At 36.7% G+C, this 72,089-nt stretch overlaps 1 long non-coding RNA gene across 2 annotated transcripts; it reads left to right on the plus strand.

Moving 5' to 3' along the window:
- The first annotated feature begins 5,288 nt into the window (after positions 1-5,288).
- On the plus strand, positions 5,289-30,888 carry LOC116585122. 2 transcript variants are annotated; one of them, XR_004283473.1, is made up of 3 exons: positions 5,289-5,351; positions 9,777-10,074; positions 30,748-30,888. It is a non-coding gene; the product is annotated as an uncharacterized LOC116585122 (long non-coding RNA). The 2 variants fall into 2 exon arrangements; XR_004283474.1 differs by lacking the exon at positions 30,748-30,888 and adding an exon at positions 17,628-17,656.
- Positions 30,889-72,089: the final 41,201 nt, after the last annotated feature.

The following is a 72,089-nucleotide window of genomic DNA, read 5'->3' on the forward strand; positions in this document are numbered from 1 at the left end:
GAAACATATTCAGGTATTTTCTATTCCCCAAAAGAACCCTGCTTATACCATCTGTTTCTTTTAGGTTACCATCTAACTTTTCTTTTACCTGTGTCACCTAAACTTCTGGAAAAAAATGGTTACCACTCCTTTCTATTTTTCAATATTTCCTTCATTCTCCAATCCATTACAATTTGGTTCTTGTTCTTAGATCACTACCAAAATTACTCTTGCCAAAACCATCAATAATTCACTAACACTTAAGTCCAAAGGACAGCTGTAATGTTTGAGACTGTTAATCACAATATCCATAATAATATTCATATTAATGAAATAAGCATTTACTGACATTGTCTGGTATGTCTTGGTTACACCATGCATTTTATACTTATCTCATCCTATCCTCTATCTCCTAGAGAGTTACTATTATTATCCTCACTTTACTGATAAAAAAGTTAGAGTTAGAGATTATGTAAATTGCTTGGTTACACTGTTACTAAGTCAGAGCTGAACCTGAATCTCCTTAAAATTTCTGCATCCCTTTATCTTTTGGGGGCCCTCCATTCTCTTTTTTTTCCATTGACCCCCTTGGCTATACCATATCCATTTTCTTGGCAGATTCCTCTCTTTCATTCAATCCTTTAAACATTGGTTCTTGATCCTTTTTGCACAACAGAGTAAAGTGAACATATTTTTAAGACTACAGATGTTGTGGACCCACCCCAAAGGTGGAATCAGAATACCTAGGGTAGGGATATTATGTATACCTAGAAATGTGCATTTTAAAGTCCTACAGTGATTTAAAAATTAGATGATCACTTAGTGATCTCATCTAGTCTCAGAGTTATGCCCAACATCTACAAAGCGATACTCCCGAATGTGTATTCCCTGGCAAATGTCTCCTCTTTTTTCCCTTTCTTCAATTGCTGGTCTCTAATATCTTTCTATCTCCTGAACAGTTTAATATGTATGTCCTGCAGGAAACTCATCATTTTCCCCCTGAAGCCCTTGGGTAAATCAGGACATGTGGGTATTTTTTCTTTCTCTAGCTGCTTTGATGATTTCCTTTACCTGCAAGGAAATGTTTGAGGCTTATAATATGGCATGCAAAACCCATTATAATCTGTCCTCTGCTTACCCTCTAGCTTTTTTTGTCCATAGTTTATAACCCAGAATTTATTCTTTGTTTTTGTGGAGTACTTATAAGTCTTATACATACATGGGTCCTTCCTGCCTCTTATCTTTATGATTTTGCCTATCTTTAATGCTTTTTTTTTTTTTTAACTTATCTTACTCCTTTAGGTGGTATAAGTACCACCTCTTCCTAGAGTTCTCTAGTAACCCTCCTTTCTATTAGCTACATGTTTTGGTTACATGTGCCTTCTCTCCATAATACTGTGTATACTAACTGCAGCCCTTCTGTCTGCTGTTGGGGTGACCTGAAGTAATGATACATTTCCCACCACTTACTGCATGCTAGAACTAAGCCCAAGTAGCCCTGGCCATTGCCCGGGGATTTGCTGATTTCTCTCTTAGGGGTTAGATGTTGATTTTAGTCAGTTTCCCAAACTTGATTGGGCAATACTTTGCCTTACTCCTCCTTCCTGCTGGACCATATAGCTGAATTCCCAAGGGACTTGATGATGCTGCAATTATGACAAGCTTAAATTCTGATGAAGAGAACAAATAAGATTTAGAATGGGAGGGAATAAAATGCCATAGCAGAAGTATATAGGAGTGTTAAGGAAACACAGAGAAATAACCCTTTGCCTTTGCTACTGAGAAGGTGTCAAGAATGTATTCCTAGATTAATTGAATTTGAAGTTGGGCCTAATTTCATAAATGTAGATACTTTAAGTTTTTGGATAATTTGAATCATGCCAGAGGTGCTGTATTTTCTTAAAAAATGAATTTATTGCTGTATAGTCATTTTTCTTAAAACCATGATTATTTCTTTTTCCTTTATTATTTATTTAAATTCAATCAGCCAACTATAATACATCATTAGTTTTTGATATAATGTTCAACAATGCATTAGTTGTGTATAACACCCAGTGCTCATCACATCAGGTGCCCTCCTTAATGCCTATCACACAGTTACCCCATTCCGCCCCCATCTCCTTTTCTACAAGCCCCAGTTTGTCTCCCAGATTCAAGAGTCTCATATGATTTGTCTCAAGAATAAACATTGTTAAATTGTCTATGCTGCCTAGACCAAGTTTTTTGAATGCTACACATTCAGTGCAATCCCTATCAAAATACCACTGACATTTTTCACAGAACTGGAACAAAAAATTCTAAAATTTGTGTGGAACCAGAAAAGACTCTGAATCATCAGGGGAATGTTGAAAAAGAAAACCAAGCTGGGGGCATCACAATGCCTGACTTCAAGCTATATTACAAAACTGTGATTATGAAGACAGCATGGTACTGTCACAAAAACAGACATTTAGATCAATGGAACAGAATAGAGAGCCCAGAAGTAGACCCTCAACTCTATAGTCAACTATTCTTTGACAAATCAGGAAAGAATATACAATGCAAAAAAAAGTCTCTGCTGGGAAAATAGGACAGTCACATGCAGAAGAATGAAACTGGACCATTCTCTCACACCATACACAAGATAAACTCAAAATGGATGAAAAACCTAAATGTGAGACAGCAATCTATCAAAATCCTAGAGGAGAACACAGGTGGCAACCTCTTCAACCTTGAACACAGCAACTTCTTGTAAGACACATCTTTTCAAGGCAAGGGAAACAAAAGCAAAACAAAACAAACAAAACAAAAGCTATGACTGTTCCTTCATCATTCATCTGTAGTTCCAAAGAACTTTTTTTTAAAGATTTTATTTATTTATTTGACAGAGAGAGATCACAAGTAGGCAGAGAGGCAGGCAGAGAGAGACAGAGAGGAGGAAGCAGGCTCCCTGCTGAGCAGAGAGCCCGATGCAGGACTCGATCCCAGGACCCTGAGATTATGACCTGAGCCGAAGGCAGCGGCTTAACCCACTGACCCGCCCAGGCACCCCCAAAGAATGTTTAATGTAGTCTATGCACAGTTGCAAGCATGTAGTGACTCCAGGGTCCTCGTCAATATTTTATTCCATTGCATTTGGTCTTGTTGACCACTCCCATTCTCATAGTGCTAATGTTTCCACAGTGCATGCTAAAAATGAACATCCTTTGAATTTGGATAATATAGTATCCTGGTTGAAAACAACAAATAAATGTGTTTGTAGAGCATTGGGTACAGAGCCAATCCTGGGCTAAGTACCCTATGTGTTTGGAAATACAAAAACATCTGTTACATATGCTTTCCTCAATTAAGTATTTGTAGGTAAAGTTATAGAAACACAATTTACAATATGCTTTTGACAAAGGGTAATGCACCATATTATATAAATAGATACTACATTGTTAGGCATGATGGAAATTGCTAGAAGGCAGAAGTCAATGTGAAATAGAATATTCGAATATTCTGTTAAGTCTTTTGAAAATAGAGTAGGGTGTAGATCATCAGGGAGAGGGATGAGTAATGCAATACAAATTAAGATCAAAGCATATGAAATTGTACAAATAATATGAAGATATGGAGGCAAGTTCAGAAAATCGTTCAACATGTATTTGTTTATGGTCAGCAGAGGATGCTGAAAAATGGTCTCTCACTAACCAAGGCTAATGAGATCAGTGTTTTGTTCACTTGTTTATTCTTCTCACCATTTAATATCTTACTGTGTCATAAATAGCATCCAGGTTTTGATAAAGAACCATCACCCGTGGGCATCAAGGCAAACCAAGTAAACATTTATAAGGAGCAGTTAGTTCCTTTCTTCCTGGCCTTGATTTTATTTACTCAATTAATTATTTAATCTTAACAAGGAACATAGCCTCCCTGTGCTCTCTTCATCCCTTTGAAGCAATCAGCAGTGAAGGGAGGCAATGCAGTAAATAGATTCTGTACGGAGGGAGAAGAGAATTGTGGATAACTGTTGTTTTAAGTACCATGACTATAACAGCAGCAGCTGGGTAATAATAATAAAAAAGTAATTTATACTTAGCACATCTTATGAAAGGTTATTCTATAGAGAATGATGACTGGTTATTCTCCATCACAAGTAGGCACAGAAAAAGATGATCTGGATTTAAATATTAGTAGACTATATTATTGAAAGAGATAGTAATATTTTCCCAGTAAGATTTTAACATAAATAAGAATGGTCATTCATCTGTCAAGAACATTTTAAATTGAAGTCTATATGTGGCTAGGGGGAGAGATTAAAAAATTATCTTGTAAAAATATTATCAGTATTTCTCTCGTAACTTAGAATCCTAGAGAATTGAGTCCTAGAATAGTAGGTAATGTGTTTAGATAGTGCTTTACATCATTATTTTGTTTTCTTCTTGAGATGGATGCTTGACTCTGCATATTCCAGTGGAGTAAATATACCATTCAGGGATTACAGCTTCTGCTCAATGCCACACGGTTAGTTAATAATCATGGAGTAGGAGCTCAAAACTAGGTCTTCTGCCACCAAAGTCAATGCCTAAATTGTAGCTTTGCCATGAAGAGCCCTGGCAATATATCCTGTAATGACCCCCAGGTTATAGATAAAGAAAGAAAATTACAAAAATTTAAAAGGAACAGAAACTGAATCTCATGTCTCCCACATAGTGTTCATTGCACTAACTACAACTCTATCTTTTTTCTATATACAAAGGGCAGTACGAATGAATGCTTATGCACCCATTCTCTCCTTGCACACTCAGTTAACAGCGGGGACACAGAACTCCCTTCCCTTCCACTGCTCGTTGTCTTTCATATGAATGTCGAAGAATTCATAATGTTGTCCTCACCTCCTGTCTTCTTTTTTTTTTTTTTTTTTCTTTTTTTTTTTTCTTTTTTTTTTTTTAAGATTTTATTTATTTATTTGACAGAGAGAGATCACAGGTAGGAAGAGAGGCAGGCAGAGAGAGAGAGGAGGAAGCAGGCTCCCTGCTGAGCAGAGAGCCCGATGCGGAACTCGATCCCAGGACCCTGAGACCATGACCTGAGCCGAAGGCAGCGGCTTAACCCACTGAGCCACCCAGGTGCCCCTAATATAAGAGTCTTATATTAACTGGCCATTCATATCTCCTCTTCTTTCAACTTCTAGTATTTTTTTATCTTTATTTATTTTTTTTTAATTTCTTTTCAGTGTTCCAGAATTCACTGTTTATGCACTGTTTATTCAGTGCTCCATGCAATACATGCCCTCCACAATACCCACGACCAGGCTCACCTAACCTCCTATCAGCTAGATAGCTTATCTCACCTCCTGTCTTCTAAAGATAGAGTATCCATCTTGCTGATAGTCTACCAGGCTTTTGCTGGTAAGTGTTGATATCTGATATTAGTGCTGATAGAGGTCAGAGGAAACCTGGAAGAAACCATCAAGAGAGTTAACTAATGCGTTGCTATTAGGAAAGGCATACAGTACTTTGGGGAAGGAGGCTGAGGAATGGGTGGGTGAAATACCGGAGCGTAAGGTGGGAGAGTAGAAATGGAAAAGGGATAAATTTGTAAGCAACTGATAGACAAGAGGGACTCTCAAAAGAAAGATGTGTACAGAAGATTTTAAGGAAATTTTGGTGTTTTTGTCTAGTTTAATTCCTTGCCTTTCTTCTTGACCTTCCATCACCTTTACAAGATAATTCAGTAAAATCCTGCATTGCTCTTCAATGCCTTTAAAGTCAGAATTGCATTTTTGAAGTAATGAGGGTAATACTTCAATGATCACATTATATAGACAGAAAGCTCGATTCTTTTGGGCTATTTATATTTACATCTTTAAACACAGATCTCATGCCTAATGTTGAATTTTTATTATAATAAAATACTAAATAATTTTATAATCTTATGTATGCTTGAATGTATGTATGTATGTATGTATTACTTTGAAACTTGAAGGGCCCATTGCTTTTAGCTAGAAAAGGTTATTATGGTTTCTCTTTCTCAATATCTTTCCTGTTCTAGTCTGTCTTCCTGTACTGTACCCTGTCTTTAAATTTCTGGCTTTATCACGTCATGCTTGAAAGCTATCTTCAAAATAAAATCCATACTCTTCTTTTGACATACAAAAACCATCATTATGCAGATAAAACCCAACCAGTCATCTCTGCCTCTAAAGAGCAGGGCCAAGTGTGTTGAATATAGGATACATTATACTGCTTAAAAGTCCCTAAGCATGCTGCTCTTCCTTTTGTCAATGACCTTTGCATATATAATTTTTATATATTTTTTGTTTGCTTTCTATTTTTCATCTGATGACTATAACTTTCAAAATGCAGCTCTAATTCTACTCATGTGTCTGCTCTGTATCCCCAAAGCACAGGGAGCTAATGCCTTATTTGTGTAGTTTGAAGTTTTGGAGCCTCCCTTTGTTATGGCACATACCACAATATTGTGTAGTGACCATCTTCATACCTATCTGCTATTGGATTTGAGAAGAGAGACCATGTCTTTTTCACATGTGTTTGCTTAGTACAGCACATGGCTTATAGTAGGCACTAATTAAATTTTGTTAAATTAAATTGAATTTGTCTTTAGAGGGCCAAAGAAACTTCTTAAACTTCTTAAACAAATTACCTGGTATTTCCATCCAGAGCATTTCAGGGAAAAAAAAAATCATACATTATAATTCTAAGGGCATATTCCTCCATTCCTTAATTTATGCAAATATGATTGATGGACTTCTTACTGCAGGTAGAATTCTTCTAAGACTGGTCCTTTGTCATCTATTGGAGAAAGCAGTCTACAGAAATCTTGTTTATAAAGAGCCAAGTTTTCTGAGATTTTGTGTTGTAGCATATTTTGAGAAGAAGGCTACCACCAAATAGAGGTAGAGATTAAGCAAAGGAAGCAGGAAGTCCCCACCCAGGTTATAGGCTGCTGAGTATTACATGGGTGATGGAGAAAATGGATGGATAGCACCAACATCTGTAGAACTACTATTGATTTCTAAATTATAACTCATTTATATTCTAGAATTCTTGCTATGTGGTCTACTGGTGGGATGGCCTAGAGCAGAATCTTTCCATTTATCTCAACCCCCTACCATCTAAAACCTTTAAAGAAATGAAGACTGGTTAATGTGAGCAATTAAATGGGGAGAAATAGGACAGCTTGTGATTGTCTTAGGAAGAAAAAATGGGGTAGGAGTTATTATCACATGTGTGTAATACCTCTTTTGAGCCTAGTTTGTAATAGTGTTAGGTCCATTTTAGCATTAATTGTCTTCAGAATCCCCTCTCTCTTGGGGCTTCTCCTTTATAACAGGACTACCAGAGATGTTTTCCAGGGTCCTCTCATAATTTAGTTCCTGAAAATGAACTCTTCTGTGGAATTTTAAAAAACATTTACCTTAAGGGACCAGAAAGAGGAAATGTGTCTTATCTCCGCTGACCTATTAATTTTTGAGGTCCCAAGTTAGCAGTAAGAAGTAGTAAAACGTTTTCTGTATTCTCTTCAATATCTCCACCAGAACACTATGTATTTCTATAGGTAACTAGATACCTATTTGTAATACAAAAGACACTGCCGTATGGACCTGAAAATGTTATGGAAAACAAAAACAAAAACAACAAAAAAACAGCCACTGAGAAGTCATTTGCTCAGGAAAATTTAGCTTTGCTCTTGTCAGTCCCTCAGCCAACGTCTTATGCTCTAGACGTTGCCCTCGTTGCTTAGAGGAATGCTTTGTTGAAAATGTGCTACAAGCTGATAAAATTCAATCTTGGAGTCGTTTTTTCTGTGTTTGATATTTCATTAAGAAGTACAGTGGCTTTTTTCCCCCTCTTTTTCTTATTACTTTGGCCTCTGATGGTGATAGTAGGTATCTCTCTTTCAATTTAAGTATAATTGAGCTTGAGATTAGCTGCTTACAGATGCAGGTTAACCTTGCCATGTGTTGCCCAAGAATAAATTCTAAGTTCAGTTGGAATAGCACCTTTCACATCAGTGCCTCAAATTGCTTCACAGTAATACATCATCAATATTTCACAACATGGCATCACTGAGCAGCATATTCAATGATTTAGCCATCACTTCAAATAATCTCGAGAAGCAAAAACCAGAGGAAAATGGGTCTTCTTTTTTACTGTACAGATAAAAGATACAGGTTTAATATTTCCAAGTGTTTTATGCTTAAACCATATTTAGAAGAACAATCAAGAAGAAAGGTGCCAAACTGTTCCGGGGGTGGGGGGAAGAGTCTGTTCCAGAGACACTGTTCATATTTGTTTCAGTAAATTCAAATCAAACAAATATACAAACAAGTGCCTGTTGTATTCATAAGTATTTACCTGATATTTCATTTGACACCATAGCTTTGAACAAAATCTATGAAAACACTTTTTTAATTTAGAGTAAAATGGTAATTTTATTTGAAAAAATAATTAATTAACTTGAAAGTAAGTTAATGATGAAAAGTCCTAATTACTACCTGGGAATGCAAAAGCCAGGAACAAGAAAGGTCAGACCATGTTTCTTTCACCTCCGCCTGACCATATGAAGTACTCATCTTCTTTTTTTTTTAAGATTTTATTTATTTATTTGACAGAGAGAGATCACAAGTAGGCAGAGAGGCAGGCAAATAGAGAAAGCAGGAAGCAGGCTCCCCACCAAGCAGAGAGCCCAATGCGGGACTCGATCCCAGGACCCCAAGATCACGACCGGAGCTGAAGGCAGAGGCCTAACCCACTGATCCACCCAGGCACCCCTGAAGTACTCATCTTAAAGCCTCTGGAATCCATATTATTTCTTCCCATCCTATTACATATCCATAGTTCAAGTACTCCATTTTCACTTGGATTATCTCAGCATTTATCTGACTGGTTTCTCAAATCTAGTTTTGTCTGGGTAACCCACCTTATTACTGTATCTATTCCTCACAGTAAAGGCCAGAATGAATTTTCTATCACTGAAATGGACAATGTATCTCTCTTCAGCTAAAAATACCTTCCAGTCACTCTTCATGGATTTCAGTGTGTTTAAATCCTTAGCATGGTACACAAGGCCTTTTATGAAATGACCTCTGCTTGCATATCCACCCAAATATCCTTTTATTTGCAAAATGAGCCCCCACATTGCACAACACAGAGACATCTTCATAGTTCCCTCTCTGTTATATCTGGACTTTTGAATACATTAAACCTCTTACCGAAAAGATACAAAATTCTGCTTACTCCGTTTTCTCCCTCATTAGGGCAGGATCTATTGCATTCAGTCCTTAGTGCTGATACCTGATAGGCAATACCTGATTTCTGAATTGAATATAACTTAATATAAAGCAATAAAACTTCTATGCCACTCTTATGTTCTGTTTATTGAACAAAGCTAGACATAGGCTACGATATCAAAATTTTTAATTCTTAACAATTTACAGAAGTTATGAATCTCTTCTAGAATATGTTTAAAGCTATAGATTTTCTTAGTCTGAGAAAAGTCACCGACACTCTTACATGCACAGTTTTTATATAGCTTCAGGAAGTTCATCATCATGTTGAATTCAGTTCAGGGATTTTCAGCTAAAATCCCTTGCCTGCTCTAAAGCATCCTCCTGTTGATAAACATGCCATTGGGGAATTTGTTCATTTGGGTTAACTTGCTCTGTCTCATCACAATTTAGAGAACCATTGAATCTCAGGTTTGGAAAACATTCTAAATATTATATAGCCTAATTTTATACCTTATACTTGGATTATCTCTAATATTTATGCCACTTCTTTCCCCCTTTCATGATAAATTATATTGTTCAGTTAGAGTGAAATCACAATCTCCTAAGGACCACATCTACTTTGAAAGATTCTGACTGTTTAAGAATTATCTGAGACTTCTAGCTTGAAATCAGACATCGTAAGAACTTGAAAGCCATCACTTTCATCTTTAAAACAAGAAAAAGCTGGACAAACCAAAAACCAGTGACTTCTTTTGGACCCATCAGAGAACTGAGATCAAAGAGCCAACTATCTCCTTGAAGTCTGGGGAGATAGGAGCATCCAGAGTCATATCCGAGATTTGCTTACCTGGAACAGAAGCCACTGGAACCACAAACCGGTAGGTATAATGAAATACTAATTCTGAAGAATTTCTGGAGACTAGGTGTAGGCTAGCATGAAGAGTGAGAAATAATTGGGGGCCTTTGTCCTGGGGGGTTCCCCACACTATTTTGACTTTTATTTCCAGAAATTCTACAAGGTTCCCATGGTAAAGCTTGGAAGAGGATGTCTTTGTAGCTCCTGCAGGAAGAGAAGAATAATTTACTGTGAATGGACCCAGAGCTTTCTCCATAACAAAGGTTTGCTCTCACGGGGTGGTGGGGGGTGGGGGGGAGAGGACTTTACCAGATCTGTGTCCTACTTGGGAACAGACATTGTTTCCATTTCAGGACTATCTAAACTTAGTGTCTCACCAAAGTGTATGCAGGGAAAACAGTCAAAAGGTGTTGGGGTGGGGCGCCTGGGTGGCTCAGTGGGTTAAGCCTCTGCCTTTGGCTCAGGTCATATCTCAGGGTCCTGGGATCGAGCCTCACGTAGGGCTCTCTGCTCAGCAGGGAGCCTGCTTCCCCCTCTCTCTCTGCCTGCCTCTCTGTGTACATGTCATCTCTCTCTCTCTGTGTCAAATAAATAAGTAAAATTAAAAAAAAAAAAAGGTCTTGGGGCTACAAGAAAATAGACTGTAAACACTAAGGCAGGAAAAAGTTAGAGGGAGCTGTACCACTGGAGAAATAATTTCAGAGGTCACAGTTTAGAGACATAGGCCAGCCAAAAGACTGAGATTGAATCTGAAACTTGTGTAATTTTTCCACCTATTCACACTTTATCACCACGCAAACATGGCTCCAGTGTAGTAACAGGGGATTACAGCTCAAAAAGCTATAAGATACAGGTTTTCTCTCTGAAGATGTTGGAGTCCCAACATCAAGAGGGAGGACAAAAATAAAGACAAGAGAGAAAACTGAAGGCTTACCCATCTATATAAAGCTGTAGCAAACATTAAAAACAGCTCAGCATCTAAGCAAATTAGAATACACTAAAGTCCTATTTATCTCAGTTTCCATTACCTGATACAACATATTTGACTTTCAACAATTTATTTCAACAAATTTATGAGGCATGTCAAAAGGGAAGAGGAAACATAATCTGAAGAGAGGAAGAACCAAACTTAGATAGGACATAGATATTGGAATTATCAGTCAAAAATTGAAATTAACAATGATTAATAAGTTAAGGAATCTAGATGAAAAGACAGACACTATGTAAGGACAAAATGAGTAATATAAGCAGAGAGAAAAAAAAAGTCCTAGGGAGGAATTAGAAGAAAATGCTAGAAATTAAATACACTATAACAGAAATGAAGAATACTTTTAATGAACTCATGAGTAGATTTGATAAAGTTGAACAATCAATGAGCTTGAAAATAGGTCAGTAAAACTTTCCAAACTAAATGGAAAAAAAACAACAATATAACAAAAAAAACAAAAACAAAAACAAAAAAAAAGGTCAGAACTTCTAAGAACTGTGGGACAGTTTAAAAGGTATAACATACACACAATTAGAATTCCAAATGAGAAGAAAGAGAATGGGGTAGAAGAAATATCTGAAGTAATAATGGCTGAGAAATTTCCAAATTAATGACAGGCACCAAGCAACAGATCCTGGGAAGCTCAGAGATTATCACACTGACAAAGTAGAATAAATAGAAAAAATAAAGCAAAATAAAAACAAAAAATGACCAGAAAACCCACCAAAAAACTCCTACCAACATGGCATATCATATTCAAACTTCAGAAAGCCAAAGAGAAAGAGAACATTTTGAAAGACTCTAAAGAGGACAACAAAAGCATCTTGCCTATGGAGGAACAAGGGAACAAAGGAATTAATTTTTTTTTTTAAGTGAAAACATAGTTTTTCCATATGACCCAGCAATCACACTCCCAAGATTTTTACCCAAATGATTTGAAACCATTTGTCTGCAGTTTCAGCTGAGAGACACTAGAAACAGTGATATTTCAGTGACAATGTTCTAGCATCTAGAACTTGGTTTCTAGTATTATTCTCCAGTGTAGTGCCAGAATGTAAGAAAATGAACACACACACACACACACACACACACACACCAGTATGGTATGTCAGAGGGATATAGGTGCCAAATGAAAAGAGCTCCAATATAATTGCCAAAGGTGAAACAATTTGAATATCAAATAAATATCAGATTATAATCCAAAGTGTAAAATAACCATTCATGATTCCATACTGATATAAAGGACTAAATAAAAATAATTATAAATAAATAAATAAATAAATAAATAATAAAATATTATAGACAAATTTGCCATAAGGAATCCCAAATAATTTCATGTACATATTCTGACCTCAAGGAGGTGGAGCATAACCCCCCAGTCTTTAAATGTGGGCTACCCACATTGATTTCCTTTCAAAGAGTAGAATATGGAAAGGGAAGAAAAAGTAATTCTGCAATGGAGAAACCTGACAAACACTGTCTTAGCCAGAGGAAGGTGATCAAGGTTAAGGTGATCAGCAGGGACAAGTCACATTGATAGTTTATACCCTTGGTATGATGTGATGAGAATGACACTTTATCTGTGTGATCTCCTTCCCCAATTCCATAACCCCACATCTAATCATGAAGAAAACATCAGACAAATTCCAATCAAGGGATATTCTATAAAATACCTGACCAGTACTCCTCAAAATATCAAGGTTATCAAAAACAAGGAATATCTGAGAAACTATCATAGTCAAAAGGAACCTAAAGAGATTTGACAAACAAATGTAAAGTTATTTGCTGGATCAAATCCTGGAACAGAAAAAGGGTATTAGATAAAAACTAAGGAACTCTGAAAGAAATAGGAGTTTTAAAAAATAATAGTTTATAAATATTCATTAATGTTGACAATTATACTGTACAAATGGAAGTTGCTAAAGATAAGGGAAACTTGCTGTGGAGTGTATGTGAGCTTCTGTACTATTTTTGTAACTTTTCCACAATCTAAAACTATTCTAAACAAAACACATATTTTAAAAAGTTAATGTGGAAGATTCCAACATATGCATATTATTTTATATAGTTGAGTTCACTAACAAGCCATTCTTTGCTAGTTAAAAATTAAATCCAGTGTAAGCAGTTTTCCTCATTGCCCTTTTCAGTCTGTTGAGAAATGAACTTGGCTGAAAGATAAATAATGCTGGTTTTTTTTCTTTTGTTTATTGGATGATCTGCTTTTAGCAGAATTAGAATTAGATGTCTGAGTGGTTGCCTATCCTTTTATATATCCTGAATTAGTGCCAGTTTTGTGATTTTTATATTAAAAACAATCTGTGGATCTACATTCTCTGTAATGTTAGGTAATTTATTGCCTGTTCTCACAATATCATAATTTTATACTTATGTACTTGATCATTTCAGGCAGTTATTTTTTGTTTCATTTCTCCCAGGATTCGACTCCTATTTCTATTATGTTATTTACCAAAGTGTGTTATATCCATATGTTTTTCTATCACATTTAATTATGAAATGCCTGAAAGTATTTTTTTCAGTTAGCAACTATTACCAAACTCCAATATTCAGTGGCATACAATAATAAGCATTTTATTATTCCTGAAACTGAATTGTCCAGGGGTCAGTTGATCTAATCTGAGTTTAGCCAGAGTACTTTGTAATTTGTCTTTATTTCTTTGCCTGGGATTAGAAAACTAGTCCAGATACATTTTTCTCATTGTGTTGGCCATAGGTGAAGAGATCAAGTAGAGACAGGAAAAGTTTCTCAACAACTAGGGTTGAAACTAAGGCACTGTCACCCTTGCCTGTCTTCTTCCATTGGCCAAATCAAAGTATGTGGCCATTTCTGAAGTCAAGAGCCAAGGAAATATTCTCTACCCACAGTGGGAGAGCACTCTTTTCAAAGGATGGGGCACTTGGATGGTTCAGTCAGTTAGGTGTCCGACTCTTGATTTTGGCTCAGGTCATGATCTCAGAGTCATGGGATCAGGCCTCCTCATGCTCTGTGCTCAGTGGGGAGACTGCTTGAGATTCTCTCCCTCTCCTTCTGCCCCTCCCCCTGCTTGTTGTCTCTCTCTCTCTCTCTCTCTTAAATATATAAATTAATTAAAATCTTTAAAAATTAAAAAAATAAATTTTTCAAAAGATTGATATCAGAGAGGAGAAAAGGAAGACTAGAAACACAATTAACAACTTCATTTTTTATTCACACTTTTCTATCTTCTGATTTGAGAACATCCCGGACACATAACAGGTATTCATTAAATTTTTGTTGAATGCATGGGTGAGTGAATATTTGGCTAAGTAGTGAGACACTTCACTTTCTGAGGTTTATAGGTACAGAGGGATTCATGTGTCTTTTGTATGTAAAACTTTCAGTGACTTAGAATCATTCTAACATTGTCATATTATCTTTATGATTCCCAGTCAAAAAAAGTATTGGTGGCATCTATGAAATCTATTAAATTTTAAGTATTCTGCTTATATTTTGTGTATAAGAATATAGCCTATAGTCACCTACCCCCCCCCCAATTTTTTTCTGCTTTTTTTGGCAATTCCTTTCCTCATAAAGTGTGTGCATAATAAACTTCTATCTTTTCTTGTGACATTTGTAAGGCTCTCATCATGCTGCATGACCTCGTTTTAGAAATAATCTTATTATTAATAAGATGTCAATGAGTAGAATTCTTACACTGAGTTTTGTCTAAGAAGTGTTTTCTTATGTTGTTCTTTTCTTTTTCTTTTCTTTTAAACAAAAGAAATAATAGCATTGTTTGAAACACTATCTTAAATTTTCTCTGAATTACATCTTGAGATTTTGACAAAAAAAAAAACATGTTATAGAAACCCAGCCAATGTATAGGAATATACTGATACCTCTAAGAGGTGACAAAGATAAGAATGATACTAGTGACCATCAGGTGATATCTGAGGAAGTACCACTATTTAGGCTTTAAAATCAGAGAAAACTGAGGGGTAAAAATAACAACTATACTTTTGCTAAAGGTGGTGGCTACTGCAGTGCATTAATGAGATCCACCTTTGGGACTATAGCCATTATTCCCCTTTTGGCTGATGGCCCACACAGGCATCCCTTTCCAGACTGCCTCACCAAATACTCTCCCTGCCTCCAAAGGAGTTTTGCACGCAGTGATTGGTTTATACAGAGTGCAAAGTCCTGGCCACTGGCTTCAATCTGAGGGGACTATGAAGGACCAGAGCTCCCTGGAGACCAGCTGAACCTCTAAGCAACGGAATCTCAGTTGGACTCACCTTCTTCTTGGTCCTGCTTCCTTCTCCTCCTTTCAGGCATCGTTCTCTAGACCATTCCTCAATAAACCTCCAACCAGCACTTAAATCTCCATCATGGAGTTGGCTTCCAGGGCACCCGAATAAGCCTATCTGTAAGAATTAATTCCACTCACTTGTGGAGCTGTGGACAACTCTGTCCCCTGTCTTTCCCTTCTTGTCATGTCACGTTTGTAATACAAGGTAGTATATATTCTCTGGAGAGTCACTTAATTGGAGAGTTTTTAGCCTGACACATGAAGAGATACTCAGCTACAAATATTCAACACAAAGGATAATTAAACAACTGTTTTCAAATACCACACTACATAGGGAGATTTTTCACATCCGTAGATAATTACACACAAATGTACAGAATGTGAAAGAAGTAAAGCACTGATATACTAAAAGCAAAATCTATGTCTTGATCAACAGGTTCCTGTAAGTCTTAAAAATAACAATGGCAAAAACAAATGCTACAGGGAATTTGAATTATTGAGAATGAGACCCAGAAAAAGATGATCAATTATGAATTGTGATAATATTTCTAGCTATTTTTTTCAGTTGAATGTCTTATCAAGAGTTGCAACATGTTTGCCACAAGAGTGAAAAAGAAATCAGCAGGTTTTCAGAAGAGAAGACCATTCTTTAATTGGACGTAAATAATAATAGACATATAAATATGCTTTAGTCTGAAATAGCTGAAGAATATATAACATTGTCCTGAGGAGTCAATACATCTTCCAAAGCACCAGAACTCTTTCTAAAATGAATCTTTAATTTCAAAGACTCTAGTTAAATAAATGTTTTTCCACCATATTAAAATACACATAACTTTTTAATGCTGCTTTGTAAACTTGTGAGGGGAATCTATCACCCATGTTAATTATCTTAGAATGAAATTGTGGCTTTATTTGGCACTTGAAAAAAACAGTGCTTTATACACAGCAAAGAGAAATCAGGCTCTATTATACACAGTGACATTACATGTCATTGAGTATAAAATATAATAACTATGAAAGAAAACATGGAAATTTCTATTTAACTGCAGAAACATGGCTTGTATGTACATACATATATACAGTTACCAAGGTATAATTTTGTGTGTAGTTATAGGAGCATGCATATATGTGTATATTTGTGCGAGGTACATGCATATGTGTGTGCTGTTGAACAGTGAATCAGTCTATACTAGGGCAGCATAGTCTATACTAGGGCAGCAGAAGAAAGATTCTACATATCTTAGTCTAGGATTAAATATTGATTTCCCTAGAAGGTAGTGAATTAGGGAATGAAAAAGTATTAAAGTGTCAGTACTATCATCAAGCTATCCCATACATTTATTGAAGGTATTTTTATGTAGTTTTTAATACAAAACACTTCCTTAAGTAAGAAAAGAGCTGGATCCTTCCTATGAGCAGTTTATATTCTAACAAAATCATAAGCATCCTGATTTATACCACATTGATTAACTTAATGTTAGCAACATAAATACTTGGGGACTCCTTAATCCAAGCTTCTCTCCCACAGCCACCAGGCAAATATTTGAACAGGACACCTGCATTCTTAACTTGTATTTTTAAAGACTGTCAACATCCACAGGAAAACAAAAAGAATCCCTTCTGCAAGTTGGTTCTGGCTCCCTTATTGATTACATCCAACTACTGATAGAATGATTTGATTCTCTTTTTTTTCCTCCTACCTTTCATTTCTTTCTCTTTCTCCCTCATTCTCTGTCTCTACCTTCTCCCCACAACAGGGAGAAATTTTATAAATTATCTACTTAAGGTATGTTACAATAGGGTATAAATTATGCAGACTGTTGAACACCTGAGCCTGGAATGCACCACTGCAGATCTCCTGGCCATATCTCTGTAAGGATGAGAGTGCTGAGACTCAAATTGAGGGCCCCTTCCACTCCTGCCCTCAACCCCACTAAGCCTCCGATGCTGTGTGGTTTCACGGTTTGACAGTAAGTTTACATTTAGATGACTATGGTTAACTAAACCCTCCCTGCCTCATATTCTTTCCCGCTAGCATCCACCTGAAACATAATACCCTTCAGTAATCTTTCATCTCCTTTAGGCACATTTCTACACTATTCTGCCCTTCAAATTCTGAAACCTCCCATCCCAGCACCTACCTCCATGATAAACAGCTTTACTAAATCATCAGCCTCTTCAGTGACCATCCAGCCACCTCCTGCCTTAATAAACACTTGTTAATACACTGATATTACTGCTATTATTATTATTATTATTATACATAGGAATAAAATTTTTGCCATATCCAATCCACAGAGCTCTGGGAAGTAGAATATGCTGATGTTCACTGGCTGCGGAATCCATCCAGAACAGTTCTTCCGCCTCAGGGATCTGAAGGAGATGAAGACTGCTGGAACAGTCTTCTGCAGCACAAACTGCAGGGGTATGGATGGAGCCCTTAGCTTGAGTGCCATGGTATCCCATCCTTTTCACTAGGCTCCAAAGATGATGTTGAATTAATGTTTCTTGAATTGTTGCAAGCTCTTTGATCAATCTCCAGAGAAGCTGAATGACTGGTTTTGCTAATTATGACGAATTTAATAGACGTCTCTCTGGGGGGTTAAGTTTCCTCAAGCTTCTCACAGTGCCATTCTAGAAGTCCCACTTCTGAACTCATAGTTTATCCAAAAATCTGATTTTTCTATTATTAATGTCACTAAATGAATCTGCTGTACAGCCAATTAGCCAAGCAATAAACTGTAAGTTTTCCTAGATTTCTCAGTCAATAGTCAATTATTGACTACCTCCATAGTCAATTAATGACTACTTCCTGCCAATATTACTGCTTAGATTAGTGTTAAACCTATTTCTCCCTAGTTTCACTATCACTATTCTACTTAAGACTTTCTGCTCCTTTCCCCTACCAGATTAGAACAGCATCCTCAATAGTCTCCATGCATTCATTCTTGACCACTTAAATCTATCATTACTACTCCATTCAGAATAACCTATATAATATGTGAATCCTATAATCACCTGCTGAACACCCTTTAATGACTTGCCTATAGAATGAATTACTAACTCCTATTATGGTTTAATGGCCCCACCCATAAAGTTTCTTGACAGTCTCAAGTCTTTCCACTCCTTTTTCCATTCTTGCCTTTTATTTCCTGGTAATGAAAAAAAAATATATATATATATATCTGTGTGTTCTACTTATACCATTTATTTTACATTTTCATTTTGTTACTTTGTCTGGAATACCTATCCATCTTTCTTTCTCTTGATAATGTTTAGTCATTCTTTAAGACTCAATTCAGGTATTTTATTCCCCAGAGAGGCATTTGGGATCCCCATATTAAGCTAAGTGTCCCCTTTTGTGCTTCTCTTAGCCCTCATCAGAACTTCTTTATGTCACCTATTTTATTACCTATAGAATTTCTTCCTGCCTTACTCAAAGAAGTTCTTTTCCTTCAACTCCTCAATGGCTACTTATTTTTCTGAGGCTGGATAGTGAAATCCTTATGATGACCAGTGAGGCTCTGAGTAATCCACAGGATCTCCTTTTTTGAGGCCTTTGCAGATGTTGTTCTTCAGTTTGGAATGGCCTCTCCCAAGCTACCTCTTCTCTTGTTTCCTCTTAAAAGCTGACACACACATTCCTTCTCCTTGTTCACTCAAACTTATATTTCTGCTTCACTTTAAATACCATTTTCTCAGTGAAGGCTTCCCTGACCCGAAAATTACATTAACTCACTTATATTCCCTACATACCCCTTTTACTATTTCTTCATATCAGTTTGTAATTACATGTTTTTCTGATTATTTTATTAATGCCTATCTTTCTCCACGAGGATTTAACTCTACTGGCAGGGGTTGTGTTTCTCGTACTTTCCCTTTTACCTTTAATGCTCTGCACAATGCCTGGCACTTAGAACACAGTCAATACCTAACAGGTTGAATAAGCTTGTGAATGGCTAATTTACTTTTACTCTACTCAGTGTTTCACATATAACAGACTTTAAATTATGCTTTTTGAACTAAAATTAATATTGCAAGAGGCTGACATTTGTGAGAAATTCAGCAGTGAAAAATGAAACTATTAGGAAACATACAAAACAAGTCATATTCATATTTCAATTTTTAACTTTCCACTGAATTATTTTTACTGGCAAAGAGGTATATTTAATATATTCAGTATTTTGGGCCTGTCAATTTGATAAATGAGGCTTAGATTTCTATAAGTATATGAAAATATCAGTTTTCTTTTTCTCAGCAGAATCTCTTCTGTGAAGTCTTGGTTGGAGCCCTCCCACTCTTGACCTGTCATATCTGAGTAAATCAACTCTGCCCAGACACATTCTCTCTATGTGTAGCACTCTTCCTTATCATCTCACTTGAGTACATTAGATTATTTGCTTACATACCTACTTCCTGTGCCTGAATGTGGGCTCTTTGTCATTTGAATTTTCATATCCTCAGCTTCTACCATGGTGTCTGGCACAAGTAAGCTTTCAGTTATTATTTGTCCAATGAATTAGTGAATCTAATAATGAATGTCTCAGGATCAGTGAATGCTTTTCATAATGGGAATTATAACAAATGGCTTAGCCTAGAATTACTTCATCTGAAAAAAGCTGTTTCCCTCACAATAAGTAAGCCAAACAATTAATATATTTACTAAATTTTCTTTCTGCTTGACATATTTCATGCTCTTACTTTTAATGTATTTGTTACTTATTCATGTATCTGCTTCACTGTGCTTTCTTCTCTTGTGGGAAAATTTTACTAATTTTGAATAAAAACCCAAATCTAAACGTGATCATTAGGGTAATTTATTGCAATGAAGAGAGTGTGATTCTATTTACATTATCAGAATAAGAGTAATTGTTCTTGCATTTCCATATAGCAACTTTCTTTGAAGTCTCTAAAATACCTATATAAAGGAAAAAAGAAATTCTCAGCTTTATGATGTAATTCTTTAAGTGGTTATTCTGGTCAAAACCTTCCTTCACAAATTATAATGATATGGTAGAATATAATAGAAAATAACCACTATTCATTATTATAATACTTATTATTATAACAATTATATAATATTTTCCTTCAAAAATTGTATTAGTACTCTGAAGACATTTCTTTTATTTCATGATGTAAATGAACAAATGCATGTATTTAGGTAGTTACCTACACTTCTTTCCTAGGCTGGACTGATTAGTGCCTCCAAAGAATCTGCACTTTTTTTTATTCATTATCAAAGTAGGATTGAATTAATATACTATCAAATATGCTATTGTACTATGTACTATGTAATGTTGTGGGACACATGATACATGTGGATTCTTAACCTCAGGCCAGGTTTCAGAGCATCTTTAAAGCCCCTGAGATCTACCACACAATTTCTTTTTGACATTGACATTCCCTGGAGAGGGTTGGTCTTAGAATAAAAAATTAGCAATTCTGAATCCCAATTCTCAGGAGCAGCTCTTATCACCCTTTCAATGAATAGGTATAAAGCTTCCAATACAAATCCCCATTCTGAGCCCTCTCTGATTTAGCCCACCTGTTACACATTCCATTAACCTAATGATTTGCTTTAACTCAAATAAATTATTGGTTGATTAGAAAATTTGAGAATTCTGACCTTTACAGAAGGACAAATGCATTGTCCTCTTTTGTCCTCAATGCATCAAATGCATTGACTCTTTTTTATTGCCTACATTTTCATTTTTAATGTTTTTGCACATCTCAGCTATCAACTCAATACAGTCTGATAAGTGAGTGAGATCATAATAAATAAGAAAGTGTATTATTTGGCAGAGCTGGTAGCACATGAACTAGGAGATAGTAAGAGCACACTGATTAAATAATATGACATCCTACAAGCCGATTAGAGTGAAAAGCTTTTCCAGACTGAGGTGTTAACTCTTATTTCCTTTGGTATAAACTTGGAACGGGCAGCATTTAAGACACACCAACAATGTTAGTGCACTGCATCATAATAGTGATAATAATAATAATAATAACAACAGCAACAATAAAATGCACCAAAGTGAAAAGAGTAGAAATAACGTGTCTCGTAGTCAGTTACTTTTGTGTAACCAATTACAGAGGCTGACTTGTAATTATACAAGAAAAATGTAAGCAAACAAAACTAAAATATGGCTTTATCATTTCCCCAATAAGACCAGGTTTAGTTCAAACAAACCGACAAACCAAGAGATTTAAAGAGAAACAAACATAAAAAGATTGCTTATGAAGCTATTTCCCATGCTCTGTTGGTTCACATTTTCATCTGTTGGGGTCTGACACATTAGGTCCTAATGTAATGACATCTTTGATAACACGGACAAGCGCACAGAGAGCAGCGACAGCAAACTGGCTGATTTACACAATACAGTTTGCGGCATTGGAATTAACTTTGGATGTGAATTTTTGCTCCATCTAGGCCAAATGCCGTTCCAAAAAGCAGCCTCATTTGAACCTCTGTGGTGTACTTCATATGCTCTGGATTTCGGTGACCGTGGCAGAACAGAGGCTGAACACTACCCAATGTCAAAATGTGTTTTCCAGTTCTATGTCAGAGTCCTTTAGCACTGCAACATTTGTAATTTCTGAACAATTCCCATAAAACTTAGGGGTTGTTGACCTGAACTAAACTCCCTATGGCTAGCAATGTCATTCTCTCTCTCGTTTCAGTTTCCAGGTTGATAAAAATCAATACTTTCTCTCATAGAATTCTGACTTTCCAAGCAGCGTTCAGGTTCAGGTGAAATGTGTGCAGCAGAAGGAACAGGGGCAGTTATTTTATCATCCAGAACTATTTCTTGTGTGCGTCCAAGCAGAGAATAATGCTAGAAATGTTGTGAGAAACAATAATTTTGAAATTAGTCAGTTTGGGATTTTTAAAAATTAGTTAATTAATTTTTAAAAATTAGTTTATTTTTTTTTTAATAAACATATAATGTATTTTTATCCCCAGGGGTACAGGTCTGTGAATCACCAGGTTTACACATTTCACAGCACTCACCACAGCACATACCCTCCCCAGTGTCCGTATCCCCACCACCCTCTCCCGTCCCCCGTCCCCTGTCCCCCGGATTTTTTTTTTTTTTTGATGGAGTGTAATTTTTAAAACATAGTTCACCGTGTCATTAACATCTAGCTTCAGTCAAAATACTGTTAAAATCTTGGAGCACAATGCCCCCTATTAACTCCCATTCTAGATTTGATTTCAATTATTGCCAATTTATCCTTAAAGAAAATGAAGTTTATAGATACTCTACACTTAAAAAATTTTCAGTGTGAAAAATAACCTAAAGCTATGATTTCCCATTTGGTTTTACTTTGCAATCTCCCCTTTAAGAATGAGGAGAAATGGCTTTGCAGGGGACTCTTCTCATTTCTTTCCTCTTGGAAGAAGATCTTCATGGTGTATAGCTTTTTAAAAATTAATGCAACTGGAAATTTTGAAAATGGTTCCATTTCCTATCATCTGGACTGGCAAAAGATAATTTAATCTCTTCCACATGACAAGTCACTTCCCTGCCATGCTCTGGGAGTTGGTAAATTTTTTCCTATAAAGCACCAGATGGTAAATATTCTAGCCTTTGTGGGTCCTATGTTCCTGTATCAACTACTCAACTTCTGCCATCTTGGGGTAAAAGCAGCCCATAGATAACAAGTAAATGAATGAGTGTAAGCTGTGTTCTAATAAAACCTTATTTACTTAGGTAATGGGTCAAATTTGGCACATAGGCCATAGTTGGACATGCCCCAATCAAAGATAATGATTCTCAAACTTTAGTTTACATAAGAATCATCCAGGAGCTTGGTCCAGACCTAACTGGTGTCCCAGCACATACCTAGTAAATAGAATAGATGCGTTCTGATTCTATATACATAACATACATAAAAGGAGGATTCCTGTATTTCATAAGAAATAATAAAGTGAGACTAAGGAAGTAACTGAGTTCCTGGCAACTTCCATGTCGTAACATTCTGAAGTGGAACTCTGTAAGAAAGTCAAGTTTGTAGAGAATCCAGGTAGAAGCAGTCAGTCGCAGAATGCAATGTGGAGAAAGAAGAGTTGGGGAAAAAACAAAACAAAACTTGTCATTAACCAGGTTCAGAGCATTTGTACTTAACGTGACGGGGAAAAAAAATCAAGGATGTTAGTTCTACAAAGACTGTGCCTTAATTGGATTCTTTTAATAGTGTGAATAGAGGCTTCTAAATAAACCAGTGTGAGATTCTTCAGAATCTAGGGAACTACCTGTGTACAAAGCCGGATGTAATTAATCAGTTCTGCCCCAGTGTACACAAGAAAGGCTATTAAACCACAAAGGCCTGTGACGTGGTAGTATGTGGAATGGCAGGTGGAAGGCAAGTCGAGCATTTGCACTCCAGAAGACAGCGCAGTAAACCCAAAAGGAATCCTACAGACCCGTGCCCAATTCCAGGAGGTTATTTGGTATAGGAATGGAACTGAACTAACACACACACCACATTTGTCTTCTTTACTGTTATATTGCCACCGTGCCTGGCATAAATACACATTAATACTAAATAAATATCAACTGACTTCCTGACTCAGGACCAGGGGAAAACTAGTATGGAAAATATACCACACTGAGGGAAAAAATTGTGAGCTCTTTTACACCTATGATATAAAATTTAACCCTTACAAAGCTATCACTGGAATACATTTCCATCCTATGTAAAGGGATTAAATGCACGGTGCCTTTCAGAATTTCAGGGCAAGCCCCACTCCTTAAGGTACTTACCTCATGCAACTCAGAAATCCAGATTATTCTAAGGAGGTTCATTTGCAGTTAAGTTAGAGAAGAATTTTTCACCAGTATTTTATCTCATTTATATTTCTAAGGAAATCTTTAACCACTGGGGACCAAAATGCACTACTTTATTTATATGACTGTGTTATGACTGACTTTTATCATTTTTATATACACATTAAATATTTTAGTTCCAGCTGATTAACCAACAAACTATCAAAACTGTAAGGAAGGTATTACTTATTCAGTAGAGAAAAGAACATAGAATAAAGGAACATTACTTTGCTAATGCCTGGCATGTGAGAAGTCTTTGCTTTAATGAAAATGTTATAATTATCAACTTTAAAAAATATTAGATTTCTTTAAGCGTGCAAAAGGATTGCCTTACCCTTTTAAATCTTATTTTTTTCCTAAGAAGCTGGAGATAATAAAAACCTGCAGACTAATGTACATACATCAAAAATCCAAACAGAAATGATCTTTTAAGAAAGTCAATAATCTGTTTCTTAATGCTGTTTCTTCACTCCACACTGTTGCATTAACTAGAAATGACTTATTTTCTCACCACAGAGCATGTCTCACCCCAGTTCCTTTACTTGCCTGATTCAACTTTCAGGAAAGACTTGAACACTATATGCACATAGGAACTCTGAGGAACTCTGAGCTACTCTTTCACATGAATTCATGTGTGTGTATTCTGTTGTACACTACAGTACAATCATCTCCAGAGTAGAGTGCAAATATCTTTTTTTTATAAACAACAGAATACTATACAGCTACTTTTACTCCCTTCTTTTTTCACTTAACGATGTGTCACAAAGATATCCGTACTGATATACAGAGATAATTAACAGTCCTTTCTAACGTTTGCACAGCATTGCCCAGTGTGAATATACAAGTCAGCAATTTGTTTGTAAATAGTGCCATGATCATCCTTCTACATACATCTTTTTCACATTTCTGCCAGTGTGTATTTTAGATAGATTTCTGAAAAATTGCAGATTCAACAGATAGAGTAGACACATTCATTTTGCAAAGTGTTGACAAACCAGCTATATCCAAGAGTGTTTGCTTTTCTTACCTAGAGAATATGTTTTCGAGAATATGTAGACTTTTCCAACCTGACAGCAGGTATATCAATGTAGTTTCAGTTTGCAGTTCTCTTATTACAAAAAGACTGAACATCTTTTTCTCAAGGTTAAGGCCGATTTGCATTGCTTTTTCTGTGAATTATCTATTTTTCTGATAGTGTTGGTCTTCTGTTTTTAGATGCTCTTTACATATTAAGGATATCATCTCTTTGTGATAGAAGTTGTGATTATTTCCCAGTTTTCCAGTTATCTTTTCTTTTTTGCTGACATGTGTGTTGGCATACTAGAAATTTTCTTTTTAAAACTTTATATAATTAAAATTGATCTTTTATTGATTTTGGATTTTATGATTTATGTCATAATTAGTAAAATTTCCTCTACTCAAATAACAGAGAAAATTACATATTTTCTTCTACTATATAATTTCTTCCACTATATAATTTCATTTACTTATCTTCCATTCTCTGGTGCAAAGGGATTTGCAAATTACAATTTATCCAATTGTATCGTGTTTTTTTTTCCCCCCCCATAAGGATCTTTAGTTATATCAATACCACCTGTTAAAAAGAGTAATCAAGGGTGCCTGGGTGGCTCAGTGGATTAAAGCCTCTGGCTTTGGCTCAGGTCATGATCCCAGGGTTCTGGGATCTAGCCCTGCATTGAGCCCTGCACTGGGCTCTCTGCTCAGCAGGGAGCCTGCTTCCCCCTCTCTCTCTCTGCCTGCCTTTCTGCCTACTTGTAATCTCTTGTCTGTCAAATAAATAAATAAAATCTTAAAAGAAAAAAAAGAGTAATCATCCTTAGGGATTTGAGGTGCTGCCATTATTATATTCTGAATTTCATACACAATTAGACTATTTCTGGATTTTCCATTCTGCTCTGTCTCCCTATTCATGCACTGATAGCAGATTTTATTTTTAAAGTACAGAGGCTTTATAGCATGTGTTGATATTTTAGTATGACTATCATTGCAGTGATTTTTTTTTCACTGATATCCTCGGCTATTCTTGTTTTTCAAATTAATTCTATAATCAGTTTAGTTTCAAAAATATAAAATGTCAACAACAAAATTGATAAATTAGAATTGCTTAGCTTATAAATTAGCATAGAGAAAACCAATATATTCAAGAGGCTTAGTCTTTCTATCCAAGAATATCACACATTTTTCATTCATTTAAGTCTATTTATGCTTCTTCTGGGAGTATTTTATGGTTTTATAAATACAAATTTTAGACATATCTTGTTAAGTTTATGTCTAAGTGTTGTGTTTTTATGGTTGCCATTTTAAATGGCATCTTAATTTCTATAATATCTTATAATTGGCTTCTGTTTGCATATTTGAATTTTAATTTTTTAGTTTTATATACACATATCCATAAACAAATATAAGATTTATTGAGATAGGTAGATGATTGATGATAGATAGATAGATAGATAGATGATAAATAGGTATTTCTGTCATCTAAAAGTAGAGACAGTTCAGTTTCTTTTCATTTTAATACTTCTGTTTGCTTTCTCTTTTCTCTTTGCATTGACTAACATTCCAGAACTATTTCAAATAATAGTGGGGATAGTAGGCATCCTTTCCTTACTTTCTGTCTTTAGTGAGAAAGCTATTATTGTTTCCTTTTTAAGTAAGATTTTGTCTCTTGGATTAATTAATATACATTCTGCCATATAATTCATTACATTCAGGTGGTGACCAGCAATTCCTATTGTTAAGAATTTTTAATATGCATGGGTGTCATAATTTGTAGAACATCCTTTTCTGAGTAAATGCACTCTCTTTTTCTAAAATATTTTCTTTGCTTGGCTTCCAGAACCTACTTAATTTCTCCTCTTGGCCACCCTGATTTGTCCTTTCCTTGCAGTCCTAAAATCTTTGCTCTCCAGAGTTTGAATGACTCCAGGCTCATTGCTCCATCATCTTCTCTATCTGTCCTTATTGGTGATCTTATTTAAGGGCTTGACTTTATGTTGCATCTATACATTGATGACTGCCAAATTTATATCTGGCAGACTTTCCCTCTGAATGTTAAGTGATTATATTCATCTGCTTACACACCTTCTTCTTTCGGGTATCTAACAGCTATCTTAAGCTGAATCACTGACTTCTTCTACCTCAAAACTTTTTATCCAAGTAGCCATTTCTCAGTTCTTATTTTTTTTGTAACAAACACTTAAGTGGGACATACAATGTGCCAGACATATTTCAAGTTATTTATTAAATATCAATTCATTTAACCTTAATAATATCTTTGTGAGGTAGGTACTATTATTAAGCCCATTTCATCAATGGGAGTATTGACACATGGAGAAATTAAATGGCTTATCCAGCTTTTCCCACTTGGTAAGTGGAAGCTCTAAAGTGAAACCAGAGCAGTTTGCACAATGCACACTCTTCACCACTACACAGTGAATTCTTCTTTTTCCCCGGGCCAGTGAACTTGTAGTTATCTTTAATGCTTCTATTTTGTTTAAATTCACAAGTAAAGTACTAGCAAATTCTAAGACTCTTCCATCAGAATATATCCAGAATTTGGGGTGCTTAACTGGCTCAGTCAGTATAGCATGCAACTCTTGATCTTGAGATTGTAAGTTTGAGTCCCACACTGGGTATAGAGATTATTTAAAAATAAGATCTTAAAAAAAAAAAAAAAAAAAAAAAGAGTATATCCAGAATCCAATCATTCTTTTCCTTATCCATTTCAAAACCCTTTTTAAAGCATTATATTTCCAAACTGTTTTCCAAAATGGTCCTGTCAATTTACTCTCTTTGGGAACTTCCTCTCCTCTAACAGGTGTCTGTAGACCTTTCCTGTGAAGTACCAGAGGGTAAACATGTTAGTCTTGCAGGCCATACAGTCTCTGTTGTACTACTCAGCTTCGCTGTTGCAGCGTGAGTGCGAACCACACATGTTCACAAGTGGGTGGGACTGTGTCCCAATAAAGCTTTATTTACAAAACATACTGCTGGTCCATGGGTTAAGGGCATTCATTACATTTTCATGCTTTAACTTGCTTGAACCTCAGAATCATAATGTTGCAAAATAGAAGCCAGTCACAGGTGTGTGTGTGTGTGTGTGTGTGTGTGTGTGTGTGTGTGTATTCCATTTACTTAATGTTCAGAAGAAGGCAGGGCTAGTAATATATTACTTAGGGATAATCTGTTTCTTTATACATGAGCAAGTGCTTAACCTAAAATTCATGATCATGACTCTTTGTGATGATTTGAAGCATTTGAAAGGAACATCTATGAGGCTTCTAGATTTATAGTGATCTTCTGTTTCTTAGCCTGGGCAGAAGGTAGCTAGGTGTTTGTTTTGTTATTTTTTTAAAATGTTCATTTATTTTATAAACTCTTTAATGCATACCATAATTTATAATAAAAGAATTAATATTAAATCATTAATTTATTTATATTTTTGACTTATATTTTTGAAATAGACTCCAAACTAGTTTCTTGCCTTCTACACCTTCTGCTTTTGTAGTGTATTCTCCACATAGTCTTTATTGCCTCACTTTAAGGGTAGAACAGGTAACATCTGTCCTCTGCTCAAAACCTTCCACTGTTTTCTCATATTACTTAGTTGAAGACCAAAGTTCCTAAAATGGCTTAAAATCTCCTACATAACATAGCATCATTAATCTCATCCCTCACTCTACTGTTGGTCATATTGCCATTCTTGTAGTGCCTTGAATACACCAAACACATCAATTTGGAGCTTTTGCAATTGCTGCTCCCTCTGCCAAGTACAAACTTATCCTGGATATCTGCATTTTGCTCTCAACTTATTTCTGTCAGTTCTATACTCATAGGTCACCTTCTGAAAAAGGTATTTCCTAAATATCTTACATAAAATAGAAATTTCACTCATCATTCCCACTTGTCTTTTTTATAGCATTTATCATCACCTAAAATATTATATATGTGTATTTGTTTTGTTATTGTATACTTTCAACATACTCCAATTAGGTACTTTTCCTGTATCACCACTGGACATCAGTACCTGAAAATGTACTTGGCACAAAATAGGTGGCTCAGTGTTTATTAGCTGAATTAATAGCTCTCCTTATGGAACATTCCACAGTGCTAATGTTTCATGAGGCATTGTTTAGGAAACTGAGCTAAATACTAGGCAATGGTGTTTTTATTTTAACTTAATAGGAAGCTCATTAATTTCTATTTTGGTTTATTCTTGACTACCTAAAAGATGGTATTGAATTAAGCAGTTTTCTCCTGACTCTGTTTACTCATTCCTCAACTGCATGAGTGGATAGCATCTAGAACTATTCCTTTATCTTTACCTAAACTCAACCAGATTCCATGTTATATGCAACAATCCCTCAAATATTGGTCTCATTTTCTTATCATTTTATCTTCAACATACTCACTAGGCTGGTTAATGGAATCCAGTTTGTAAACCAACTCTTAAATTCATTTGAGGCCAAGAAGAATCATTGTGTTGAGATGGTTTAGGTGGCTTAGTCAGGGCTGCGACAGAGTGTCTTTCATGAGTCATGACTGCCTAGGGCCAAAAAGGGTGAAGTGACACAGATGTTTCAATCTTTGACTTAGAAGGTCAGTTCCTTGAATTAAAATAATTTATTCTTTTTTTAATCTACTCATTATCTAACAAAGAACACTATTGTATATTGGATAATCCAAACATATTTGTTGTTTGCATGATTATTCTGTGAATGCTAAAGAAGTATTTATTTGTATCCTGAGCATGAATCTTATACCTCTGTTTCCTAGGCAACTTTTTCCTTTTTAAGAATAAAAGATCATTAATCCCTAATATATTGCTAGATAAATCTTTCTGTGGCACTCAAATGTCACCCGTTTATATATCATAAACTAGGGTTCTGCAAGTTATTATATGAGAGAAAAACATCTCTTTTCCCAGGATACCTTTCTTGTGCAATATAAAAATAATTTATATTTTTCTTGGTGTTAACAGGTGTTATAAGACTCTTCAAAATAATTCATAAAACACTGCTGAAATCTAGTCACTCAGTGTGAATTTTTGTTGAACTCGAATCCACTTATCATTTCCTAACTGATAAAATCATCCTGCTGACAGGAATGAGGAGAGATACAGGTGACGAATTCACAGTGCCTAATTTTTAAAAGAAAGTTTCCCAATGGGATGTTTCATTCTCAAACAAAAACATAATATACCAAAGAAACAGGTGCATGTTGATATTTCATTATATTTCCAACAGTCAGTTCTTGGCCTCTAGGGCAGTGATTTGAAGTAGCAACTGAAAAGCACTCAATTTCAAAGCATTTACCAAACTTCAACTTTTTTATGTGTATATGTAATTGTTTCTTCTCCGAATTTCCAACCTAAGTGCTGTGTTTGATAGTTTTTAGCAAATTCCATTTAACTAGGGGTAGCCGTGTTCACAGACCTTGTTTCTATAATCTCTGTGAGTTTAATCGTTTTTTACTAGAAAAAGAAAATAAATCATACCCAATTGCCAATGAATGCCTGAACAATGAGTTAGTAATTATATTTTTCTCATTTCTCTTTTTCATTAAAGTATATCACTTCAATTCATCAAATCTGTCAGCCAAGCCGCTAGGAATCTGATCTAAAAGCTGTCATCTTTGATCTAAAAGCCGTGAGTGTGGTGGTGTTTGGCAGACAGTATGGTATAGTGTGGGCCTGAGCTAGCAGAGTGTGGGAGGTAAGGACTTCGTGTCAGCCATATTTGATCGACCTGGATTCACATCCTAGTTTTGTTATTTATTACATGATTTAACCTCTCCAAGTCTCAGTTTCTTCATCTGTACAATGGAGAAGCTAGTTTGCAGAACTGTTATTTCTTAAAAGAATGCTAGTCATATAAGAGGGATATCTAGATAAGCCAGTTACACCTAAATTTGGGTAAATTTGCTTTGTTCAATTTAATGTGACCATTTAGTATAGAGTCATCAGCACACTTTTCATGTTCTCTTTTAAAATTGTGATATACAGAAATAACCATAGAAAGTCTATACACAAAGCATGCCAAAAACACTTAGCAGACTATCACAGTATCTATATTGCTTTGTAATTCATTCTCCTATTACGTCACCAAAATATTCTTTCACATGTCCAAATCAGACTATGTTACTTGCTCAGAATCATTCAGTGGTTCTCATTCATCTACATGAAAGAATAAATCATAGTCACTGAAAATCTAACCGTAGTCAAATTGCTACTCCTCTCTGATTTTCACATAACATCCCAGCAACACTGATCCCTGATAAACTCATGCTACTTCACAGGCAACTATCTATGAAGTCTTCCTGGGCATACCAGGTGACTTAAGTTCCTCTTTTACATCCCCACTCTATTAAAGCAAACAATACATTGTATTGAAGTACATGTATGAGGGAATGAATTGGGACTCAAAGACCCACTGATGGGAAGCTCACAGATGCAATTTATTAGGGTTGCCTAAATTTGCAAAAACGTGGCCATGACTGTGTAGTTAGAAGAAGCAACCTTGCTGCACTAATCATATCTATGGAAGAATAGCACCTTGTGTATAGCTAGTTTACTTGCAGCCAACCATAAACTCCTAAAGGCATAGACCTTCTTTTGACTGGTTATATACTTAATATAATGCCTGACACATGTAGGCAAATAATAAATATATATTAAAGAATAAATAGGGACAACTGGGTGGCTCAGTTGGTTAAGCCTCTGGGTCTTGATTTTGGCTCAGAGGTCACGATCTCAGGATCCTGAGATGGAGCCCCAAGTCAGACTCTGCACTGGGCATGGAGCCTGCTTAAGAGTCTCTCTCTCTCTCTCCCTCTACCCCTCCCCACTCCCACAATTGCCCTCAGTTTGTGGGCATTTGTACTTTCTCTTTCTCTCTGGGAAAAAAAAAATAATAATGGACACTTTACCTTACTTATAACATGCAGTTATTTTTTAACTTGTAACAAAATAAGTTTTTTAACAAATATTTTATTTTTTTAGGAAAATTTATCTGAAGTTAAAGTTGTCTCTCAAGTAACCCAATGTTTCATATATTTGAAATGTGAAAACATGTTTAGCTAATGTTTAAGGTAATCCTTGTTTAACAGAAGAAAATGAAAAAAAGAAACTCATGCACATTCTGTATGGAATTAAAGGCTTTTATATGAAATAAATAGTTGGTTAGAGAAAAGCACAGCACATGGACTTAACCATACTTTGCTATAGTAAGAACTACAGGACCCATCATCTCTAAGATTGCTTTCTTAAGGTACTAATAGAATAAGATTGAGTAGAACATGGACTTGAGATCCCAGTGATTTGGAAAGGTGGTTTCAAAGCAATTTTCCTCCAATCAGTGCAGCGCATTTTGGATTTCCAACTAGGTCAAGTAACAGACCTCTTTCAATATTTGTTTTCTCCTTTGGTATCAGGGTGTGGATATATGTGTTTGCTAAATACATCAGGAAGTCCTCTCTACCCTTCCCATATCTGTAAGTTTCTTTCTCCACAATGTCCTAAATACAATGTTGTTGGGATTAGGAACTTTATCTATGGTGCTTATTATTTTATTGAGATTTAGGTACCCTTTAGGCTTAAACTGAGTTGGAATTAACTCCTTGACATGTTGTTGAGCCATGACACTCAGTTGAACCTAGAGGCTTTGTCAGTCCATTTCAGTTATCCATTAGGGTATGGTATCCTCCAGTTCTTTAACAGGATAGGACTAAAACATTTTGTTCCATGGGATGCTATAGGTGTTTTTTTCTAAAACTCTAAAGATCAAATCCTTTTTTTGGTGATGGAGGCATTGGCAGCAGCAGTGGAAGCATGTAGGTCCTCTCAGGATTCCAAGCTTATGTGTATCTAGGAGTGCAGATCTCTTCTTCCACAAACATGGCTACTTAATAGTCTTATATATAGCACAGGGGATCAGTCTATCTCCCAAGAGTTCCACAGAATGGATGAATACCTGACTAAAACAACCAGTGGTCACAGGGTGAGGGTAATTCCCTTGAGCATGGTATCAGTCATGACTTATGTTGGAATCAAAACACATGATTCAATACAAGACACAAGGAATCCAAGAGACAAGGTACAAGCTGAGACACACCGCCCTTTAAGAAGTGCCTCAATTCCATACTCCTGTCCCTAAATGCCAGTTGTTGAAACTTACAATTTGGGTCTATGAGTCTAAAAGCAAGACTTGGTAGGACTTTGTAAAAGCACCATAGTGCAGCACAAAGCCCATGCTTACTAGCAGGTGGCAGCACAGCTCAAAGTGCACACTAGCCAGCAGATAGTCACTCCAAGGTCATGCTCGCTGGCAGGAAACAAAACCAGTTTGCAGGTGGTGGGGTGATGCTGATCACCCTGTCCACAGCAGCAGTTGTTTTATATTTGCCCCCATGGTGGGGGTGGGGGGTGTCAAATTTTCTTTCCCTAAATTGGTTCAGATGTGAAGACAGATGATGCCTCCATACACTAAGAGGACATAAAAAGGTTTATTTCTCACCAAATGGACCTCTTTATGGGAGGGGACAGGACAGGTACCCAAGCTTGTTTGGATTGCTTCAGTTATGTCAGAGTTGATGGCTTTGGTTTGTATTGTGGTTAAGGGGTGATGGTGGAGGGAATATTCTTAAACACAGACCAGGGTTTGCATGTTGATCTTACCTGTTGGTGCCATGCAAGGGAACACCAGACTTTCTTATGTGGGATGAGAGGGAATGGAAAAGTGTTGGGTCCTGAAAGCTGCCAGTGGTCAAACATAAAAAACAGGGTCAGACTCTTAATTATACAAGTTGATCATTTAATGAAACTTTTGAATTTTAATGTTTTCCTAGATTGTCCCTCAAAGATCTTCTCCTTTTTCTCCCTACTTCTTCAAACTCAAAAAGAGTTTGATAAAAGATAGTAATATCCTTCTCTCTCAGCTTTTCTCCACATTACCTATAAGAAGTTTTTAAAGATTCCCAAATCTTGCTTACGATTACTTGCTCAGTGTTATTCTTCACACTTAATTATAAGCTCCCAAAGGATGGCAATAGCATTTGAGTTCGTACCACTGGTACATAGTGGGCATCCAAAAACATCTGTTAAATAAGTTTGGAATGTAGCACTTTTTAGTTACCCATTACATGGAAAATGGCAAAGTGAAACTGACTCAAAGAAAAAAGACTGTTCTTTTAAAAATCAGTAAAGCACACAATGCAAAAGCAAAACCAAATGGAACTTACAGATTTTGCTCTTAATGTCCTGTGTTATCTTGAGTAAACCATACAACATCTTTGAACCTCATTTTCCTAGTTTGCAAAATGGAAAGTCCTTTCCCTGAAAACCTATGTGCAAGTTCTCCAAACTTTTGAATCTGGAGGAAATTTAAATGATAAATTTTTACTCAAATATTAAGAGGACTTTGTCATTCCTTCACCTGAACAGACTTCTTTTATTGATAAGTGATGAAAACAACCAGAGGTATTAGGCTCACATGTTGGATATACAATATATTTTAAGGGGAATAGAATGTCACCCCCCCCCCCCCGCAATTGAGCTCTGTGTACCTAAATGAAAGGTCCTCTGGGCCCTCTTAAATGGTGCTTCAGAATCATTGCTTATGCACATCAACAAACATCACAGAATAATTAGGGAGAGTAGAAATCATTATAATGTCAGCCCTTCCCATTATTGAATTGTAACCACTCGATATGGAACTGCCTAAAGCAATTGCTGAATGCAATAGATCCAACTGTATCTCCTTCAGAGCCCACAGAACCATCCTGCTATAGCCTGCGGGTTCCACACAAGGCCCTTCCCTCAATTAGGATTTAATCATCTTGGAGAGCAGCTGAGAATTTCAATCATTATTTTTTTCCAAGGACCCATCAATCTTGTCCGTTGAAGTAATTTGATTTTTTTCTTCCTCTACAAGAATACTAAATCTTTTTGGTGGAGAAAAATGATGGGGGGAAATAAAGTGGAAGAAACTAATTTTTGTAAGATATTTAAATAAAACCCCTAAGGAATTGTTGTTTTAGAGAACTCCATTATGCCTGTACCTTAATACCTTAGGAACAGGAAGGAGTCCCTTTGAGGGCTTCATTACTTATCACTCAATCCAGTCGTTTGGGCCAAATTTGCCACTCAGGTCTGGAAGTAGCAAGATCTGTGGTTAAGAGGTTGGGATTTAGAGACACATGGCTCTGGTTTCAAATTCCAGCTTCACCACTTAGGAACCACAGAACCAATATTCATTTCTTGCCCTTGAGACTTAGTTTCCTTTTACCTAAGAAGGAAAAAATAATAGTACCTACTTCAAATGCAGACTGTGAAAATTAAATGCAGTCAGTGATCTTAAGTACCTAGAACAATTCCAGGCACACATAGAGTTTAAAATTAGTAATTATTATTTTTTATCTCTTCTTCCCCATTACCTTGACACACCGTGACACTTCAGTTCATCATGATGAAAATTAGGTCAACAAATGAAGTAAAATGGATTTCCTGAAGATCAAGATCATTATGGGAGTATCTAGAATTAGTCGCCATTCTCATATTTTGAAATCCTAGAGTTTCACAATCCATACTGAGGGATACCAAAGTGGGAGAAAACATTGTTCATCTTTGTTTTATGCTATCCTTGAATATTTGGAGATTAAATTTTAGCTGATGACCAAGTACACTTATTGGTATACATTTACTCATTCATTATCAATGAATCAAAACATGTTTTCCTTTTTTTTTTTTTGAAATTGTAGGAAAATAATGTGAAGTAAAGTTTTTAAAATAGACCATCAACACTGTCTCTTTCAACCTTAAAATAAGGTTATAAGTCCTCTCAGATGATTGTTTTTGATTCCTTCTTTTTTAAAAAGGGTTTTTATTTAAATTCCAGTTAGTTAACATACAGTGTAATACTACTTTCAGGTGGACAGTGTAGTGATTCAACAATTCAGTACATCACCCAGTGCTCATCACAAGTGAACTTAATCCCCATCACCTATTTCACCCATCCCCACCACCCCACCTCTGGTGACCATCAGTTTGTTCTCTAGAGTTAAGAGTCTGTTTCTTGGTTTGCTTCCCTCTCTCTCTCTCTTTTTTCCCTTTGCTTGATTGTTTTCTTTCTGAAATTCCACATATGAATGAAATCATATGCCATTTGTCTTTCTCTGACTGACTTATTTTGCTTAGCATAATGCACTCTAGTTTCATTCATGTCATTGCAAATGGCAAGATTTCATTCTTTTTTTATGGCTGAATTACACACACACACACACACACACACACACACACCCCACATCTTCTTTATCCATTCATTAGTCAATGGACTCTTAGGCTGTTTCTATAATTTGGCAATTTGTAGACATTGCTGCTATATACATTGGGATGCATGTGCTCCTCCAGATAACTATGTTTCTATCCTTTGGATAAATACCTAGTAGCACAATTGCTGGGTCATAGGATAGTTCTCTTTTTAACTTCCTGAGGAACCTCTATACTGTCTTCCAGACCGGCTGCACTAGTTTGCATTCTAACTCACAATGCAAGAGGATTCCCCTTTCAGTTTTTGATTCTTTCATTACATTTTGGTCTTACTCTCGCTAGGAGTCTAATTATATAGCCTTGCAGTTATGTTTCTGTATCTTTCTTTACCTCTGTATCTTTCTTTACCTTCTGTATCTTTCTTTACCTTGAGCTCCTCAAGGGTAAGGTCACCTGATTCATTTCCATTTCAAAGAGGACCTCAAATAACTCCCATAGAAGGTGCTAATCACCCTTTATAAAGAAACAAACACATGGTGAATGGACAACCCTCTGCTGTCAGGCAAAATTAAAACTTTATCATTGTGTTCAGAGAATCCTGGATCCTCCTTATTTTAAGGTCATCAGAGAAGGGCAGCTCACAAAACTTTCTGACTCAATGGTCAGTCATCATTTCTGTCAAAGAATTTGTTTCTTCTCTGGCTGTAACTGTGTATACTTTCAAGACATTTTCTTAAACTTTATCCTTACGAAGTACTATAGGGCCCTGGGTAACATAACAACTCATATGTATTTAAGAGTATTTTTTTACCCTTCAACCAAATAAACAGCCATGTCACCCATTTTTCTCAACACCATTTTTCTTATCTTCTCAAACTAATACTAGTGGTAAAAATATTCATAATTATAGGTAACATATAATAATAAACCTGTGCTACATATATATCACGTCATTTAATCTTCACTGCACTCCAGTGAGAGTAATTACTGCTACACACATTTGACATCTTGGAAAACTGAGGCAGAGAACATCTAAATGGCTTGCAAAAGGTCATGTAACTAATAGAGAGTGAGCCAAGATACAAACCCAGAATGTGTGCTCTTGTTCATTAAGCCTCCAAATTGCTCCTCAGAGTGAAAACCTCTCTCTCTAGCTTATCATTTCTTTGGGATTCAATTGTGTGATATTGGCACTGTCTATGATAATGCCAAGTCAAACCTGATACCTTGCATTTTGTGAGGGATAGGATAAAGAAGAAATGGGGACTTGTGGTATTGGCCAAGGACTGCACTTCTTTGATTCAACCAGAAAAACCGAAGGAAATATATGAAACAATTATTTTTTAACATTAGACCACAGGCAATACAGACCTATCATATCCCAGAAAAGGTAAAACATTGGGCTACTTTACAATTGCCTTACTTTAGTGCCTAAAAGCAGTTTCCAGACTGCCATGGAGGGAGGTTAGGTAGGAGGGAGAGATCCTTTTTTTTTTTTTTTTTTTTTTTAAGATTTTATTTATTTTTTTGAGAGAGAGAGAGGGAGAATAAGAGAGAGCATGAGAGGGGAGAAGCAGACTCCCTGCCGAGCAGGGAGCCTGATGTGGGACTCGATCCCAGGACTCCAGGATCATGACCTGAGCCAAAGACAGTTGCTTCAACCGACCGAGCCACCTAGGCACCCCAAGTGAGGGAGAGATCCTAAGGAGCCCAGCAATCACTCCAGTGAGAACATAGAAGTCAGAGTATCAGAAGGCAGGGTGGCTAGAAGGTATAGGGCACAGTACAGGAGAAGAGCGAGAAGGAGATCTGGGGATTCACAAACAGGTGACTCTGTAATCCTTGCCTGGGTCTTATTTGGACACTCATGAGGTGAATCTGCATAAAACCATGGGGGGAAAACACTAAAAAGTAGCATTTGAACAATTTCAGCAGTTAGTCTGTTATAAGAATAGGAGGTCATATAGGGAGATGACTCAGGAGAGCGCTGTCTGGCTTGCTGGAGAGGAGTTCTTACTGTAAGAGAAGAGGGTTTTTTTGCTTTGTTTTGTTTTTTGGTTTTTTTTGTTTGTTTGTTTTTGGAAGAGAAGAGGGTTTTTTGTTATTGTTGTTATTCACTACTTCACCCTGACTTAAATAGAAACATTCCAGTTGAGTGACCTAAAGTTCTCTTTGGTGTCTCTGCTGGGAAAGTAAGGTCCATATGCTGACTAACTGGCAAAGATTCAAATTCTGAACTCTTCATTTGCATTCCCAGGGACCAGTCACTAGCTAGGGTTGATGAATACAGCTTGATAGAACATATGATGAAAATAGGTCAGTGAGTAGACTGTTGGAACTATCCTTAAGCATTGCAAACATGCAACACATGCCCAATTATAACAAACTTTTCTTATAATTGAATAAGTTACATTTTTTTTTCTTCGATAAAAAAGGAGTTTTAGATGACTGTTTTTATTTTAGTTGTAGGGAGTTAACTCACGTGGTTTTGGACGGTGGGGGATGCATTTAACATTAAAGATAGGAACTTAATCTCATTGAATCCTCAGATAAGAAAACCTAAAAGATTTTCTCTCACTTCTTTAGAGCCCGTTGGGCCAGAAGAATAATTATTAGTGTTAGATAATTCCTTATTATCCTCTTAATAGTAAAGACTTCACTGATGAGTAAAATAATAGAAGATAATGGAGAATGGAAATAAAAATTGTGTCTTTGCTATAAGAAAATAGGCATACTGAGTGGTACTTAACATGCTCTGCTTAAATCACAAGCACAAATTTTTATTGTTTCAGCTACAAAAGACAATTAATGATGGCTTTCTTGGTGATGAAACAGACAGTGATAAGGAAAGAATAGACATAATTTATGGATTCTTTCTTATTCACATATGTCTACAATATTATTTGATATCTCTTACAATTAGAGTGAGAAACAACATGTAGCTACGGTTAAAGGCAAATCATGTTTTGATTTATATTTCCAAATGTTAGGGTTTAGTCAATTGATTTAGTGCAAATATTTTAGGTATTCCTTTTATAATCCGTATCTCAGAGGGAATAATAATCAGTACAAGTTTGTAGCTTCCCAAAATATCATTTAACCTCTTGGTTTGATAGTTGTCATTAGATAGGTCAAGTTAATAATAAATCCTTTGCCAACAGTATTAGTTTTCTGTTACTGTGTAACAATCTCAAGTTTAGCAGCTTAGAGTCATACACATTTATTATTTCACTGTTCCAGGGCCTCAGGAAGCAGCCACAGAGTAGTGGAGACCTCTGCTCAGGTCTCCTAAAGCTGCATCAAGATGTGGATGGGCTGCATTCCTGTGTTGGGGATGAGGAACAGTCAAGCCACTTCCAAGCTCATAAAGGCTATTCAAAGAATTTATTTTCTGGTACAGCTACAAGAGCCTTGGCTTCTTGCTAATTATCTGGTGGAGGCTGTACCAGGCTCCTAGAAGTTGCTCGAAATTCAGAGAGGCCACTCCCAGTTCCTTACCATGTGGCTTTTCCAACATGGCCATTTACTTCATCAGTCCAGGAAGGAGTGTCTTTTGAGAGTCTATTGGTAAGACAGAGTCTTATATATAGTAATGCAATCACAAAAGTAGTATTTCACCACCATTGCCATGTTCTGTTGGCTAGGTGTAAGTAACAAGCCCCACCCATGCTCAGGGGGAGGGATTATACAAGGATGTATGTACAGTGGGAGGCAGGGACCGTGGGCAGCAGGCCTGGAGTCTGTCTGCCACACCAACTAATGTAATATTGTTGTCACAGCCAGACAAGAGCTGTGTGGCATGGATGTTATCTCCCTTAGAATTTATCTGTCATCTAATTTTCTTTACTCTTGCTAAACATAAATGCTAAAACCATTCTGCAGGATATTATATAAGTTAGAAAATCCAGAACAACGGCGATGAGCTCTGCAATTAAAATAATTTTGCTTGAGTTGCACAATACACTTTTAAGAGCACTTATATATATATATTTCATTTTTGGTTTTTTGCTTGTAAGTATCCTGAGAGATATTCAGGGCAAGTGATATTACATACAAATTAAAGGAATGAAAATCAGGTTTCTAAAAGATCTGGAACTAGACTAAAGTCCTGTCCATCCTTAGCAGACTGTTCCTTTCAGTGAATTTCATTAACTTTGAAAATATGACTGGAATCCTCTTCCCAGCAATTTTTTTACCCAGCAATTATGAAATTAGGTAGTTGCTTACAGGAAGCTAGAGAAATCAAAACTTCCACATAAATATAGATTTATCTGATGGCAACTTACTCCATCAAACTCTATTTAAAAATGTAATTTTGAAAACAGTTACAAAAAAAATAAAGCTTGTGATTTCTATAAATGGGGTTTATTTTTCCTTTCTGAAAAGAGAGAATATGGCATTTAGATGATTAAACTATCTTCCACCATTGTGATAAGGCACATGTGCTCTATTTTATAGCTTCTATATTTTCTTGTTATAAAAATAATACCTTCAAGGGGGGTGGGGTTATGGACATTGGGGAGGGTATGTGCTTTGGTGAGTGCTGTGAAGTGTGTAAACCTGGTGATTCACAGACATGTACCCCTGGGGATAAAAATATATGTTTATAAAAAATAAAAAAATTAAAAAGTAAATAAATAAAAAAAATACCTTCAATATTGTTAAATAAAATTCTATCTAACCAGAAAGAAAATGTTCTTTTCTATTCCACAATTTCTACTTTAATGAAACTTTGTTATAACTTTTCTTTTCTGCTTTTCCTCTTTAATTTCCTCCAGATGTTGAAGAGAGATCAATGTTTTGCATTTCACTTATCTCTACCAAAGGAATGCAATGTACATACTGTCCAGTTTGAAACATTTAAGAATATAGTGTATACTAATACTGAGTCCTGCAAGAAAAACATTTTTTTTCCTTATCATTAACTTCAATGGGCTAAATCTAGTTTCTCAATCATGCTGGGCATTCATACATATTTGATATTTTAATTTTCAGATCTCAAAAATGTCAGTAATAAAATAAATGTGCTTTGAGAATTTGCAAAGAGAAGGTGTCAAAAGCATCAAAGATGTAACAATTCTCTTTGACTCAGAAACTCATTTACTTTTCACTATGGCTCAACCTCCATAAACACCACCAGGCTTTGCTGCCTCCCTCAGGAGCACATTGCAGTGAATGGTTCCTTTATTGGCTTTTCTTTGAAATGAGGGAAGTATTGGCAGGTGGAGTACCAAGGAATTTTATTGTATCGTACAGTTTGGAAGCATTTTGGTAAAATATTATGAGACGGTGTATAGTAATTGCATGAATTATTCTTCAAGCAGTAAAATGAGACTCAAAACATCAACTAGCGTGAGTGACAATTGTTTGGATGTGGAATGAAATGTTCTCTCCACTTCAGTTTCAGTTGGTTGAACTGTATTAGAAAGTACTGGAGGAATCCAGCAGTATGATTAAGAAGACTGTCAAAAGGAATGTCTTTAGAGGAAGCACAAACTATTATTTAAGTTGATACAATGGTATAAAAATCACAGCCATTAAGGACAAAGCAAAGAAAGAGTGAACTGCTAAAGGTGCAAATCTGTGTGAAGGGTGTGGACAGGAAGATGTTTTCCTGGCCATTACATCTAAATTCTAAGACTCTATCACTGATATACACTTGGAAAAAGTGATGATGAGACGTTTTCTAATAATGACATAATTCTAATCTGTCTTGGCTGCTCATCTATCAAAGCTTTGTTTGTGAGGCTTTGATTGATGGAATGAGAAGGAATCATTCCCTACTTTAGTTAAAGAGTAAAGGGTCAGATTCACTTTAAAAATTGCACTCTGTTTTCAAGATAAAAAAAAATATCTCTTAATGAAATTGATGCTATCAAATAAATAGCTAACTTATAACAGATCCCTGGGTCTTGTTGATGGGGTTTTGGAATATAGGTGAGGTTCAGCGGGGAGAGGTACAGAGCTGATGACCAAGAAAGACTCCTTGAGACATTTTTGGTGCAAAATTGTGGCTTTACTAAAGCAAGGGGACAGGACCTGTGGGCAGAAAGGGCTGCTGCCCAGGGGTGTTGAGGGGTGGTGAGGGGTGGCCGACTATATACTATGGGATTGGGGGAGCTAAGGAAAGGGAGATTTCAAAAGGATTTTCATATGTTCAAGAATACTCACAGGAGGACTTGACCTTGTCAAGTTAACGTTGTTTTTCCCTCTAGCAAGGCATTAATATGAAGATACTGGGAAATTCCTGGAGGAATGTGACGCTCTGCCTGGTTCAAGTATCTGACAATGGGCTGCAGGTTATAAGGACATTTAACTGTATCAACATTCCTTCCAGAAGCTAGGCCATGGATAGAAATGCTTTGTTCTTGTAAATTGCTAAGACATTTGTAAACTGAGGGAGACTTCTGTCTTGCAAGATTGTGATCTCGGAAGTTAACTATCTGTTTTTCCTTTCCTTAACCTTAGGGCATCCAGGAGTGCTTGAGAAATAGGTCCCACCTGGGGAGGGGCAGGTTGTGGGATGTCAGCTTCTGCTTTGTCCCCAGCTTGCCTTGTGATAGCAATTAACACAGCCAAGGGAACGGGCACACAGGCAGCGCCATTAGATGATAGAGTTAGGTCTTCGTGTTTCAATCCCTTTTAACTGCCGTGCCTGGGGCACTGATAGGAGTGCCAGGAGGTGCCTCTAGAAGACCAATCACACTTCCATAACCTTGGGATTCTGGGTGGCTTCTTCCTGAAGTCTTTTGAACAAAGTTGTTGCCAGGAGCTAAAATGAGGGAGATAAGAGGATTAGAAGTAGCAGACAAATCAAGGGTGAGGACATCTGGGTTACTTGTGGGGATGGGCATATACAGTACGTGAGGGGCAATGTCCAGGTGCAGCAAAGTTCCACTTCAGAGGAGCAGGATGAAATGGTTAGTATGTGTGTTGATCGACTCTGTATTCGTGACTTGGAGGAGAGCAACAATCATAAATATTCCAGAGAAAGGCTAAATTCATGAAACTAATATATCCACCTCAGGAGACGATGAAACAATTAATCATGATATATAGTCATTTATATTGAACAATTTTAGAGTAAATGGACACCGTAACTGATGTAGAGAACAAAGGCAAGAAGGAAATGTAGATAAAATTAAATTTTCTTATAACCTGCAGCCCATTGACGAATACTTGCGGCGGGGGGGACTCTGACATTCCTCCAGAAACTCTCCACTGTCTTAATGTAAATGCTTTGCTAGAGGGAAAAACAACTTGAGCTTGACAATCGCTAGGCCTCCAATATCCTGTACGTCTTCTTGAACATATGAATGTCCTTCTGGAAACTTCCCTTTGTCTTGACTCCCCCACCCAACTCTAAAGTATATACTCAGCGGTGCCTCAACACCCCAGCGCAGCTTTCTGCCCACAGGTCCTGTCCGCACACTTCAACGAAAATCACCTTTTGGCACCAAAGACGTCGCAAGAATTTTTCTTGGCTGTCAGCTCTGAACCGCACTACTTCAAACCGCATCGTAACTGGCATTTGTAAACACTGTGATTCCTGGAATCCTACAGGAATTTTTCTACTTTCAGCTTATTTAGAATCAGATTATGTTATTGGACACAAAATGAGAAGTATTTGAAAATAGCAAATACTATTTTAACAAGCTGTTAAATTAGAACATTTGATTGAGTCACCAAAATCAAATAAGCGTGATATGCCAAAATGAAGAGCAGAAAATGCAAAAATTTAAAGGAAATATTTGAGAATCAGTTACAGGATCCCTTGCCAGAATTGGTAGTATCAAGCGTCAGGTTAGCGGACACTGAGAATTTCCTTGGAAGGCTCTATTGATGTGGTTTGAAGTTTGGGTCCATGAACCAACAGCCAAGAAAGAATTCTTGAGACGGTTTTGGTACAAAAAGGTGTTTTTATTATAACAAGGGGACAGAACTCTTGCCCAGAAAGCGCTGCACTGGGATGGTGAGGAGTGACTGATTATACACTTTGGAGCTGGCAGAGGTGAAGACAGAGCTTCCCAGAAGGATTCTCTTATGTTAAAGAAAACGTAACAGGATCCTGAAGGCCTGGCTATTGTCAAACTAAGGTTGTTTTTCCAGCTAGCAAGGCATTGATATTAAGATTGGCTCAGTGGGGGCGCCTGGGTGGCTCAGTGGGTTAAAGCCTCTGCCTTTGGCTCAGGTCATGATCTCAGGGTCTTGGGATCAAGCCCCACATCAGGCTCTCTGCTCAGCAGGGAGCCTGCTTCCCTCTCTCTCTCTCTGCCAGCCTATCTGCCTATCTGTGATATCTGTCTGTCAAATAAATAAATAAAATTAAGAAAAAAAAAAAAGATTGGGAATTCCTGGAGGAACTTCCATCCTCTGCCCACCTCTAGTATTTGTCTGTGGGCTGCCGGTTATAAGGAAATTTAATTTTATCTACATTTCTTTTGCCTTTGTTCTCCACATCACTGTCATTGGCTTCACCTTCTAATCCAAGCATAGAGGGGAGCATGGCTTGTGCTCTCTACACTGAAGGAGCAGGAATAAAGGATACCTTGGACTGGTGTCTGCATCCATCTGAGATAACCTAAATGGTCAGGGAAGTGGCTCTGGGGGATGGGCCTAGATGCCCTGATCATAGGAAGCCTAAGGATGAGTGAGTGTCTCACTTGCAGCTGGTATGGACAATGTTAAGATAACACCCGAGTAAGATTATTTCAAGTCCTGACCAAGTGGTTTGGCTAGTGGAGCAAACAAACTCAGCACAAAAAAGATTGGATGTGAATTGCCAGACTCTGAAGAAGGAAGTGACATAAGGTGCCTGGCCCAAATCAGGGATATTGCAGGTGAAAGGGCCTAATGGTTGGGGCAAGACCAACAAGTTGCCCACATAAGAAAAAAGTCAACTTTAAATAGCAGCCAGAGGGTGCCTGGGTGGCTCAGTGGGTTAAGCCGCTGCCTTCGGCTCAGGTCATGATCTCAGGGTCCTGGGATAGAGGCCCCCATTGGGCTCTCTGCTCAGCAGGGAGTCTGCTTCCTCCTCTCTCTCTGCCTGCCTCTCTGCCTGTTTGTGACCTCTCTCTGTCAAATAAATAAAATCTTTAAAAAAATAAGAAAAATAAATAAAATTATAAATAGCAGCCAGGTTCAGAGAATTTAGAACTTATCTATGACAATAACAATTAAGTACAAATGTTGCCATCTCTAATGAGTATCTTTCATTCCCTATGCCCCAATTTTAAATTATTAAGAAACCGTGGTTAGTAATACAGTGGAAGATGAGAGGGAGAAAAAAAAAAATAAGACGAATATGCCTTCTTCTTTGGCTTATTTATCTTTCTTTCTGCTACAGGCCCTAGCATGGAACAGAGTAGATGTAACTTTGAATGAAAGTAGAATCTTGGATTATTAGTCTAGATATGCTAAGAAATGAATCCAGTCTATGTATTTGTTGCTTTAAAGGAATATTAAATTAACTAAGTTATTTATTTATTTATTTATTTAAAGAATGTCATTTATTTTGAGAGAGGGAGAGTGCAAGTGTGAGTGTGTGTTTAGTTCAATAAATTGGAGTTGGGGGGCAGGGACTGAGGGAGAGGGAGAGAGAATCTCCAGCAGACTCCCCACTGAGCACAGAGCCCTATGAGGGTCTTGATCTCATGACCCTGAGATAGTGACCTGATCAGGAACCAAGAGCTGGATGCTCAACTGACTGAGCCACCCAGATGCCACTTAAATTATCTAAGTTTTGAGCACAAAGCAAATTTTACCCAAGGTAAGAAAAGCTAGCTTTCTCGAACAAAGGTAAAAGACCAGTGAAGAAGAAAATAAAGTGGCTTTGGGATCGGATTCCACTAGTCTTGCCTATTCAGTGTTCTGGTTGTGTTATATGTTGGGTCCATTCAGAACTTCTTCTTCTTCTTTTTTTTTTTTATTTTTTTATTTTTTTAACTATCTGCATACATTACCAAAGATACATGCTGGATGCACATAAAAAATCCTTAGGCATGAAAATGGAGTCAGGACTTTAAGGAAAATTAAATGAAGACCAAAGTTTTAATTATTATAGGCGTTCTGACTTCCCAAATCCCACTGTATTTGATGATTTCAAGCAACCATGCTCTCACAATCTAGGAGTTACTACATAAGTCAAGGCACTGCCTGGGTTTTTATCCAAGAGAAGGTGAAGAATTTACTGGACTAAATGAATTTCAAAGAGGAAATGGGATATAATGTCTCTTAGTGTTTATATACTCTGTGTCATGATTGCAAGATCTACCAGTTACAAATAATTAAATAGATAACAACAAAGCCATCCCATCAGTAGCTGAGTTCATATTCACCACATGATTTAGGCTCTGAACATTTATGGTCTCCTTTTCTGTAAGAACTTGAGTAAGTGCCTTGATGCTAAATTACCGTAATTTGACAAAAGGAACTTTATGCTGGTCAAAATCTAATTGATACTGAAAAATATCTGCTCTTTCATTCTTGGGGATTTTCTTTTCTTTGCAGCTCCAAGTACAACTCTATGCTTGGTGCAATGCTGTTTAATTTTGTTTTATTTTGTTTTGTTCTGTTTTGCCAGCAAGGGGTGGGGAGACCCGCATCATGGACTCCTTTTACAATCTGAAGAAATTCCTTTCCCTGCTCATAAACATGTATGTATGCTCTTAAGGTTGATCTACTGCTTTTAGTGGTCATGTCACTCCTTGTTTCTTAGGGTAAAGAAAATGTGGTATGTACATAAAATGAAATAATATTCAACCTTAAGAAAGAAAAAAATTCTGCAAAAGACAACAACATGAAAGAGTCTTCTTAAGGACTTTATGCTAAATGAAATAAGCTGGTCACAAAAAGATAAATATTACATGATTCCACTTATACAAAGTATCCAAAATAATCAAATTCATAGAATCAAATAGTGGAATGGTGGTTGCCAGGGTTTGGGAAGGAGGTTGTAGAAAACAGGGAGTTACTAATCCACAGGTCTAAAGTTATAGCTAAAGCAAGATGAATACATTCCAGAGATCTGTTGTACAACATCGTAGCTATAGTCAACAACACTGCATTACACACCTAAAAACTTGTTAAAAGACTAGATATTATGTTAAGTGTTCTTACCATAATACAATTTCTAACAAGGATTCAACATGTTACCCAGGCCTGATCCTTGAGCTATGCCATCTCTCTTACCTCAGTGATTCAGTAAGGTATGGGTATATGATCTAAGCCAAACCCAATATACTACTCTTATTAGTCTTGGTTCTCCAGAGAAACAAAATAGGACATTTAGAGATATATAGAAAAAGATTTATTCTGAGCAAATGCCACCATGTGAGAAGCCTCACAATCTACCTTCCACAATGTGGTGGCACAGCAAAGTTGATGGTGTCATTCCAGTTCAGACTCAAATGCATGAGAACCAGAGGAGGCAATGTTCTAAGTCCTAGTTGGAGTTCCAAAGGTCCAAGAGCCAGGAGTGATGAAGTCTGAGGATAGGAGATGTCCCGACTCAGAGAGCCAATTTACCCTTTCTCCACATTTTTTCTTCTATTCAGGGAAGGTAGATAGCCCACTGTAATTGCTGAGGATTATTTTCTTTATTGAGTATACCAATTTGAATGCTAATCTCCTCCAGAAACACTCTCACACATACATCCAGAGATAATGTTTTGTCAGCTATCTGGGTGTATCTTAACACCCCTCCATCGAACTTTCTCCTGAGCTCTTGGGACAGTACCCTTTTCCCCTCAGATTCTCAAGTGGCAGGATGTGAGTCTTGAGCTGGTGGAAGATAATTTCTGCCATCTTTCAAATGTTTGTTTTGAAGGTAAGGAGAAGACTGAGCCCTAATGTCCTTGGTGCCTCAGAAACAAGAATTCCTTAAAGCCAACTGTACTCATTGATTTTTGTTAGCACAAGCCAAGAAATTCCCTTTTCACTTAAAAAAGTTTGCATTTGGGTTTCTTTTTTTCCTCTAACACACATACTAATTGGTTAAGTTTACTTATAATTTTGTGGGTTTCTGTATCCGAGAAATTCATTAACCTCCCAACCCAAGTTAAGAAAGGTTCTCTTTATGTGAATTCTTAAAATGGAGTCCTGAGAATCAATGAGAGAAAAAGAAAATGTAACCAAAGGAGAGAGAAAGACAAGTATCTCCCAATTCTTGAGTATTTCTCAGCTTCCTAGTATTCCTCATTTACCTCCACAAAGTCACAAATCATATCAACAAGTCACAAGTCACAAATCATATCACATTAACACATCAAAAAATCCAGGAATATGTTAATATTTGTGGGGAAAAGAATAGACGGTTAAATACAGTCAATCAGCTCAGTGGGTTAAAGCCTCTGCCTTCAGCTCAGGTCATGATCTCAGGGTCCTGGGATGGAGTTCCATATGGGGCTCTCTGCTCATCAGGGAGCCTGCTTCTCCTTCTCTTTCTGCCTGCCTCTCTGCCTACTTGTGATCTCTGTCAAATAAATAAATAAAATCTTTAAAAAAAAATACAGTCAATCATTGAATTTGTTTATAATTATAGCCCATTGTTCACTGCAATGTCTATTTTTATATTGGAAACCACTTAGTACATAATAGGTAATCAAAAATGTTACATGTATGAATAAATTATGGACCTAGGTGAATAAATTTATGACATGCTCAATCATGAATGCCATATGTATTTTTACAAATTTGGTACTTCTTCGTCGTGTTTCTTAGAATGCTGGAACATTTTTATCCTAAAAAGTACATGAAGTATCTTCTTATGAAAAGTAAAGTTATTGGTGATACTGTAAGGAGAGGACAGTTTTGTTTGTGTGGTGTGTTTATCTCTGTGTGTATGTCTTTTTCATGTGTTTAGATTTATGCCATGTATAAAGAAAGAATTAGTTTTTGAAGGAGAGAACTCTACCAATGGATGGAAAAGGGAAAACTCCAAGTTTTTCCCTAAATTGCAAACCAGTGTCACCCACTGAGATACAATTGGTAGACTCTGACATAATAAAGGTAAGTTACACATTCCTAGTGTGATTGATATCACAGGTGAATATTTTTAAATCTTCCCATTATGATAGGAATGACTATGTTTTCTATAGTCAACTCTTTGAGTGAGTTATGATAAACTTCCCACTGAACATTTTTCCTTTTGGAATATCATGCTCCATATACTGTCTCAAGTCATAATTCAAAGCACCATTATCTCTTTGCAGGGCTTCTGCTATGGCTTCCTAAATTAGTCTCCCTACTTCCAGCCTGGCTTCTTGGTCTGTTCTCTACTTGTTAGCCAGAGTGATCCTGTCAGACACTAACATGACTCACAGTCTTACTGCCTTCAAGTCTGCTAAAATGTCATTTTGTCAGAAGTACCTCCCAGATCACTTTCTATAAAACAGCCACTTCTCACCATTGTCAGTTTTTTTTTTCCTCTTGTTCTGACATTTGTTTGCTTATTGTCTGTCTGCCCCCCTTCAGTATAAACTACAGGAGGAGAAGAATTTCATTTTGTTTATAGCCATATTCCTAATTTTTTAGAAGTATGGAACCATGATGATAATCTATGGAATGAATGAATTTTCTTAACACAGAAGTAACATGTGCTGATTTTATGGTATAGGCACCTAGACAGTCTCTAGTAGACAAAAATACTAATATCTAACTTTTACCAATCTACCTAAGACAAAATTCAAGGGATTTGTAGTAGATTATACATTAAAAAGATAGAATCAAGTCCAGATATCCTGTCTTTAGTTACCTATTTTTTTTTCTATTTTTTCTTACATCTTTTAAGGGAGAATCAGCTGGACATACTTCCAAAACATATATCAGTAAAGCTTCTGACACTTGACAAAAGGGCAGAGAAAAAAGCTGCCTTATTTATAAGAAGCAATGCTCAGAGTAATAAATAAATAAATAAATAGATAGATAGATAGATAGATAGATAAATAAATAAATAAATAAGATCCGTGTGGTAGAGACTAACTGTTGAGTGTGATGTAACGGAGTTTGGAGGATATGCCACAGCACAGTCAGAATGCAACTTTCAAACCCTTTCTAGAATGTCATGAGGCATTATGCATTGTTAAAAAGCTGCCAGCTCCTTCCCCAGAGGAGATGCCAACTCTTTGATGGGGGAAGCAATTTTCTCTGCTGATCTTAGAAGGTTCCTCAGCCCTTGAGTTCTCTGTGAATGTGAAGACAAGATATTATGAGTGTGAAATGTTAAAAACAATAACTAGTTATTCATGCCACTCAAATGTAACTGGTTTGCAGGAAAGACCTAACTTCTGAAGTGGTGTATTAAGGTTTCAAATTAAATACTTAGAAGAAATATTAGTTATCTTATGAGCTGTGTAATTATAGATTGACTGTCAATTCATTTATTATCTTTCATTCATTGTGCTCTGTACAATCCATTATAGCTTATCTGTGAATACAAAGCAGATGTTTAAGCACATTTCACTTCATGCATCTGTTTCTGGCTATCCTGTCTGCCACCCACTCCTTGACATTCTTAAATATACTCAATTTACAGAGAAGTACAGTAGAGTGCACAGGGTTAAGTTTCTTCCACATATCTTTCTGCCCCTAATTCACCATTTTTTTAGAAGATTTTATTTATTTATTTGACAAAGATCACAAGTAGGCAGAGAGGCAGGCAGAGAGACAGGAGGAAGCAGGCTCCCCGCTGAGCAGAGAGTCCAATGCGGGGCTTGATCCCAGGACCCTGGAATCATGACCTGAGCCGAAGACAGAGGATTTAACCCACTGAGCCACCCAGGTGCCCCCCTAATTCACCATTTTGTTCCTACTTCTGTCATTGTCTTTTATTTTTAAGCCCAGTAAGATAGAAATAAAAACCATGTTTTAATTGAAGAAGTAATTTTGATTAAAGAAGACTAGGTAGATTGAAAAAGTTAATGTAGAGATAAAGAGCTAGGGAACTGGGGGGAGATGAATAATGGGAGAGGGAATAAAATGAAAGAAGGGGAAAAGAAATGGGAGAGTAAAATGTGAGGGTGAGGAAAAAGTGAGGTTTGTGATTAATCTTGCCAAGGAGCATCTGCCTAGGAAAACTTCCTTAAGGCCTCTATCTATTTCTCTAAACACAGAGGGATTCCTTTGACTCCATGAGGCCCAATCCCCAGGAGCTTCATGACACGGTTTTTCTTTTTTCTTTTTCTTTTCTTTTCTTCAGAAGGTGGAACACCATCAAAAGGATTAAAAAGGGGGAAATATGATGGAATTTTAAAATTATTATTATTTAGGAAGTTGTGTCGGACAATGTCTAAGGTTCTTTTTTACTTCAAGTCATAAAATTTTCATTCTGACTTTAAACCCAAATTATTTTTAACCTTAAATTATTTTATTCTCTCTCTCTCTCTCTCTTTTTTTTTTTTTTTCTGTGTTATATTAACTAAGGCTGTTGAAGTATTTGGGACATCAACACCTTCCGTTGTAGAATGACACGTGTGAGGGTGTCCTTAGCTTGTCTTGAGTTTGGAATTTTTTGACTCAGTGCAATCAGATTTCAGTGCAATGAACTTCAGTAGAACTGGGCTGCTGATATTCAATCCAAACCTGTTCAGCAGTAGACCAGTGTACCTAGTCTCTATTTTATTAGGGCCCAAGATGAGAGAAGGGATATTACGCTGAACATGAAAAACATGGCATCTGTCATCCCATAGTTTTAGATCTCATGCAGGAGACAGATATATAAGAAATTATTAAAGTGAGATACATGTGGTAAGGAAGAAATGCAATAGAAGACTGGCAGTCTCTGAAGAAGTGACATTTAAGGTGAGACCTGAAAGTTAACAAAAGTTATCACATGCAGGACAGAGTGGGAGGAAATTTCCAGGCGAGGGCAGGCAAAACTCTAGGCTAGGAAAGATCACAATATATTAAAGAACCGAGGAAGCGTTGCTGGGGCAACGAGGATGAGACAGACTGTGGCATCTAATTGAAGTGGAAGATGTAGGCAGGGGCCAGAGGACCGAGGTCTTAGATGATATGAAAAGGATTTTGCATATTATTCTGATGGCAGCAGAAATTCACTCCAGTTATTAAGCAGATGAGTGACATGACTGACAAATATTTTTAAAATTTCCCTAGATCTTCAGTAGAGAGTATATTGGAGAAGTTCAAGAATAAATACAGAAAACACTTAAAGCGTGGTTGCAGGAGACAATTGATGGTGGCTTGGCCCCACAGATTTAAGCTGGGTTGGAGGGAAGTCGATAGCTTCCAGATATATTACAGAATGACATACATATTAAGAAATTCCAATGCTTTGGAGGAAAGGATGAACCATTGGCCAACCTGATCTATCTGGATTCAGTATTGAAATTTATTTCCTCATACTTGGCATAGGATTTATGGGAAAAGGGATAGAATACTGGATAAAGAGTATATCTCAAAAGATAGGGGAGGTACATAGGAGTTCTCAGTGGACACATTATGTCTAAAGGTGGTTTTCACACAGACGTCTGTCTGCGCAAATATGATAGCACTAATGTCATTTTTATCTGTTGTTCACTGCCAATGCAAGAAGTGTCAACGGTTTAAATGCTTCATTCATACCATCATGATTGCTTTTTGGATCCTTCCAGTCCAAGTATCAACACTTACTTCTTTCAGCACCAGTTCTTCTCGTATCCAAATGCACTTAAAATCACTAGATAATTGAGTTTTACTCTTTTTTTTTTAAATGAGGAAGAAGACATACACTACTTGCATGTCTAATAGTCATCTTTCTAAATACACGGAGGATATCATCATAGAACTTGGTCTAATATCAACACATAACAATTCCGCAGACCAGGTATGCGGTTTTGTATAAAAGGTTGACATTTTCTTCTATCACTATGATAGCATTCCAAATTTATTTAAGTGGAGGCCATTGAGTGGGAATTAAAGTCACATATAAGTAATTTAGAGAAGTGATAGGCACTGTTGAGATGGATCAAGGGGTTGCAGCTGAAAATTGTGCCAATTAAAAGCTGCCACTTTTAGTGAATTATTTAATCTCATTAAGGTGTGGTAGTTAAATCAAATGCTGTATTTCAAAAATATATGTTTTTTTTTTGTAAATCATGAAGAGATGATTGGAAATTTATTCATGACTAATACAATGTTTTCTTTATAATTTAGTTTCAAACATCCTAAACTAATTGCATCATTCAGATGAAGCACTTTAATATCGGCTCTCTTTAAAATCTCATTGTGTTAAATGCCTCCCCATTAAATATCCACACCATTAGTTCGAGAACGGTGGGGAGGTTTTTATCCCGTTTTCTTACCAGGGATTGTCAGGTATCCTTGAATATTTTTAAAATATTACCTGAATCCCAAATCTGCAATATCAACAGAGGACATCCATCAAATGAGAGAGAGGAAATTAGTGGGAGCAAATCAGAAAGAGAGACATTTGTTCACACATTCATGTTTCCATTCGGGTCCCAATCTCACAAACTCATTTTCTCACTTAATAATTGTTTTGAGAAATACTGAGCAAGCATGCATGGGGGTTTCGATGTGGAGAAATGAAGATGCAGAAGTTGCCCACAGAGGGCACCGAATCTCTTGGGGAAAGTGACATTAAGTGGTGACTGGACAGTATCTGCGGCACAAAAGATGTCTCTCCAGGGAGCTGTGGGAGACAGAAGAGTGGCGTCGCATCACCCGTCACCCTCGGCTTGAGGAAGTCAGAAAAGACTTCTCAGAGGAGGGAACTTGATATTTGAGGCATGATTATGAGATAGTTAGTTGGGTCAGGCAGAAACATTTCTGATAAAGAAAAGGACATTTGTAAAGCCTCCAAACAGTGAGTGAACTGGAAACACTGAGAGGGTATCAATCTATTCTTTTTTTTTTTTTTTAAGATTTTATTTATTTATTTATTTATTTCTTTGACAGAGATCACAAGTAGACTGAGAGGCAGGCAGAGAGAGGAGGTGGGAAGCAGGCTCCCTGAGGAGCAGAGAGCCGGATGTGGGGCTCCATCCCAGGACCCTGAGATCATGACCTTAGCCGAAGGCAGAGGCTCTAACCCACTGAGCCACCCAGGTGCCCATATCAATCCATTCTTAATGGCCTCTACACAGAGCACATTGTGGTGGAGAGGAGTGGGGCCTCTGGTACCACGGCAGAGGAGCTGGCCTCTACATCATATTCAGTGAGAAGCTCTTCTGGTTTTCCCTGCTGCGTCAGGAATGCTGACAGACGATAAATGGAAAGCATTTAAATCCACCAAAAGAAATAAACTTGTAATGGATGGGAAGTAACATGCTGTTGCTGTTTCACAGTAGCAAGGGCTCACGTAAGGAGCATGGTGTTAAAATGACTGACTCTGAAGGGGCACATGGTACAGAATGTATATGCCCATGGCAGAAATCCCTGAGGGACTACTTCAGTGACACTTGGGTGGCTTAGTCCATTAGGTGTCTGCCTTTGGCTTAGGTCATCCTGGGGTCCCTCAGGTATGGGTCTCCCTGCTGAGCGGGGAGCCTTCTTCTCCCTCTGCCTCTGCTCCCCCTACATGTGCACTCTCTTTCTCTCTCTCTCTCTGACAAATAAATGAAATAAAATCTTTAAAAAAAAAGCTACTTCAGAGCAACATTTAATTTTTAACTTGTGGGTAGTAGGTATTGTGTAAATCTTGATGTTTCTTTATTGGGTTGGCTGAGAGTGTAGAGCTAAATTGGAAGCCCTACCAACATCAGAGAGAGGGTCATTTTGATAGAGCCATTGGGCCAAACTGCTGGCTTTCCTTTGTCTCCTTCCTTCCTTCCTTCCTCTCTCTCTCTTTCTTTCTTTCTTTCTTGGTATTTATTATTTCATGATACCATCATGTTTTCTTTTAGGTATGATTTTGTGTGTATTTATAATAAAATGAAAATAATAGCTACCCAGCATTTACCGAGTACTTACAACTCGCCAGGCATTGTTTTCAGTGATCTCTTATTTCAAAAAAGAAACCAGTGCAGTAGGTACCATCATGATCCTCATTTAACGGATGAAGAAACTGAGGCAGAGGACCGTTACTTGCTGTGCCAAGCATGGTTGCACAGCTAGGACATGGCAAAGATGTGCTTCTGGGCCAGTATATTCAATCATTTTGCTATCCACATTTTTTGCTTTTCCTAAGTTTTCCGAATTGAAGTGGGATATCACTAAAAGCCACTAAAATGCTATAGGGACCCAGGGATTCACTGACCTGCATGTTTTATTCCATTATCTTTGAAAAATATTTTCTGATTCAGTGATTTAAAAATATGTTTATTACATATTCTTTTCTTTTTTTACATATTCTTTTTTAAATTTTTTATTCTTCTGCCTCTTTAATTCACTTGAAACATGTTTGGCTAAAAAAATCTTATAGATGTTACCAATTTTCTCAATTTGGTAACCTTGTCTTTTTCATTGATTTATGTTGCCAAGTTTATCAGATAACGAATTATAGCCTTTTGGATGGTGATAGGCTTCAATTGATTTGCCTAGCAATCCTTGTATTCTTTTATTTTCTGTTGATTTGTATTATTATCTCATTTGCATTTCATGTTACTGCATTGATTAGAAATTACAGAAAATGGTACATAATCATGATGGTATTGCTTTAGTGTTTCATTTTTAATTAAAATAATAGTTCTTATAACATCAGTTGTAATGTTAGCATGATGCACATTGAAAGCATTCTATCCATTTGCCTAAGGTAATGCAATTAGTAAAGGCATTCATGGGACTTAGACCCATGCCTGCCTAGCTCCAAAGTCCCTATTTGCAAGTGCTCTTCTATCCTTCATTCAGGAGTTTCAGCACTACTACTGCTTTGCTTCTATTTCAGTACTTTTATGATCATCTCAGTAGAATGCAGAATATGAGTTGAAGACACAACATGGCAATCCTTTCAATTTTTTTGTCATATTTTTAAGGTTTTGAGAAAATATTTATATATCACTTATATGTTTTACTTATTGTAAACTGTATCATCATTATTGCATTATATACTCTATCAAGTTTATTAAACACTTGACTAAGTATAAACGAAAACTCTTAGGGGAAAGCCACTCTTCTTTCCTACCATTCTTTCAATAAGAGTAGATTAGAGCATGCTGTCTCTAAAGGTATATTTACTTGTAATATATTTTGGTTTCTCTAAACCCATTCTATGGCTTCTTAAAACTGCAGGTATTAACAAGCTATCATTTTTATTTTACATGTACATAGTATAATATTATTAAAATATCTGTGCAAGTGATTCTGTATGTACCAATCATGGGACTGCCTATAGGCATCTTGGACTCCTACAAGTAGAAATTAAAATTAGACTAAGAAAATAGAAAAACTCTAACTGCCCTAAATTGTACAGTGTTATTGTTATTGTTCTGTGAGTGTGCTTATACAAATAAAGGAATCCAGAAATGATGATCTCAAACTATCTTTAAGTATTTTTAACCTAATCACGGAGTATTTCTAAACTGTATATTGTATAGCTTCCAGTTTTAATAGTGAGAAATCTGCACTGTGCACATCTCTAAATCAGTTCCTATAGCCTTATTGTTATCTGATTTGTCTTCTACTTAATAAAGGCATTCACCTTTTGCAATTCTTTTTTCAATGTTCAGTATTGGTTCCTTTATTTTCTTTGTATATAATAGACCACCTACCATTATTGGACAAATATTCTGTTTCTGACAGTGAGCTAATTGGACTATTTTCATTATACCATTTAATCCTCATGAACTACTCTGGATTTTGATAGTTTTATTCCAACTAATAACAGACTTAGAAAACTTAACTGCATAGGACATGCAAAGAAAAGGCCCATTGCTGCTTTTAAGAACTTAGTGCCTCCAATGTGCCCAAAGCCATTTTAGGTAAACCCAACCCTGCCAAAGATGAAGTATCCCTGTTGACAAAGGTCTACTCAAATATTCTGTAGACATTAGACTCAATTACAAGGAACATAGGGGAACCTCTCTTGATATGACTTCCTTGAACTCTCTTTTTAACTGAAGCTTATTTATTAACGTTGTCCTCTAGAAAGTTTGGGAAACACACTGTATGCACAATACCATGCAAATATCATTTGTCTCACATAAGACACTGTTGTTGTTTGTTTGTTTTTGTTTTCCTAATATTTCCTACCCTCACTATCCTCTCCCATCCGGATTACCACCATAAAGTGATGCTGCTCATGCTAGAACAATTCATTCTAGATAGTCATACATGTTTACTGCCACCTCCATCAATATCTCTTTATGGTCATATTTTCATTTCAGAAACTTAATGTTTCATTTGCCACATCATATTATCCATTCTCAAGATGAAGAGTAGGATTCTAAAACTGGAATTGAAGCTACTTCACAGTAAGATTGGTGGCCAACTTTTAAAACCTATTCTTTTCTACTTGCTGGTATTAACTTTAAAGCAGGTATGTTCTTAAAGCAGACTTTATACTTTGCCCTTTTCCTGTCTTCATTATTAGTATTTTCTCATTATATGGCCATTTTCAACCCATAATTCAAGATTCATCTGGGTCCATTTCCTCTATGAAGCCTTTTTCTAGACTACAGCGGCCTTCCATCTTAACTCTTATAAAACTTTTCACATCTTACATTAGTTATTCTTATATCTGTCAAGTAACCTACAAGTGTTTAGAAGAGAGACATGACATATGTACTTCTCTGTATTTCCTATAGCACTCAATACAGTACCAGTATATAGTAGACTTTCATTTTATGTTTATTGGTTGATCAACTAGTTGATTGAACAAAAGCAATATAAGTGCTACTTCTTGATCTTTAAGACCTAATATAATTATAATACTGGATTATTTTTTTGGCTGGAGAATCCTCGAGGAATTTAGAAGTATTATTAAATCATGATTCATATGAATGAGTTGTGGACACAGCTCAGAATCTTTTCCTATAAAACGAGGATGTTTTTCTATAGTATCCATTACATTTCTTCCTTCTCTTACCTTTTATTCTTCAGGAATGCAGAGAAGAAAGATATTAACATAGTGACATGGAGAAAATGGGACTTTTTTTTTTTAAGTGTTAAGGAACTTAGAAGGTCATTGAGTAAAAGGAAATTATTCCAGGCGGTAAATGGTAAGAGTCCCACAATAAATAGCTGAAAGGCAACAACCAATAGTCTATATTTAAGTTTTGTAAGGAAATTAGCCCAATATAGCCACTGACTTTTCAAGGTGCTGTGATGGGACATAAGGTTGGAGAAGAACTATTGGGACAGATCCATATTGTACTTCCATCAGAGACATGCAACAGGCAGGTACTTAAGATGTAAACTTAAAGGGTTTAAAAGAGAAAGGCTAGATAGAAGTCACAGTACCACTCTTAGGAAAAAAAAAAAAGTTTCAGACATGACTTCATGGTTTTCTGCTTTGTAAACCTAGTGTGTACGGCCTACGTAACTGAAACAAGCAGCTTTCTTCCTTTTTTCTCTGTTGAAGTCTTCCAAACTATTTTAAAAAAGAAAAACCCCAGAACTTCTAAATTATTTTAGCAAGTACACAATATGTCAAAGGTCCCCAGAGTTGACTTGGAGAAAGCTCTGAACATGACTTCAACTAAAAAAGAAAGATTTCAAGTATTTTATAAATGCTGCTATATTACCTGTATCAGCAACACAGCTGGAGAAAATTACCACAGAAACAGGGTAAGACCTGGTGGTACAGAGAGTGATCTGAGATTGATTGTCCAATAGTTCATGCAAGCAGTACCATCTATGCTGGGATGAACTTGCACTGGTAGGAAGAATATTATTGAAAGCCGGCAGAATCATTATATCCATTTTTATGAAAAATGAAATACTTAGGTGGAAGGGCCCATAAGGAATGACTAGAAACTGAAACATATAAATTTTGCTTCATGAAGCTATTTACTGATGACGTTGTGTATATATATATATATAGAGAGAGAGAGAGAGAGAAAGAGAAAGGGTGATGGACTTTACTGATGTCATATCTAAAATGGTGATCTATCCAATCACCCGCATTAATGGGGGCATGCTCACAATTTTATTTCCTCAGACAGAAATAGAAGATCTATGGTTTCCTGTAAAGAGGTATTTATTCACCATTAAGCACTCATTTCTGTGCTTACGGAATGTATGGGAAATACTGTGCTTCTTAGATTGTCCTAAGTAAGAAAATACTTCAGAGAAGATTCTCTTCTAACGAAGAAGATGGAAACGTGACTTTAGTCTCTTTGCTTAAGCAAGTTCCTCCTGGATCCACCTGTTTTCGCTGCACAGCTGTTCCCAGCATCCAAGTGCAGTTAATCTCTCTGTTTAGTGGACGTGGCTATTTTTGCAGTGCCTTAAGAGTTTTGTTGGTTGCCAGATCATTAATGGGCTATGAATTATGCAATAAACTTCTCCTATACCAATAAAGAAGAAGCCAGCAGTGAAGTCTGGTCTGAGAATAGATGAAATGCAACAATAAAGGCCATAAACACATTTTTTCATTTGGAAGTCTTATTAAGAATTAGAAATAATTCATGTTCAGATGGTTTTGTATGGCAGAGATGCTATAATGAAAGAGTTGCCGGACTTTTAAAAAATTGAAAAGGAAAAAAGGGAGATCATTGGACTTGAAACAGAGGCTGTGACTAGGAAGCAGGGAGCTCTTTGCTTTTGTTTTCTTCTTCCTATTAAAGTCTCCAGCTAGTAAAAATTATACCTATAATCACAAGATTATTAACCCATATACAATTTACCAGGCAGTTACTTTTTAAAAAAATAAACAAACAAAAGAAACAAAAGCTTGTTTTTTTCTAAAACACTTTCATGCAGTGTCATCTTAAATTCACATTAAAAGATCTAAAAAAATGTATTTTGTGTTTGAAGCTGATTCCACTGATGATTGAGCTCTTTGTGAGTCTGAGAGTAAAAGAATAAGAGATGAATAGCATTTCCTCGTCAGCAAAATACCAATTAGGAAGTTGTGGCTGGAACTGCAGTTGATTTTGAGCGAGTCTGCTCTTACGTGAAATCCAGTCATTTTATTTTTAGGTCTCTACACAGTAGGAAAAGCACTGGGAATAAGTACGCATAGTGCTTCAAAATACTGTTAGGAGATACATGTGATTCATATACTCTGGTTCTTATACTAAATAATTAAGCTTGGGATAAATTAGTTATTCTTTTACGGGTTGAATTGTTTCCCCTTCCTCTAAATCACGTGTTGAAGTTCTAACCCCCAGTACCTCACAATGTAACCTCATTTGGAAATAAGGTCACTGATGACGTAATTAGTTAAGATGAGGTGATTAGTGTGACCCCTAATCCAATATGACTGGTGTTCTTATAGGAAGAGGAAATTCAATATGACTGGTGTTCTTATAGGAAGAGAAAATTTGGACACAGAAGTACAGTCAGGGAAATAGAACTTAAACTTTTCTCCGCACTCAAGAACCCTTCCACAGAGGTAGTATGAAAAGAAAACAGTGTTATTATCGAATGTAATTTAAAATAGGATGTGAGGTGCATCATAGACAATCCAGTAAGAGATTGGAAAAATGGAAAGAAACCCTCACACTTTTGTATAACCAGGCAGATGTAACCCATTGCATACACGTTTTCAAGATAAACAATGACTAGTCAAGTAGGAAAACTCGATGGCACATTCCGTCACACAGAGTTCCTGATAACTTTACCTGGTAATGGGGGTGACCATCTGTGTTAGCTAGTTGGCTTTATCTAGAAGGAAAACAAACTTCTCATATCTTTATGACAGCAGGTAGTTTTGCAGCTTGGAATAAGGCTTCCTGCAGAAATTGGGAAGATAAGGGTCAACCTCCCTTGAGGATTCTCCTTTATGGCACTCAGTAGAAAACCACCCTCCTGACACATTGATCTCAAACATCTAACCTCCAGAATTGTGATACAATACATTTCTGTTGTTCTGGCCACTCTGTTTTTTTTTTTTGGAACTTTGTTATCTCTAGCAACTAATCTACCCTTTATAGTTCAATTTCCTCCAGTAACCTGGAGTGGGGAGCAGTTTGGAGAGGCATGAGAATTGTACAGTAGATATGGTGACACTGTCTACTTCAGTGAGGTGTTAAGAAAATTAAATAAGGTGAAGTACATAAAATACTTAGCAAAGTGCCTGGAGCACAGTACTCAATACTTCTTCCCTGATTTTACCATTCTTTTCTTGAGCAAATTACATAGCATTTTTGGATATAAAACTAAGAGGTTAGACAAAATCCTCTTTTTTTTTTTACATCTTTGAAATCCAATTTTTCTGTTTTTTTTTTTCTGTTTTAAAATCATAAACCTCTTTTGTTTATTTGACTACAAATCAATACAAAACTATATTGAGTATCTACTATCCAAGACAATAAATACTCATTGAGTACTTCCGATGGAATACACATGTGAAAATTTAAGTAGGTAGAATAATGGAAATAGAAAGGAATATTTATATATGAGGGAATGTGATAAAGAGGAAGCATAGAAGAGGGAGAAGCCAATCTGGGGACAAAAGAAGTAAGTGAAAACTGAGTCAATTAGATGATGTCTACAGTGGGATTTGGAATTTGAATTTATCACCCAAGAAAGAGCAGGAATAGTCACTCCTAGCCCAGGGAGCATCAGCCTCCCACCCCCAAATAATTAACAACAGAATATTCCTGTAGCTGTGATTATTTCTGGAGACTAAAATTATAGGGAGATCAAGGGGAGATGTGGCTCAAAGAGAGGATATTTGGGCCTGAGTATTCCAGAACAAAGGGAGAATGGCGAGTTAGAGACGGAAGCCTAAAAATAAGACCAAAACCGAGACAACAATGCAGTAGGCAATAGAATTTTGAATACAAATAATATCTAACATGTATTAAGAGCCATAGGCAGGGTCCTATTCTAAGAACTTGGATGTCCATCAACAAATGTAATACATATGGCAACAGTATTTGGTAAATGTTTTTATCTTCACTTTACAGGACAAGACACTTAGGCACTGAGAGCTTAGGTAATATGTCAATGATTATATAAACTTGTAGCAGAGGTAGAATTTGAAACTATATGGTTGTGGTTCCAAAGCAGAAAAATGTGCTCACATCCATTATACTAAAGCAAAGGGTATCAGGTGCCTTCCACAGACTACATGGAGAGAGCTAGACCAGAGTAGGTGGTAATCCTCATGGAGGAATCCTGTCTCTTTCATGGTGCAGTTCAGATGCACGTTTTCTGCAATTTTCCCAGATGCCCTCCACCAGAAGTCATCTCCCTGGTTGTAAATTCAGTTAGTACCTTAAAAAAAAAAAAAAAAGAATCTGTGGTTTATAAAACCTTCTAAAATCTGTGCCAAGGTGACCATAATAACATATGACTGCCTTAGCTTCTTTACACGAGTTAACACTTTAACAGCATGAACTGTACATGTACAGCGTTTTGAAAATAAGAGGTACAAAAGGAGTATGTGGTAGACGAACGATGGGAGGGGAAGAAAAGGAAGTAAGGCACCAGCAGTATGTTTTGGGAAACCGAAGAAGGAGCTGAATGAGTGGTAATGGAGTGACCTGAGGCATCTTCCGAGTAGGTGGGGAAAGCTGGAAAATAAAATGATTTCCACAAGTAATTTTCCATAGATTTAGAAACGGATAGCACTGGGCTTTGGGATTAGGAGGAGGGGCTGTAGTCAGCAGGGAAGATGGGATAGAGCTAGTGATTTCTGTCTGGTATCCTGATGGGCTGGGTAAGTAAGGGTGGGTATATTGAACTACAGGGATAGAAGACATAGAAAACACGTTTTTTAAAAAAGCAGCAAAGGATTTAGAGACTAACTTCACCAAGTGTGTGGCATTAGATAACAATAGATTAAATTTTGCTAGCAGAGTGGTCAGAGAAGATTTTGTCTGATTATTTAAGAAGTGATTAAGAGAGGATCTGATTCTTATATTTTTATTTCCTCTACTTTGCTACGCATTCTCTAATTCTTACTAAAAACTTCTGTTGTTTGATCTAAATTAACATTCCAGGGGCACCTGGGTGGCTCAGGGGGTTAAGCCTCTGCCTTCAGCTGAGGTCATGATCCCAGGGTCCTGGGATGGAGCCCCGCATCTGGTACTCTGCTCAGCAGGGAGCCTGCTTCCCCCTCTCTCTCTGCCTGCCTCTCTGCTTACTTGTGATCTCTGTCTGTCAAATAAGTAAATAAAATCTTAAAAAAAAAAAAAAAAAGAACATTCCAACCATCACAGGGGCTTCTAACTAAAGCAAAGGTCAGAGAAGATGAAGAAACGTTGTCCTTTCATACAAATCCAAATGTCTCACTTGGCTGGAAACCATGTTTTGACCTTTCCTTAGCACATTTTCTGTGACCAGCCCTCTTCAGGTTCATCTCAGGTCCGCGTCCCACTCGGAAACCACTTAGAGTCCTTGTTCTCATTTCTTCTTGGCACACTGCTCTCAGTTCCTGTGCATGGTCTTCCCTAAGACATTAGTTCCAGTTATCTGGCTACGCTGTAGTGCTTCCCCTGAATTGACATCAAGAACTGATTATGTATGTGAGGTGACACTAATGGAATTTGCTACATGTCAAGAAACACTTCAAGATTTTTCTGGAACATGAGATTTCCACACACGGATCTGCCCCTTGTTTGATAATTCAGTGTCAACGAGGAGTCTTTGAGGAAATCGATGGAGAGACTCTTTCATTATTAAATGGAAGATTCAAATCTGCATCCTCAGGGGACAAATAAGACACATCCCTTAACTAGGAGTTTTTATTCTTTATCTCTCACTTAGCTCTATAATATTTTCTTTTCATTTTCCTGGTGTTCACACAATTCTTCCCTATGTTCTATTCTTTTTTTTCCCCCTATGTTCTATTCTTGAAGATTTTTTTTTCTTCTTTTACTTGTTTTACTTTTAAAACATAATGAGAATGATGGGACGTCTGGGTGGCTCAGTGGGTTAAAGCCTCTGCCTTCAGCTCAGGTCATGATCCCAGGGTCCTGGGATTGAGCCCCACATCGGGCTCTCTGCTCAGCGGGGAGCCTGTCCCCCCCCCACCTGCCTCTCTGCCTACTTGTGATCCTGTCTGTCAAATAAATAAATAAAATCTTCAAAACATAATGAGGATGAAATTGAGGGAAAATGAAACCATGTATTACATTGGAATGAAGTCATGATTTTTATTTAAAGACTTTTCAATATGGGGTACCTAGGTGGCTCAGTTTGTTAAGCATCCAGCTCTTGGTTTGGGCTCAGGTCCTGGGATGGAGCCCCATGCTGGGCTCTGTGCTTGGTGGGGAGTCTGCTTCAGGATTCTCTCCCTCTTCCTCTGCCCCTCTTCCTTCTCTAAAACAAATGACTACATCTTTAAAAAATTTTAAAATAGAAACTTCAATATAAAAACAAACTTCTATAAAGGAAACAGGTAGAATGCACATATTTTGAAGACTTCTAATAGGATAGCAGCTTTAGGACTCTTATTTAAGTCAACATATCCATAAAGTGGTTAGTCTATCTCTATTTACAGATGAGATTAACCTGAGAGTCATAAGATGAAACTGTATAGTCTTTTCAGAACTATCCAAGTGACATAGGTGTGATTTGAACCCGGCTGTCTGACTTTAAAGTTTTTTGGTTTTGTTTTAAATGCCACCTTGTTTTCTATCTTCATGAGGAGCAAAGTACTATTATAAAAGAGAATTAGATGGCAGTTGTATGCAGAGCATCATAAGTTAACAGAAAGGTCCTAAACCTCGAAGACCTGGTTTTAATTTCCTTCTCCATTTTCAACTGTTGGCAGGACCCTGAATGGCTCACTTTGGTATAAAATTAAGATGGCATTGCTATGCACACTCTTGATGTGAGAATTTAATGAGGGAATGTGCATGATCATGATTTATAAATTCTAAAGCTTTATATAAACTAATTTTATTATTGTACAAATTTTAATATAGGTAATTCCTAAGGAGATTAAATCATCACAATAAAATGTGAAGATTTATATTTAAATCTGATTGATAATTTTATAAGTTAATTTTATAAGTTATTATATAATTTTATAAGTTATTATGTAAGTTATTATAACATAATATTTAAATGAAACATATGATCTCAAACTATCTTGTTATCCCTAAGGACTACTCCCTTTTTAAAAAATACTGGCATAAGAATTTTATTGTATTTGAGGTATGTGTTTAATTTTTCATGTATTTTCTCATTTTGAATTTATTTTCTCTTTCTGAACTTACATAAAATTAAATCTTTAATGTTCTCAATATTTTATAATTTATTTGCTTAACCACAATTTAAGAAAACACCTTCATACTTAAGGAAAATATCCTTATAACTGCTATAGATTTTATATTCTTTTAATAAGGAAAAAAATAGAATGATGTAATAAATAAAAATCTTACACACACACACACACACACACACACACACCCCAGATAACAGAAAATGGGACAGGGTATGGACTGTTCTATAAATCAGTTACTATTCTTTAGAAATTTGCATTTACTGTAGCTTTTTATTACATGTTATTTATTGCTTTCAAAAGTAATATGATTTATTATTAATTCAACAATTGTGTCCCTGGACCATTGTATACTTTTTTATTTTCTTAATGTAACAGTGACAAGAAATCTTAATCAGGGATATTTTGAGAATACAGGATTCATTAAGTGATGGATAATGATCTATAGATAAAAATTAATATAAAATATCATTATGGCAGTTATTTTTAACAATGTTTATGAGATTATATAACCTACATGATTATATTTTGCTTGTTATGTTACCTAATTCCACATAAGGGGGCATGATCTGTGGCTAAAAGCCAAAATCTAGCAGATATGTCACTGGGCATGTGGAATCTTCCAGCTGACTCTAACACGTAAAAGGCCCTCAGTAAGTGTTAAAGCCAAAGAAAGGAGAAGTTTTAAAGGATTTTCTATGTGTATAAGAAGAGCATCATCTTTTAAATTTAGAGATTTGGCAATGGATGTGCAATGTACATTTTAGTGAGTACAGTCAAAAATAGATTTAGTGAATAACATTGCGTCTTAGATACCAATTGACGCATTCTTTCAGGAAAGGTGATGACTAAGAATTAACTCAGATGGATAGAACATTTGGTTTGCTTATGGTAAAATGGGCTTTAATGCAGTGGCATGGGACCCTCCACTGGGAAATTATTTCCAAGGCAAAGGGGGAGGGGAGTCAGTGACGAGGACACTGCTTTTCTGTCATGTTCCATATAGGGTTTAAAAGTATCACAAGGGTAGTGTGTTTTTCCAAGTGTATTTCTTGGCTATAACTAGTGCTTTATACCACAAGGAGCCATTCAGGTTTTGGTGATACTGTTTTCTAAACAGCCTCTTGTCATTTTATCTTGCCAGCCCCTAAGCCCTCTGATTTTGGCTTATGCTTTTGATTTTCATTCTAGCATACAAAGTATTTTCAGCACAGGCTTCCAATAGTTCCTTCTACTCTGAGGCCCCCAATACAATACATTCTTTGAACTCTATCTTTAATTACAGTTGGACAGTTAACATTTTTATATATAATGCAAAATACCTTTCTTTTTTTTTTTTAATAATACAAAACATCTTTAAGAGAAAGGAAGCAAGTAAAAATAATGAGAAATAGAATTACAAAAAATCTCATTATGTGTTGATTCTCTATCAATATAAACCAAAACATAGTGAGTATGTATATGAAAAACTATACTGTTTGAAATTTTGCATTTCTGAAATGCTTACTCCTATATTGATTAGATGATTAGTGTTAATAATAAGTTATAGAGACTTGGGAGATACTACTGGGGAATTTATTATTCATTGTATAATATGTGCTTAAGGCACACACCTCTGTTAGGCTAGATTTGTAATGACTTGTTAAAAGGATGGGCTTGGGGGAGTGAAGAATTGCCTCCTGGGTCCTCCTCTGATTAGTTGGGGAGATTGATCAAAATAATAAATTTTATCATATTTTTAAAATTACCCAGAAAAGTAGAAGTCCCTGCCTTATAGAAGTTTTAATATTTATTTTTCAAGTTGAGATTAACAGGTGAATTCAGGAAACTTTTTGTGTATGTATATATGATTACTCATTTATAATAAAATTTAAAATTCTGTATGAATTTAGTTTGCTAACTGTTACCCTCTCCTGAATTAGGAAGTCTTTAGAGGGATGCCTGGGTAGCTCAGTTGGTTAAGTGGCCCACTTTTTATTTTGGCTCAGGTCATGATCTCAGGGTCCTGGGATTGAGCCCCCCCCCCCACCACGATAGAGCCCCTGTTGAGCTCTGCCTTCATCATGGAGTCTGTTTGAGATTCTCTTTCTCTCTCTGCCCCTCCCCCAACTCGTGCTTACTCTCTTTCTTTCTAAAATAAATGAATAAAATCTTAAAAAAAAAAAAAAAAGAAGGTAGTCTTTGGGAAGAATCCTGTACCTGCCAACAGGACTAATTTCAGCCTCACTGTGTCTCTGGGGTTTTATTCAAAGATCACAACTTCTACTTTTCTATAACACTGTAGTGCTTCTGATTCCTAGAACCTACTTTTATTATGGCATCTGCATGTTTTCTCAAAAAATTGTATTAGAAATAATCATTTGTAGAGACCATCAAGAGCCAAATATTGACTATTCTAAACTCTAGTCTCTTACTTATCCTCTCCCTGACAAAGCTGTTTTTTCAGGCCATCAGCATTTGAAGTTTGTCTTTGATGACTTCATAGTGTGACTTTCAGTTTAATCATTTAAGAAACTTAAGCAGTTTAAAATATTATTACCACTCACTAAGAAGCTGCCATTCAAATTTAATTTAATCATTCATTAATGATATACTAATAACATTTTACTATTAATCGATACTGCTTGCATTCTGTACAAAATATGCTATGCATTCCACCAGATGTTCTGCATGCATTGTTTCTAATTCTTATGCCTGGTCTGAAAGAGAAGTGTTACTATACTCTCTCATTTCACATATTGGATAATCGTGGCTGACTGAGGCTCGGGAACTTTCTCACTCTGTTAATTTCCTGAGAGTACCACATACTGTGCAAGACCTTGGGGATAGATTAGGTGCTTAGGGAAAATTACTACAAAATAGAGAGGAAAGCATGCCATCATTCAAAGGTCTGAAATTTTTGTTCCACTGTTCTGAAAGAGCAACTGAGATGTTTTAACCTTCAACTTTGTAACTTCCAAATGTCTATGTTGCCTACTTTGTATCCATTTTCTTCAGTTACCAGTTAAAGAAACCCAACTCAATGTGGTTGAAGGCAGAAAGAAGGTAAAACCAAATAAACAAAATTGAATTTTATCTGAAAGACACTGGAACTGTTCAGATAATTGAAGGAAGAGCCTTAGAATCCTAGAAAATTGTGGGAAAACTGTAGTTGAAACCATCACTCACAAGCCAGTATTTAAGGATCTTTGCTGTGAAGTCAGGGTACTTCCTGAACTCAGAAGTTGCTTCAACTTTTTTTGCCTCAATAATCTGTTCCCTGCAGAAATAAATGCACTCAGAGATAAGTAATAATAAAAAGGAAACAATACACAACCTATGCATAGCATAGGTAATTATTATAGTCCCCCAAATTAGATGATCATTCATGCAAAATATGTCACCTATGAAGGGGAAAAGTTCAGAAACTCAGAGTACAGCAGCAGCCCCATGCTAGAATGTGATGGCCACTATATATACAAAAATCTCCAGAGAAAGGAAGTGTGATGACATTTAATAAAAGATAAAAACAAGAATCTCATTAAGAACAGCCATCCTAATATAAACCAGTTTATCAGGACTAGGATGAAATAAGTTATATCCATAAATGTGAATGAACTAAACTTACCTATTAAAAGAAAATTATTTTAGACTCAGATCTCAACAAAAATCTCAACTGTATGTAAATTATAAGAGAAATGAAATGGACTCAGTGGTTGAACATGAAAAGACTAAGGAACAAAATAATAAAAATAAAGAAGAGTAATTATCTTAATATTGTAGGTTAATTTCTGATGTAAAAACCAAGGTACATGACTAAGAAAGAATAAAGAAGAAGAATCCATCATCTAAACTGATTATCTTTTATGGTATATATGTACAATAGTTTATCACATCAAAATGCACAGGCAAACTCCTGAAAAAAATCCAAGATAAAGTCATGCCTAAGAATGTAAATATTCTCATCTCAAGTCACTTTCACCTAAAGCCAATGACCTGATGCACTGGTTCAGCTGTTGGGAACAATTCCCCTCTCCACTATCTTTCAGTGGTACCCTTAATTTTGCCAGCAATCCATTCACATCTGGTTGTGCTGTGTGCAGAGTGAGCTAACCTAGGTGCAAAAGAACCTCCGTCTTTTTCCTTCTCATTTAGCTGGTTGGTGACACACTCATAGCTCTAAGTACAAGTCCAAAGAGGGGTACTTCTCAGGCAAAGCTTACTTGTATGCCTTCTAGCCCTGCTCAGGCTCATTCCCAGGTGTATTATTTCTATTTTATGGTGGGCTGCTACCGAGCAAACCCAACTTTATGATTTGGCAAGTGCAATGGAATCTAGTTTATAATGGCCATGATGGGTGAGTGGTCACATTGTGTCTTATGATCAAGTGTCCCATATCTCCTAGGACTCTTTAACATGGCAGGTGCAGTTTCTCAAAGGCCATATAATTCTCCTTGGAAGAGGCCGTGGCCTTAGTCCAGAATCCCATGAACCAGTGTTGTGATTCTCACCCTGAGGCTTGCCATAGCTCCGTACGGCATCTTTTCCCAGCACTTACCACCAACATCATAGTGTCTGCTGGATAGGATGACTCAAGCAATAATTCCTTTCACAGCACAGTCTGAGTTTGTTGCAGAATTCTTCCCTCCATGGGACTCACTCAAAGCTGGGGACTTCCATGTCATTCAGTGTGCAGGCTAGCTGATTATTATAAAACATGTTACATCCAGAAGCCAAGAGTGCTATGCTTCTTCCTTAATAGTGGTAGAAAATGATTGCTGAAGTAATTTGTCATTTACTTTGACATTTCATCTGATGATTGGAGCTCTAAAAACTTCACAGAAGTTCAGATCTTAAGCTTTCACAGGGTTTTTCTCCCACTCCCTGAAGATTCTGTATTCACCAAGGACTTCAGCATACCAGCCACCTCTTGCTCATTTTATCAATAAGTATGATGTCACTGATATAATTAATGTGATTTTTTCCCCTTAAATTGGATGGTTTACTCTTCAGACTATATTATGACACTGGGCAGGAGACTTCAAAACCTCTGAGGCAAAAGCCCTATAAATAATCCTCTCTTCTAATGGAAAATAATGCATTCACTAAATCAATAGCTTTATTAATTTGTTCTGGCAATGATGCCAAATTTAGCATAGCAGCTCTGATAGGGGCTACTATTTGGAAGAAGCATGCAGTAGTCTGCACTCCTTCTCCAGAATCCATTCAGTTTCTTCAGGGGCTAGATTTGTGAATTAAATGGAGATACAGTAAGGGGCTGCGACCCAGGCATCTTGCAGGTCCTTAATCACATCACTAGTTTCTGTTATTCCCTAGGCTTGTGATACTGTGTTTCATTCATTATTTGGGCAAGCTAGGGGGGTTAGATTTAGAGATTTTCACTTGACCTTTCCTTGAGCTCTTACCTCAGAGTACAAGAACACAGGTGGGAGGTATGTCAACTGCCAAGCTTATCAATTCCAGTGATATATTTGGAGTCTACAGAAATAACCCCTGTGTGAGTCTGCAGATTCGGTGAGCCACTGAGAGTGGGACTTTTGCGAGAACTCTAATATTACCTGACCCCATAAATCCCTATGCTAAGAGAAGAAGGGCCATGATGATATCTATGCCAAATCAGACTCTGTGTCTTATAGTCCTTAAAATAGCTGGGTAATCCTTATTCCTCAATGCAACCCGAGTTAATTACCATAGTTCCTTTTGAGACTTAGGGAATCATCATTGGGTGTTACAGAATATTTCCTCTTTCATCCAGTGGCCTCCAGATGTGAAAATTGGCCTAGGAATGAGAACTAAGCGAGGGATCATAATCTGGTATTGCAGCAATAACCTTTAGACTCCCACTCCTCCATTCTTGCCACTTTCTGTTTGCAGATGTTGTAGAAGTCATCACATCTTTGTTGGCTACCTGTCGTTTTGCCTTTATGGTTGCCATGCTCAATAAATCACTTCTAACATTTCCTGCATGTCAAGCCTCCTTATCAGTCTTGTCTCCTTTAGCAACTTTGCAGTAATTATGACCTCCTGGCTTCTGGTAATTAAGTCCTGGCACTTGACTTCTACCATTTTGAGGCCTTATCATCCCTATAGATATTCATGAGCCCGGCTCTGTGGTCACCACTCTTACCATCATCCTTGGCCTGCAGCCTGCCTGAAATTCTGTGTCATGCTGATGCCTCTGTCACCAACAGTTCCTAAAAGCTTTGATGAAAGTGTGTCCTTTGGGCCCTCCCATGGAACATAGTCTGATGAGTCTTCTGATCTCACATATGTATTATTCCAGCAACTGTAACCCTCAGCATCTTTACTTGTTTCTCTTCCATTTTCCAGGGAAATTCAGATCTTCACTCTTTTCTGAGTGCTTTACATCACCTTTCCCATGTCTTAAGGAGCCATACCAACAGAGT

The sequence above is a fragment of the Mustela erminea genome, chromosome 2 (genome assembly GCF_009829155.1).
Source record: "Mustela erminea isolate mMusErm1 chromosome 2, mMusErm1.Pri, whole genome shotgun sequence".
Lineage (NCBI taxonomy): Eukaryota > Metazoa > Chordata > Mammalia > Carnivora > Mustelidae > Mustela > Mustela erminea.